The sequence below is a fragment of the Melozone crissalis genome, unplaced genomic scaffold (assembly GCF_028551555.1).
Source record: "Melozone crissalis strain CALT ecotype California unplaced genomic scaffold, PUWL_Pcris_2 ptg000026l_1, whole genome shotgun sequence".
Classification (NCBI taxonomy): Eukaryota; Metazoa; Chordata; class Aves; order Passeriformes; family Passerellidae; genus Melozone; species Melozone crissalis.
Genome location: NW_026535804.1, coordinates 12010441 through 12082529, shown reverse-complemented (window position 1 = coordinate 12082529; position 72089 = coordinate 12010441).

Genomic DNA, 72089 nt, shown 5'->3' with positions numbered 1-72089 from the left:
CAGGAAATAAAGGGGGGGGAAAAAAAAAAGGGGGAACTTAATGAAGGTTTAATCTTCAAGGGAATATGGGCTTGGAGACTGTAAATCTCATGGAATGGCCCCATATTCCAATGTCAAAAGCTGCCATCTTATGCCAGCAAATTTAACATTTTCAGAGGAGAAATGGGGTTTTAAACCCGGCTCTTTCTGCTGTGGGAAGATGGGATGTGGTAGCTGGAGACAGCCACAAACGCAGCTCCTTCCAAGGGTCTTTGCTAGTGACAGATTTATTGGGGAATTTACCACCCCTTTTCCATCCTCCGCTGTCTCTACATGTTCCCCCTGTGCTTCCAGGCTGGAAAATTTCCATGAAAAATCCTGGAAATTTGATTGTGAGCTACTCTGGACCCAGCCAGAAAAGGAGAGTGGTTTTCACTGCAGGAGAAACAAATTTGGGGTTTGCAATCTGTACAAAATTCCTACATTTCCTCAGTTTCCCTTTTCTTTTTGGAAAGGAGAGCAAAACCCCACCTTAAATTCACACTTCGGGGCATTCCATGCTCTTTTAAAGGAATTCTAGCAAGATTCCTGGAGGAATGTTGCATTAATATCAGAAATTAATATCTGGGATTATTTTTTACTTCACTTTGAAGGGAATTGGGGATTTTTACAGATTTCTGTGTACAGATGTTAATTAATGTTAATGTTAATGTTAATGTTAATGTTAATGTTAATGTAAATGTTAATTAATGTTGCATTAATATCAGAAATCAATATCTGGGATTATTTTTTACTTCACTTTGAAGGGAATTGGGGATTTTTACAGATTTCTGTGTACAGATGTTAATTAATATTAATGTTAATGTTAATGTTAATGTTAATGTTAATGTTAATTAATGTTGCATTAATATCAGAAATTAATATCTGGGATTATTTTTTACTTCACTTTGAAGGGAATTGGGCATTTTTGACGGATATCTGTGTGCAGATGTTAATTAATGTTGCATTAATATCAGAAATTACTATCTGGGATTATTTTTTTACCTCACCTTGAAGGGAACTGGGGATTTTTGCAGATTTCTGTGTACAGCACAGCATCACTGAGCACTCCCAACCTTCCCTGCTGCTCCATCTGTGCCCTGAGCATTCCCAGATTTTCTTGATTCACCACAAAAGATGAAAATGTTTGCTCATGGCTCCACAGATAACACTGTGAGAAATGCAGAAAATCAAATGTAATCCCAGTTTTATTCATCCCCACACAAACTCCCATGGATTCCTCTTGTCAGCACAACTGAGAGCTCGTCTTAACATCAATTTTTTTTTCCAGAGGGTCTGATCCAATTCAACAGAAATTTGGGAAAAAAAAAATCTCATTATTTGGAACAAATGAAAAGAGGATAAAACCTTTGAACTGCCCTGAGAACGCTGCCAAGCTCAGAAATATGCAAAGCTTATTAATTATGAATTATTAGCTCAGATGCTGCAGCTTTTCTCTCTTTTCTCAGCCTTAAATCAGATGGGCCCGAGTTTGTTATCTGATTTCAGATTAGCAAACACTGAAGGAGGAACATAAATAACAGAAATAAAACCAGCTCAGGCAATGAAATCCTCCCCGTGGCTGCTGTGAAAGGAAGGAGAATCCTCACCAATAAACAAGAGGGAATTTGAGAAGAGAATTTCTCTGTTTCCACGTCTGTAAAACGACACCAGGCTTGGCTGGGTGCAGCTCGGAATTAAAGGAAAATAATCTGAGCGCGCTTTAAAGCTGCAATAAACCCTCCAAATTTGTACCTAAAACACAGATCTGCGATGGAATCCTCCTTGAATTCCTGCGGAGTGATGGAATGGACAGCAGGCTGGGATTTTGGCTTTTCATGGAGCGCTCTGTGCCCCTCACACACAGAATAATCCTGGCCCTGCCAGAACCTTTGGCTCCCCAAGAGTCGCTCAGCTGCTCTGGGAATTGTGTCCAGCAGTTTGTTCTCCAGCAATTAAAGCATTTCCAATGAAATGCTGGGGCCAGCAATAATCATGCCTGGCTAAAAATGGATGAAAATTAACACCTTTGCTCCAAAATCCCAAAATGCCACGGCCTTTCCCCACTGCTACAGCCAGGGCTGGGAGCTGCCCTTGCTTTGGTTCTGAAAGCAAAAATTCACCTTAAATTCACATTTGGGGCAATTTCCATGCTCTTTTAAAGGAATTCTAGCAAGATTCAAGCCAGGAGCAAAGCTAAAACATGTACCAGGATAAGCCCGGAGTTAGGAGCAAACCTAAAACCTGCACCTGGAATTAGGAGCAAACCTAAAACCTGGAATAAGCCTGGATCATTCTGGAGCCTTAAATTCACATTTTTGGGCCAGTTCCATATTCTTTTAAAGGAATTCTAGCAAGATTCAAGGATTCAAGCACGGAGCAAACCTAAAATCTGTACCCGGAATAAGCCTGGAATTAGGAGTAAACCTAAAACCTCTACCATGAATAAGCTTGGAGCCTTAAATTCACATTTTGGGGCCATTTCCATGCCCTTTTAAAGGAATTCTAGCAAGATTCAAGCAAGGAGCAAACCTAAAACCTCTACCAGGATAAGCCTGGAGTAAGGAGCAAACCTAAAACCTCTACCAGGATAAGCCTGGAGTAAGGAGCAAACCTAAAATCTGTACCTGGATAAGCCTGGATCAGCCTGTAAATATTTCAAATGTATATTTCAATATATCAGCTCAGTATTTCAGGTACCACTGGCAATGAGTAAACAGCCTTGCTCCACACGGTCACATCCAGCCCAGAAACCCTTCAGCTGGTTCTTTTAAAGCCCAGATTGTTCAATATACAGAAAATGAAAGTGCAGCTTGTGGAGACACGCAGGGAAGAAATATGGCTTTGTCAGAAGCCCCAAACCCCTTCCATCAATGCAGCTTCTTCTCAGCAAAACCTCAAGATATCACAGGGACATTTATAACCCCAGCAGCCTTTGATCAGCCAGAAACCCCTCCAGAAGGGTTATGTTCAGCAAGAGATCCACAAGCATTAACAAAACAGATGATCCATAAATCTGGGACAAGTGCTGGGCGACAGCTGGGGCTCTCCTGACGCGAATTAAAGACCAAAGGGTCCTCTCAGCTCTCTCTGCCTCCTGTCCCCACCCCAAGCTATATTTTTTCCCTTCTTTGCTCTGAGGCCACAAGTCTGGAGGGTTCTCTGTCAAAATCACTTCACACCCGCAGGAAAATTTTCTAATATGAATTGGGCTTTAAAAAACTTTACCTTGATTTAGTGAGAATATAACGTGGGGCCACAGTCAATGTGTTATTTGTAGGAACCCTGGAACACGAAGGGTCTCTGCTACCAAGGCAACGTTAAGCACTAACTCCCATATAAAAAAACCCCAAAGAAGCTCTTTATTCAAGGCAGGGTTTTTAAGCAACGTTATCTGCAAGCAGACATTCAAAAAATATATATAAATCCAGGAGGTTTTTGGGCCAGCACACTTGCAGGGATTGCTGTGAGTGATGTTGTTTTAGTGCTGTTAAAGCAGGAGGCACAAGCTGAGAGTGGGAGTTTAGGCTGGGCTCAGCCTGAGCTGGACAGTGGGGACATCACTGCACTCACCCAGCCCAACAGAAAACTGCAATTTTTATTCCAGAAACAGAAAATTGCAATTTTTATTCCAGAAACAGAAAATTGCAACTTTTATTCCAGAAACAGAAAATTGCAATTTTTATTCCCATTTGCTACAGAAATCTAGAGCTGCCCCTGTTGCTGTTGAGGCAGTCACAACACAAAGCAGAGACTACAAATAGTCTCAGATAGCAACTTTTTATAATTGAACATGGCTAACTTTTTATACCCTTTTCAATTGTTTATACTTCTTCTACTCTAACTATTAGCGACAATAAGTCAACATAACACTATTAGTGAAAAGTTACAGAAACTTCAACTAACTTTTTAAAAATACTTCGTCTAGCTACAAAATTCTCTTATCTTTCTTCAATTCTTCACTTCTCTCAGTCTCTGTAGTTACAGCCTTAAAGAAAGCTCCTTATCAGCTTCTTCTTGCTTCTCAGGTTATTCTTGCTCTTTTAGCTAACAAGCCTGCTGTTGGCCTCTTCTACATGCCCTTGTAATTCCCAATCTTTCAGCTTCCCTCACACCATCGCTTTAAGAACCAGAGGGAAAATAATAAAAAAAAAAAAAAATAAAAGGAAAAGAAAAGAAAAGAAAGGTACCGGAGATTTTATGGGCTGCCAACTGATTGCTGAGCTCATGCTCTATTGGCTTTGAGTGCAGGATCCATTACAGATCCCTCAGCTGCATTTTATCCCCCAAGAACATTTCAGCAGCATCGCACCCCCGGCTCTGCAGGGACCGGGGGGAGCTGGGAAAGGCTCCTGGAAAAGCCACGGAGGGTTTGATCTTCCTGCACAACCCACCCTGAGCTCAGGGAGCTTCACCTCACCATGAAATTGGGAAATCGGGGCAGAATTAGGGGATTAAGGTGCAGGTCCGGGCTCTGCTCTGCCGGCAGTTCTGGCTGGAGCAGCCTGGCTGGATGGCTCCGTGTCACATAATACACTCAGCAACGGCCTTGAACAAATAAGTGGCTTTTGTGTACAATGGGATGTGTGTACAGACCTGCAAAACCACATCCAGGCAAGAGCAGCCAGCTATTCTTCACCCCCAAGTGAGTGCTTTCCTCACAAAATCTCCTCAAAGCCCTTCCTAAGCGTTGTTGCACTTTATTAAACCTGGCAGCAAAAGCCTTGGTGATGTCTCTGCCCGGCAGCTGGATGGCCCAGGGCAGGGGGGATTTAGGTTCCACATAAAGGGGGTAAATTGGGGAAAGGTTTGGCTTGACCTCGAGCTCTGGCCAAGATCTCCAAGTAAATTTAGGTCTTACTTAAAGTCCAGTTTGCTGCCTTGACCCACAAGCTCTGGCCAAGATCTCCAGGTAAATTTAGGTCCCACCTAAAGTCTGGTTTGCTGCCTTGACCCTTGAGCACTGGCTGAGATCTCCAGGTAAAATTAGGTCCCACCTAAAGGGGGTAAATTAGGAAAAGGTTTGGCTTGACCTCAAGCGCTGGCCAAGATGTCCAAGTAAATTTAGGTCTTACTTAAAGTCCAGCTTGCTGCCTTGACCCACAAGCTCTGGCCAAGATCTCTGGGTAAATTTAGGCCCCACCTAAAGGGGTAATTTGGGAAAAGGTTCAGCTTGCTGCCTTGACCTCGAGCTCTGACCAAGATCTCCGGGTAAATTTAGGTCCCACTTAAAGGGGACAAATTGGGAAAAGTTTGGCTTGACCTTGAGCTCTGGCCAAGATCTCCAAGCAAATTTAGGTCCCACTTAAAGTCCAGCTTGCTGCCTTGACCCTTGAGTGCTGGCTGAGATCTCCAGGTAAATTTAGGTCCTACCTAAAGGGGGTAAATTGGGAGAAGGTTTGGCTTGACCCATGAGCTCTGGCCAAGATCTCTGGGTAAATTTAGGTCCCATCTACAGGGGATAATTTGAGAAAAGTTTGGGCTTGCTGCCTTGACCCTTGAGCTCTGGCTGAGATCTCCAGGCAAATTTTAGTCTCACCTAAAGGGATAAATTGGGAAAAGTTTGGGCTTGCTGCCTTGACCTCGAGCTCTGGCCAAGATCTCCGGCTGATCCTCCTCCCGCGCATTCCCAAAGTCTGGAAACTCAGAAATCAGGAATCACAAAACGCTTCCAGCTTTCCAGGAATGGTGAGAGCTGCGATTCCCCCCCTTGTGCCCGGTGGGAGACACACGGGAATATTTTAATTCATCTCAGCGGGTTTAAAATTTGCCCGATTTCCCTCCAAAGAGATAAAAAACCTCGAGATTTTTATTCCCGTATCTCCTTTAACCCTCATCTCCCCTCAGAGGCTACCAGGCCCATGGGCAGCGAGGCATTTTTGGGTGTTATCTCCCTTTGTGGCCCGCTTTGATCTGGTGCCTTGTCATGCCGGGGCGGCTCTTTGGAGCATCCCCATCTCTCAGCAGCACCCCTGATGTGCGGCTCCGCTGAGGGCAGCGCCAACAGCTCCTGTTAGCGCCGCTGCCGCCGTGCCACCGGGCGGGGATGCCTCAAATTCCGCCCTTTGATGCCCCCCGGGCCCGGCTGAAAGATGCGGGAGCGCCGGGGAAGGGACGGGATGCGGCAGCCCTGGAGAAGCGAACAAATTAAAGGAGCGGGGTGAAGGGCTGGAAGTGGGAAATGTTCTTTTTCATTTGTTCCCTTCTGGATTATTTTGCTTTTTTTAAGATCATTTTTAGGTCAGATGTCGTTGGGGCTGAGCGGACACCGCGTATTCCCCCTCTATCCTCTATCCCAAATCCTTTATCCACACTCGTGTCCCCCCTTCATTAATAAACTATGAAAACCAATTAATAAAACCTGCCCAGGTGGCCTCCAGCCCTTCTTCCAGCAACAATTTCTATTATTTCTATATAATTAGCAATAATTTTCTATTATTTCTATATAATTACCAATATTTTCTATTATTCCTATATAATTTGCAATATTTTCTGTTATTTCTATACAATTTGCAATATTTTCTATTACTTCTATATAATTTGCAATATTTTCTATTATTTCCATATAATTAGCAATAATTTCCATTATTTCTATATAATTCACAATATTTTCTATTATTTCTATATAATTTGCAATAACTTCTGTTATTTCTATATAATTAACAATTAGCAATATTTTCTATTATTTCTATATAATTTGCAATAATTTCCATTATTTCTATATAACTAGCAATATTTTCTATTATTTCTATATAATTTGCAATAATTTCCATTATTTCTATATAATATAATTTCTATTATTTCTGTATAATATCACTTCTTTTATTTCTATATAATATGATTTCTTTTATTTCTATATAAGTTCTATTATTTCTATAAAATTAGCAATAATTTCTATTATTTCTATATAGTTAGCAATATTTTTCATTATTTCTATATAATTTGCAATAATTTCCATTATTTCTATATAATATCATTTATATTATATATATTGCCACTTGCAAACTCCGCTTTAAACCTCGCAGGTAGGGGACACTCAGCGATTCGGGATGGTTCCCTGAATTCCTGAATTCCCTGAATCTCGTGAATCAAAACTCGCTTATCCTAACGAAAGGAACGCCTTGAGACATCCCCTGTCTCTTATTCAAACAAAAAACCCAGAATAATTAGCTGCTAATTAAGCTCATAATGACTTATTTTCTCCTCCTTCCCTCCCTTATTTTAAATAAAACCTGATGATGCAAAGTATTTGCAAAGTATTCCTTGGCTTCTCGCTCCGTAACCAACCGGCTCTCGGTGGAAAGAGCTTCTTTTTTTTTTTTTTTTTTTTATGGTATTAAAAGTAAACCAGCCCCTGCCAGGTTTGGATAAAAGGCTATTTATTTTCAACCAATTTGATAGCTGCAGTTTTCGGTAATTGAATTTTCTGTGGTCGGAGAAGCAGTAATCTTAGAACCAAATAAATATTTTTAATAAAATGGAACACTGAGAAACCCTATAATAATGTCAAATATGTAGCCACTTATGGATGGATAAATATTTTAAGAAATTTACATCTCACCCAATGCTTTAGGCCTTCAGCTTCCCTGGAAATTCGAACAACGCTATTTTATTTTGGGGGTGTATTTAGATAAAGAGCTAAATACGAATCCTTCACTTTGCAGGTTTGATTTCCAATATTTATGCAAGGAAAGAGAAACCCAAAATGCTTTCTCAGACCCTTTCCCTGGCACGTGCAGCCCCGAGGATCAGGTTGTCCTGCAGCCACCCAGGCTCCAAAAAATTTACTGATTCTGACAGAATCACCCCAAAAAACCCATCTGCAGAGTCACAGCTTGTGGAAATAATGGAATCTGAGAGAAAAACCATCTTTTGTTGAAGCATCTGTGACAATCCTTTGGATGGACACTTGTTGCTGGTGGTTAGGGCAAAATAACAGAGCTCAGGGAATTGTAAAAGAGGAAACGCTGCTGGTGCTGCAGCCACTCAGAATCCAAAACATTTACTGATTCTGCCAGAATCACCCCCAAAAAAACCCCTGTGCAGAGTCACAGCTTGTGGAAATAATGGAATCTGAGAGAAAAATCATCTTTTGTTGAAGCATCTGGTGACACTCCTTTGGGTGGACACTTGTTAGTGCGCAGGGGGAGAGGTGTGACTGAAACCCTGTGCCAGCAAAGGGAGAGCAGCAGAACAAGGGGATCCTCAGCTCTGCAGTGACCCCTGAATTCTGCAGATCCCTGCAATAAATCCCAGTGAGAGCTCACACACACCTGGGAGGGTTCCCTGAGCTTGGGTGCAAATGTTTGGGTCTGAGGAGCAAACCCGGCTCAGGGAATTGTAAAGGAGGAAAAGCTGCCGGTGCTGCAGCCCCAGGGATTGATGGACACAGACCCAGAGGCCTCTGCCATCCCAAATCCTCACCCACTCCACAAAATCCCTGATAATTTTGCTGAGCTCCTTTCCAAACTCAGTGTGGTTCCCTTTGCAGCAAAAAATCTCTTTTTTTTTTTTTTTCTAATTTTCCAAGCCAGCACTAAGTCACTGTGGAATAAAAGGGATTCCATGGGTTGTGCAGCAGGGACAGAATTCCCATTTCCTGCACAACAGCCAAGCTGGAACTGGAATTATTGTTCTCTTATGGTGACACCTGCTGGCAAAGGCAGCCTCCTGTAACAGCTCCTGGAAAAGGATCAATCCCCAAAATCACCTGGATTGGTGAGACCAGGTCAGGGGTTTGGAAAGGAGGCACAGGAGAGCGGGAGGAACTGGAGTGAAGCAGCCAAAGCAAGGAAAAACAGGAAGGACACACATTGGGGCTTGAAATTCAGGAGGGGATCAATTGTTCTCCATCCCACAGATGGGACATGATAAAGGATCAATGCACATCCCATTGAGGAAAACAAAGATTTGGGCAAGGTCCTGTTGAGAGGAAGGTTCCTACCTGAGGAGAAAATGCTGGAAAATCCTTCACAACCCCTGGATATCTGAATTTCCAGTCGTGTTTTTTCCAGCTCATTCAATCAAGACTTTGAGATCCCAGCTCAAACACAAGCACCACGCTCAGCCCCTCTCTTCTTCCTTTATTCATTTTCAGTCTTGCTGAAAAGTGAAACCCAGGTGGTTTTCAGCAGGACACCGTGGAAATCAGGGATGAAATTCCCAGTTCATTAATGATGCGCCAGAAAAATGACACAGGAACAGCAGCTCCAGCACGGATGGAGCAATCACAACCACGTGTTCCACACCACAGGTATCCCAAAGGACCAGAGCTTGGCATCCCTGGGGATTCAGCTGAAATTCCTGTGTTTTATCCCAAAATTTCAATCCCAGAAAGCAACAATTCCAAAATGGAAATTAAACCTGTGCTTGGTCACTCTCACACCGCAGGTATCCTAAAGGACCAGAGCGCTTGGCATCTGTGAGGATTCAGCTGAAATCCCCGTGTTTTATCCCAAAATTTCAATTCCAGAAAGATTGAAAAATGATTCCAAAGTGGAAGTGAAACCTGTGCTTGGTCACTGTTCTGGTGTGGCAGAGCAGGGGTGGTGGGATGGGGTTTGCCCGGATAAATCCCTTTGCTTGGCATCCCAACATCCCCCCCAGCACTCCTGGGCTTAAGGTAATTAATTAATAATTAAAAGCTCTGAGATGCTCCCACACCTCTGGAGAACAGGGAACAGAGCAGGAATAACTCCCAGGAGATGGCAAATCTTGTTCAACAGCATTGAAAACTCTTCAGCACAATTCCCAGCCAGTTTATCTCCCTCTCAACAAAGCCCACATTTCCTTCTTTCCCTTTGTTATGGAAAATTCTTGGGATAACAGACAGCGTGGAACCAGCAGGACTAAGTTTGACGAAACCTTTTTAATGATGCATCATGGAAAAAGCAACTGTGGATTGTTCTGGCCGTGCCAAAAAAAGAGAGTTTCTGGTTCGTGTGGGGAGTTTCTCCTCCAAGTTTCAGTCTCCACAAGCACCTTGGAGCACACAGTCACTAACAGCTTTTCCAGTCTTCCTCCTGGAGCCTCCATCCCACAATATTTGCCTTGTTCAAGGGGGGAAAGGTGCATCTTGGAGCCATTTGCTGGGGCAGCTCTGGGGCATCATGCAATATTTATATTCTGTTAATCTGAGAGTTTGAAATGAAAGATGGAAGAGGCCAAATCCAACCTTTCCATAAACGCCATTGATTTGGGAACAGCGTTGGATTTGGGCCAGCGCTTTCCCTCTCCTCCCTCTCTGCCTTCCAGGATATTTGTGGAAATGAGGAGCAGGGTCATTTGGTATTCAGCCCTGGCTATGAATTATAATCTGGGTATGAACTGTGCAGAAATTTAAAAGGCAAATTTTTTCACCTCAGAAACAAACTTTTCTTCCAGCAGCCAAAAGAACCCAGGGCCAGAGGCAGGCAAGGGCAGCACACAAAACACACACAGGGGGTTCACCCTCTGCAAAACCAGAACAAAATTAAAAAGAATTCCCCCCTGAGCAAGGGGGACAGCTTGGAAACTGTTCAGAAACCTGAGGGGGTTCACGAGATTGGCATCATCAGCGACATAAATTTCCATAATATCTGCATCAAAAATAAAGCCAGGCCACCTTTGTGTTCTGTGCCTCGTTTAATAAGGGCTATAATGCAATTAAATCACTCCAACAATTAATGTTTTGTCTCTGGGCCATTCCTTGGAGGGGCTGATTCCTCCCCCTTGGAGCACGGAGAACAATGAGGCACCAGAGGGGCTGGGCAGGACCCGTTTCATGTGGGGGTCACCGTCCCCTGGAGGATTTATATCTACAGGGGAGGTTGGGTAAGATCTCAGATCTTAAGGATGGACTGAAATCCTGGATTTGCTGAACTTGTAATGAGATAAAACCTCCAGGAGCACCTCAATCCTGCTGGATTTCACTGCCTTTTAGATCCCTGGGTTTATCAAACCTTTCAGATTCTGGATGTACAGATCCCTGTAGGATCTGCATCTGCTGGGGAGGTTGGATAAGAGCTCAGATCCTAAGAATCTTCTGAATTCTTGGATTTGCTGAACTTGTCATGAAACAAAACTGGATTTTCTTGCCTTTCCAATTCCTGGTTGTCCCAAACCTTTCAGATTCGGAATGCACAGATCCCCGATGGATCTGCATCTTCTGGGGAGGCTGGGGAAGATCTCAGATCTTAAGGATGTTCTGAGTTCTTGGATTTTCTATGAGACAGAACCTCCAGATGCTCCTCAATCCTGCTGGATTTCACTGCCTTTTAGATCCCTGGGTGTATCAAACCTTTCAGATTCTGGATGTACAGATCCCTGATGGATCTGCATCTTCTGGGGAGGTTGGGGAAGATCTCAGATCTTCTGAATTCTTGGATTTGCTGAACTTGTCATGAAACAAAACTGGATTTTCATGCCTTTCCAATTCCTGGTTGTCCCAAACCTTTCAGATTCTGGATGTACAGATCCCTGATGGATCTGCATCTTCTGGGGAGGCTGGGGAAGATCTCAGATCTTAAGGATGTTCTGAGTTCTTGGATTTTCTATGAGACAAAACCCCCAGGAACACCCCAACCCTGCTGGATTTTATTGCCTTTCAGATTCTTGGATATATCAAACCTTTCAGATTCTGGATGTACAGATCCCTGAAGGATCTGCATCTACTGGGGCAGTTGGATAAGATCTCAGATCTTAAGCTCTGAATTCTTGGATTTGCTGAACTTGTCACGAGATAAAACCTCCAGGAACACCTCAACCCTGCTGGATTTCACTGCCTTTCAGATCCCGCATGTTTTAAACCTCAGTGTGAGTCAGTGCTGGGCCCTGACCCCACCTGCTCCACTGAGATTGATAAAAGCCTGAACTGGGGTGACTCAAGCTGGGATTCAGGCCCTGGGATCAATGCTCAGAATGAGACCGAGGTTCAGGCTCTGTGGAATTGTCCAAACCATCCAAAACAGACTCTGTATTTCTGACACCTTCTTTGCGCATTGGCTGTTCCTGTTTGGAATTAATTCCTGCTCCATTTATGTCCAGAGTGTCTCCACACATCCAAGTTTTTTAGATGCACTTTTATCTTAACTTCAGATTAATTCATCCTTCAAAATAAAAAATATCTAGAAAAGCCACACATTTCCTTTCTATATTTAATAATCCCAGAATTATTGAGGTTGGAAAAGTCCCTCAAGTCTGAATGAACGAATGAATTTATTTGTATGAATTAATCAATTTTTATTATCTAATGAATTTTCATTATTTAATTTATTTGTATTATTTAGGTTTTTTACTTGTTGTCTGGACTCTATGAATTAATTTATTTGTCTGAATTAATCAATTTTTATTATCTAATGAATTTTTATTGTTTAATTTATTTGTATTATTTAGTTTTTTTTAGTTGTTGTGTGGACTCTGTTGCATCTGAACATGGAAAGTGCTTGGCCATGATCAAACTGACCTGCAGTAAATTGTTTAATTTGCTGATTTTTCTGACCTCTTCTAAAATACCAGCAGCATCTTTTCCTAGGGGAAACAGCGGTGGACAAAAAGGGAAAATCCAGCACCCCAGTAAAACAAAAGGAGCCTCCATCCATCCATCCAGAGGCACATATGGCATTTTCAGCTCACCTCAACCCTTCCCCTTGGCATTTCAAGGCCTATTAATAAACAAAACAAACCGGCCTCAGCAAACACATGAGCAAACATCTCGGGTGGCTGCAGCCCATTATGAGCCCCTTCCTTCCTCCACAGCACCCCAGGCCTCCCAGATTTTCCCTGCGAGATTTTTACCATCAAGGAGCAGCCCTGGGATGTGTTGCGGTAAATGTCCCCCCAAAAAACAAAAAATAAAATAAAATAAAATAAAATAAAATAAAATAAAATAAAATCCCCCCAAGGTGGGCAGGTCAGGCAGAATTTCTGAGCTCCACGGGACCTCCCCGGTCACCCCAACAAACCCCCTGTGTCCCAGGCAGGAGCGAGGCAGAGCCAGCCCGGCACCAGCAGCGCAATTTAGTGTGCAGGTATTTGATTTGATAAAAAACGCCGACTTTAATTGGAAAGAACTCCATCCCTGGGCGCAGCCATGGATCTGTGGAGGTGGATAATGGGCTCCTGGAATTCAGGGAGAGGAGCCAGGGCCCAGCTTGGGGCTGACATGTCGCTCCAGCCTCCAGCAGCCCAGGTTTTCCACCAGCCCTCCGAGGGTAGCATGTTGCAGCTGGCAAAAAAATAAACAAACCTGAGCTCTGTGCTAACAGGGTTTTTTTTTTCGCCCTCCTATGATTTATGCCACGAGAGAAGGAAAAACAGCCACACGTTTGTGAGGGAGGTTCCATGCAGCCCCTCCAGCATGTCCTGGGCGTGGACACTGGGAAATGCAATTTTTTGCATCTTAAATGCACGCGCAGGAGTTGATATTTTAGTTTTTCTTTCTAATTTCCAGGGAAATCTGTGCCTCTGGTGAGGAGGAACTCGTGTGCAGCACTTTTGGTATCACTCATTAAAATAAGGCTTTATTTTAAAACTCCTCCTTTATTCTGGAGACAGAAAAGCAAACACAACCCTCTCCCAAACAGGATTTTCTGCTCTTGGCTACCTCGGTGGGTTTTTCCAAACACTGCCTTCAGAAATAAACTCATTTTGAGTTTTCCCCATCTTCCCCCTCTGTGGATTCAGAGCACAACCCTGGGTAGGAGCAGAGTCCTGGAAACCTGGAAGCTCCAAAATGAGCTCAGGGAAGGTTGGGAATCCCTGAATCCCTGTCAGGCACTGGAATGAGGGAGCACAGAGGGCTCAGGAATGGTGACAGCACCCCAGCCCCCCTGTGCTCCCCCATCCCCAGCCCTGGGGTTCCCTTTTCCAGCTGGAGCCTGGGAAATCACTGAGTTCCCTCCCAGGGCTGCCTCTGGCCTTTCTCCCATTGTTCCCAGTTTGTTTTTCTTTCCAGCAGGAGCACGGGGCTGCAGTGTAGGATTTGCAAAGCGGGGATGACAAACACAGAGCATCAGGCCCTGCTGTTCGCCTTGGCCACGTGGAACGTCTCACCCGGGAGCCAAAAGAACTCTGTGGATTTCTTCTCCCATTCCTTTCTATCCCAAAAGTGAAAATTGCAAGGGAATAAAGATTTTGAAAGAGGTTTCAGGCCTTGCTTTTCCCCTTGGCCCAAAAGTTTTTAACCCCTGATAATTTCAAGGGAATGATGATTTTAAAGAGAGGTTTCAGGCCTTTTAACCTTAGCCATGTTTCACCTGGAAGCCAAAAGAACTCTGTGGATTTCTTCTCTTGTTCCTTTCTATCCCAAAAGTGAAAATTTCAAGGGAATAAAGATTCTAAAGAGAAGATTCAGGCCTTGCTTTTCACCTTGACCATGTTTTACCTGGAAGTCAAAATAACTCTATGGATTTCTTCTCCTATTCCTTTCTATCCCTTTTCAATCCCTGATAATTTCAAGGGAATAAAGATTTTAAAGAGTTTTCAGGCCTTGCTTTTCACCTTGGCCATGTGGAACGTTTCACCTGGAAGCCAAAACAACTCTATGGATTTCTTCTCTTGTTCCTTTCTATCTCAAAAGTGAAAATTTCAAGGGAATAAAGATTCTGAAGAGGGGATTCAGGCCTTGCTTTTCACCTTGTTCATGTTTTACCTGGAAGCCAAAAGAACTGTGGGGATTTCTTCCGTTCTTTCTATCCCAAAAGTTTTTAATCACTGATAATTTCAAGGGAATTTTCAAAGATTTTAAAGAGGTTTCAGGCCTTGCTTTTCACCTTGGGCATGTGACGATTTTCCCTGTAAAACAGAAGAACTGAGTGGATTTCTTCTCCTGTTCTTTCTATCCCAAAAGTGATAATTTCAAGGCAATAATGGCTTTAAAAGAGTTTTCAGGCCTTGCTTTTCAGCCTGACCACGTTTTCCCTGGAAGCCAAAAGAACTCTGTGGATTTCTTCTCCTGTTATTTCTATCTCAAAAGTTTTTAATCCCTGATAATTTCAAGAGAACAAAAATTTAAAAGAGGTTTCAGGCCGTGCTTTTCACCTTGGCCATGTGGAGCATTTCACCTGGAAGCCAGAAGAACTGAGTGAATTTCTTCTCCCATTCCTTTCCATCCCAAAAGTTTTTAATCCCTGATAATTTCAAGGAAGCCAAAAGAACTCTGTGGATTTCTTCTCCCAGTTTTTCTATCCCAAAAGTGATAATTTCAGGGAATAAAGATTTTCAAGAGAGGTTTCCAGCAGATTTTACAAAAGAGGGAATTGGATAGGGAGGCAAAGAGGAGCTTCCCTGGCCTCCAAAGAGCAGAAAAAAGGGAGGAAAAGCAAGGGAGGGATGGTGCAAAGTGGTTTTTATGAAACTCTCTGCACAGCAAACACTTGGTTATTGCTCTGGGGAATTTTCCATCCCTCTCCCTGCTCCCAAAATCAGGAGCTGGGGCTGAGGAGGGCACGGAGCTTTCCAGGCTCTGGGATTTGGGATCGCCTTTCAGAAACAGAACCCGAGGAACCTCCGGGTCTGGGCAGTTTCCACAACAACACAAAAACACAAACAGCAGAGGGAAAGGGCGGCAGAGGCACCGGGCTTGAAATGAGCCAAGATAGCCCAGAACAGCAGGATTTGCTTCTTACAAAAAAAAAAAAAAAAAAAAAGCACAGAAAAAATACAGAAAAAAAATCACAGACATATCTGTGCTATCTTTTTTTAAAAAATACAGAAATACCTTTCTTTTATGAAAAACATCACAGAAACATTGGTTCCCAGCAGAGGCGCTGGGCTTGTGCTGACCAATATCCTCTACCCTAGAACGGCAGGATTTGCTTTTTACAAAAAAACCCCAACAAAACAAACAAAACAAAACAAAACAAAACAACAACAACAAAACCACAAACAAACAAAAAAACCCCCCAAAAATCATAGAAATATCTGTGCTATCTTTTTTTTTCAAAAATACAGAAATATCTTTTTTTTACAAATAATATCACAGAGAAAAAAATCAAAGAAATATCTGGGATATATATATTTTTTTACAGGAAATATCACAGAAATATCTGTGCTATCTTTTTTTACAAAAATACAGAAACGCCTTTTTATTACAAAAGCTGTAACAAAAAATTCACAGAAATATCTGTGCTATCTCTTTTTTTACAGGAAATATCACAGAAATTTCTGTGCTATCTTTTTTTACAAAAAATACAGAAATAAATATATACATATATATATATTTTACAAAACATATCATAGAAATATCTGGGCTATCTTTTTTTTACAAATATACAGAAATATCTCTTCTTTTACAAATAATATTTCTGTGATTTTTTTTTACATTAAAAAAATATTTTTTTTACAGAAAATATCACAGCATTATCTGTGCCAGCAGAGGGAATGGGCGTCAGTGGCACTGGGTTTGTGCTGAAAGACAGAAATGAACCAAGATCCTCCATCCCAGAACAGCAGGATTTGCTTTTTACAAAAAAAAAAAAATCACAGAAAAAAATAGTAGAAATATCCGTGATATCATTTTTTACAGAAAACATCACAGAAATATCTGTGCTTTCTTTACAAAAATGTAGAAATATCTTTTTTTTTTTTCCCAAAAAATATCACAGGAAAAATATCATAGAAATATCTGGGATATCTTTCTTAACAGAAAATATCACAGAAATATCTGTGGGGTTTTTGACAAAAATATAGAAATATCTTTCTTTTTTTACAGGAAATATCACAGAAATATCTTTATTTTACAGAAAATATCACTGAAATATCTGTGATATCTTTTCTTACAAAAATACAGAAATAATTTATTTCTTTACAAAAAATATCACAGAAAAAAATCACAGAAATGCCTGTGATATCTTTTTTTTTTTTTTTTTTTTTTTTCAGAAAATATCACGGAAAATACTGCAGAAATATCTGTGCTATCTTTTTTTTACAGGAAATATCACAGAAATATGGGCTATCTTTTTGTACAAAAATACATTTTTTTACAAAAAAAATACCATAGAAATATCCGTGCTATCATTTTTTACAAAAACACAGACAGAAATGAGCCAATATCCTCCATCCTAGAAGAGCAGAATTTGCTTTTTCCATCTTGCTGCCATCCCAGCTTGGTGCCACCCTCCTCCTCTTCACCAACAGCGAATCCCAGCACAAAAAATCTGAATTTTCCCATCATTTTTGTCCTTCCTGCAGGAGCCAGCCCAGCCCAGCCTGGCCTGACGTGCCTGAGCTTTGTATCCTCCAAGTTTCACAGAACCGCGTGGCAAATGTTTGCTTTGGCCATCCCGGTGCCTCAAATCCCCTTTTTGTACCAATATTTCAAATGGGAAAAGGCTTTAAAAAGAATGGGCACAAATTGCTGCTTCAAAGGTTTTATTGGGCTTCCAGCTGAGCGTTGCTCCTGCTAAGAATGGGGATTTGAAAAATAAAATAAAATAAAAGAAAAAAGCAGCGTTTAGGCTGCTTTACTGGGGTTTATTTCCTCTGCTCTGCAGCCCTGAAGGAGGGTGAGGAGCAGCACAAAGAACAAGGAGTAAAAATGATTTTTTTTCCCCCTATAAATCCAAATAACTCTGATTTTTTACAGTTCATAAAGAGTGAACTCAAAGTTATCTCAATTAGAGACTGGGATAACTTACAGAGAGAACTCAGGAAAATTCAGCTCAGCAGAAGTGAGATGGGTTTCCCACCAGTGACAGCCACGCTAAAAAACTCCTTTTAAAAAATATTATTTTATGAGACATTAAGGAAATTGTGGGCAAACATTTTGTTGAAAATCCAGTTGATAAAATATCTGTTGTTTAACCTCAGGGAGAGGCTTGGATATTACAGGAATCCCCTATAAATCCCAATAACTCTGATTTTTTACAGTTCATAAGGACTGAACTCCAAGTTATCTCAATTTTGAGAACTTGGGAAAAGTTAGTTCAGCAGAAGTGAGATGGGCTTCCCATCAGTGACACATTAAAAATATTGAAATATTTTAAATATTTTAAAATATTATTTTATGAGATATTAAGGAAATTGTGGGCAAACATTTTGTTGAAAATCCAGTTGATAAAATCTCCGTTGTTTAAGCTCAGGGAGAGGCTTGGACATTACAGGGATCCCCTATAAATCCCAATAACTCTGATTTTTTACAGTTCATAAGGACTGAACTCTAAGTTATCTCAATTTTGAGAAGTCAGGAAAAGTCAGGTCAGCAGAAGTGAGATGGGTTTCCCATCAATGACAGCCACATTAAAAATATTTAAATATTTTAAATATTTTTAAATATTATTTTATGAGATATTAAGGAAATTGTGGGCAAACGTTTTGTTGAGAATTCAGTTGATAAAATCTCTGTTGTTTAAGCTCAGGGAGAGACAGCAGAGCAGACAGAGGCAGAATCACCCGACTGGAACTGAAGGGATTTACACAAAGGTTTGGGATTCAGCAGAAGTGAGATGGGTTTCCCATCAGTGACAGCCACACTAAAAAACTCCTTTTTTAAAATATTATTTTATGAGATATTAAGGAAATTGTGGGCAAACATTTTGTTGAAAATCCAGTTGATAAAATCTCTGTTGTTTAAGAGGCAGCAGAGCAGACAGAGGGGCAGAATCAGCCAGGCTGGAACTGAAGGGATTTACACAAAGATTTGGGGATTTTGGGATGATTTCCCTGATTTTAGAGCTTTGACACTCCCCAGGGTTTATCAGCTCAGCTTTTAGAGTCTGCGGGGCCCTGGGATGGCCAGGACAGCCCAGCCCATCCCTGTCCTGCTGCGAATCCCACCCTGAGCTGGGCAGGGTGGGGATCAGCTCTGGGTGACACTGCCAAGGGCTCCCAGGGAAATGGAAATATCAAAGCTGGAACCCAACCTGCAGCGAAGGTGGGATATTGCAAAGAAACCCTCTGCGAGGGTGGGAAGGGCTGGGATGGAATTCCCAGAGAAGCTGGGGCTGCTCCTGGAGCCCTGGAATGTCCAAGGCCAGGTTGCAGCAGCCTGGGATAGTGCAAAGCGTCCCTGCCATGGCACTGGAGGGGTTTGAGGTCCCTCCAACCCAAACCATCCTGGCATTCTGTGACAACTCACTCGTGGCATTTTCCTCCGTGGCATTTATTGCTCCAAACACAGGGTTTGAGTGTGGACAGAGATCTGCCTCATGCTGCTCAGCTCCGCACTTTCCCCTGGCTGCCAGGTCAGAGCAGATGCAGATGAGCCACTGGTTGTGGGGTGGGGAATAAAAAACTTTTATTTTTCCAAAAGCTTTTCAGCTCAGTCTGAAAGCAGCAAAAGGAACTCCACTGGAATCAGCCATCCTTCCCTGCCAAGGAAGCATCTTTTGGTGGAGAATAACCAGGAGAGATGGATTTGAGAACTGTGAGCAAGAGAGAACAGGAGTTACCCCAGCCCTGCTTCACTGCAGTGTCAAAGCACAGCAAGCTGCCCCTGATCCCTGGGCTCCTTTAGCAGGAATTTCCATGCTGGCAGTGCCACCACAGGTCCTTTTCCTCACCTGGCACCTCCAGAACCTGATCCTGCAGGGCCTGAAGCAGATCTGACCCTCTCAGCAAGAAAGGGAAATTTCCATTTATTCAGCCATGGAGAACCAGGTCTCCACACCAGGGATTAACAACACTAAAGAGCAAAAAAAAAAAAAAAAAGAAATAATAATAAAAGAAATAACAGCATATTAAAAACCAGATTTATTTATAACCCCTGCCTCACAATGGCACCTTTGGATGCTGATTCCCTGCACTTACAGCGAGTTCATGAATCCATTGTGCAGACAGTGATGCCAAAGCCACATGAAAGAGGGACAAGATCAGAGGCAGGGATGCACAGAAGGAAGAAGACAACTTGAAGAGTAAATCAGGGTTTAAAATTCAACCAGCGCTTCTCAATTATTCAAGGCACTGTTTTTTTAACAAGGATTAGAAAATGATATTTCAAATGCATCACTTGAGCAGGATGACACCTTTTCAAATGAAGGGTTTCTGTTGCTGCTCCTGTTATTCTGTCTGGACTAAAAGATGACTTTCAAGTATTTTGCCTATCATTTTTAAAGAGGGGGGAAAAAAAAAATAGCAAGCCTGAAAGAACAAAGGCAACACTTCAAAGCCTTCAGCAGAGAAGGAAGCGCTTTCTAGCAAAAATCATCCACTTGTGTCAATGAAACCTTTGTCAGGCAGCTCCTCTCCTGCCTTGGCTGCTGCAGCTGAAGACAGAAGGGAAAGAGAATCCCTGAGAGAATGGGGAAAGTCATGTCCCAGCAAAGTCCCCTGCGTGCCCTCTGTGTGACACGCTGTCATGGAGAGGAGCTGAGGAGCACACACAGCTTCCACTGCCCTGCAGAGGCTTCAAACCCCTGGAAATGCGGGATTTTCTGTCCCCTATCCATGGAGCTCCTGGAGAGGATTTTGCAGGAATAAGGAGCAGTGACAGTTAAAAGTGAGACCATTTAAACCCTTGGAAATTTGGGAGTTTTTTGTCCCCTACCTAAGAAGCTTCTGTAGAGGATTTTGCAGGAATAAAGAGCAGCGATAGTTAAAAATGAGACCATTTAGACCCCTGGAAATTTGGGAGGCTGAATTTTGTCCTCTACCCAAGGAGCTCCAGGAGAAAATTTTGCAGGAATAAGGAACAGTGGTAGTTAACAGCAGAGAGCATTTAAACCCCTGGAAATTTGGGATTTTTTGTCCCCTACCCAAGGAGCTTCTGGAGAAGATTTTGCAGCAATAAGGAGCAGCGGCAGTTAACAGCAGAGACCATTTCAACCCCTGGAAATTTGGGATTTCTTGTCCCCTACCAAAGGAGCTCCAGGAGAGGATTTTGCAACAATAAGGAGCAGTGGTGGTTAAAAGTGAGGCCATTTCCAAAAAAACCTGCAATTCCTCCATATTTTTTCATGTTCCTCAGCACAGGGAACTTTGCAGTTCCAGAGGGAACTGATCCACCTGCACTGGGCTCTGGATCAGCCCAAGGCATCAGGGGAGGCTCATTCCCTCCTGCCCCTCAGGTTCAGTCTCACCCCATGCAGATTTCTCTTCTGACCCATCTGCGGTGCCATGGGGCTTTTCAACTTTTTTAGTTCAGCTCCTAAATTCATCTGGGGACTCTGTTCTCTTTTCTAACAGGATTTTTGTGCTCACATCCTCCTGTACCACTCCATCACAACCCCAGAGCTCACAGCTCCCTTCAGGGCCCCTTTCCAGGTTTCCCCCCGCCCCTGGCAGCGCTCCCTCTCCCCTGGAATATTTGGGATATCGCAGCACACGTTGTTAAACACGGCTTTAACACGAGTCAGCGCAGTTGCTCTGATAGCTATTACCCCTAACGAGCTCCCCCTCCAACCCCAGCCCCTTTTGACCTCCACACACCTGGAGACGTCACCCTCTGACCTATCCCCCGTCACTGACACGGGGCAATTATCAGCAATTTGTTGGCTTTGTTTTCCTTAGCACCCAATTATGCAAATAACGGAGCAGGAATGGAGCTGCTGGGAGCTTGGAGCAAAGCGTTCCGTGCCTGAGCGGCCCTGCCAGCCCAGCCCGGTGTGCGGGAGCAGGAAATGAGAATGCAGGCAACGCTTATCCCAGGCAATCTCTGCCGGGGTGGCAGGAGGATATTTAATACTTTTTATTTTTATTAACTCTTATGAGAACGCGCAGCCTGGATGCTGCCTGCTCCCACGCACTGCTGGATATTTCATTTTCTTGTGCTCCTGAGTTTCCCAACCTGGCTGTGCACGCTCAGTTTTCCTCCAGGGACAAGGCAGGGCTGGTTTTGGTAAATACCAACAAAAAACCACATTTTCCACACCCAAAGGGGAGGATTTGATCCAAACCATGAGGAAGGAGAATCCCCCCATTTATTGCTGCACACAGGGAGTGGAGCAGAGCGGTGCCCACACTGGATTTTGAGCTTGAATTCAGTGTTTTGTTTTTTCTTTCCATGCTCTGTCCATGCCCATTGTGGCTTTTGTGCTTGAATGCATTGTTCTGCCTTATTCTGTCCACGTCCACCTTGGTTTTTGTGCTTGAATCCATTTTCTGCCTTTTTCTGTCCACATCCACCTTGGCTTTTATGCTTGAATCCATTTTCTGCCTTTTTCTGTCCATGTCCACCTCGGGTTTGTGCTCGAATCCATTTTCTGCATTTTTCTGTCTATGTCCACCCTGGCTTTTGTGCTGGAATCCATTGGTTTCTCTTTTCCTCTCCATGCTCTGGGCAGTTCACAGAAAGCAGAATTTCCAAGTCCCATTCGGGTTTTTAAAATTAGTTTTTGTTTGTTTGCTTGAAAGCAGAAGAGCTGATCCCATCCCACCCTGCCCTCTGTGCATCAAAAGGGTTTTTAACCCCAGAGTTTCATCTGCACCAAAAGCAGGCACAAAACCCAGTGGAAAAAGGACAAAAACCAGTGGAAAAAGGACAAGAAACAGTGGAAAAAGGACATTTTGGGCCCTTTTTCCCCACCTCTCTTCACCCCACTTGGGTCTGTGGGATGTGTCAAGATCAGCATCGTCTCCACCAGCCCCTTGCCAGCCTTGTGACCTCATCCCTGGTAAGAGATTAGGACACATTTTCAGATGTTCAGGACTATTTTTAGGCAGACCCAGAGACACGTGGGGAGGGAAGGGGCAGGAGGCTTTTCCTCATCATGGAACAATCTCTGTGTCTGGAGAAAGCACTCGGATTCATGTCAGAGCACAGAAGTGCCCTGGGTAAAGCTGGATCAGCTCCATCCATCTGAGGTGGCTCTGCTGGAAAGGATTCCCCTGGGGAAGGGGCTGAAAATGCACAGGGGGGTTCTTGCCTGCCAGAAAAATACATTAAACCCAACACCCCAAATTCCAGAATAGCACATTAATCCAAACCCCTCAATCCCAGAATAACACATTAATCCAAACCTCCCAATCTCATAATAATACATTAAACCAACCCCCGAAATTCCAGAATAACACATTAATCCCAACCTCCCAAATTCCAGAATAACACATTAAACCAACCCCCCCAAATTCCAGAATAACACATTAAACCAACCTCCCCAAATTCCAGAATAACACATTAAACCAACCTTCCCAAATTCCAGAATAACACATTAAACCAACCCCCCAAATTCCAGAATAACACATTAAACCAACCCCCCCCAAATTCCAGAATAACACATTAAACCAAACCCCCCAAATGCCATAATAACACATTAATCCTCCCCTCTAAATTCCAGAAAAACAATAATCCAAATCCCCCAAATTCCAGAAAAACATTAATCCAAACCCCCCCACTCCCAGAATAACACATTAAACCAACCCCCCAAATCCCAGAAGAACACATTAATTCAACCCCCAAAATCCCAGAAAAACACATTAATCCCAATCCCCCAAATCCCAGAATAACACATTAAACTAAGCCCCCCAAATTCCACAATAACACATTAATCCAAATCCCAGAACACATGAAACCAACCCCCCCAAATCCCAGAATAACACATTAATCCCAAACCCCCCAAATCCCAGAATAACACATTAAACCAACCCCCCCCAAATTCCTAGAATAACACATTAAACCAAACCCCCCAAATGCCATAATAACACATTAATCCTCCCCCCTAAATTCCAGAAAAACAATAATCCAAACCCCCCAAATTCCAGAAAAACATTAATCGCAAACCCCCCCCAAATCCCAGAGTAACACATTAAAGACATCACTGCAGAACAAAGAATCTATATTTTATAAAGAATATATATATATATTCTTATAAAGAATATATATATATATATATATATATCCTATATAAAACATTTTTTTTTAAATTTTTTTTTTTTTTGTAATATCCAACAGGCAGCTCCAGCAGGCCCCTCCCAGCCCTGTGCCTGGTGATCTGCCCACCCTGCCAAACGCAGAGTTTGCTTCCAGCCACGCCTGGCACTTTTCCACGCAGGAACAGCGCTCTGGATTCGGGAATGGCTCTTGCATGTCACGCTCGTGGGCATTTGGCCCACGCCAAGAGAGCTTTGTTACCCAGCCCACAAATCCATGAAACCCAAGCCTGAGTCAAACTGAGACACTGTGCAAACCCAGGAGGGCTTGAACGAGCTCCTGGAATTAAAGTGCAGCCCCTCCCCAGGCAGAGCTGTATTTTTAGGAAGTGGATTGAGAAATGTTTTCCTTGCTCCATTTCCATGTTTACTGGGATACAACATTGTTACACTGGATTGCATCAGAAAACACAGAAACAGCTCCACGGATCGATGCGGCCACAAGATCTCCGAGGGATTTACTCCTTGTCTCCAAGGAGTTTACTCAGCACAAACAATGGCAAACACAGACAAGTGCTTCTCCAATAAATAAATACTGGGATTTGGATGTGTCAGGGAGTTTGGGGTGGATTTTAGGATCCTAAAACCTTGGATATGGCCATTTATAAAATTAGAGGATATAATCACATCCAAGTGAAATTTGTTGTATTTTAGGGAAAGTTTGTATAACTGAAATAATGGTGGGACCATCCCCTCCTTGGGCCTTTCAGGGTTTAAGCCAGTCCAGGGAAGGAACTGGACTCTACTTTAGGATTTCCAAAGCCCAGAAATCCTTTTGAGGTCTGAGCTCACATCTCCAGCCAGCCAGAATTCCAGGGAATTGATTTCCAACATAATGGGAAACATGGCAGCTCAAAAATGGTTGGTTTGAACTTGGGATCTCTTCAATAACAGAGAGAGTAAAAATGTCCAAGCATTGCCTTTCAGACATCTGAGTGGCCTCTGCGTGTAATCAATTAGAAACCAGCTCCATTCCACAGGAAAATGGCTCTGGCTTGGCCAAAAGATAATTTTTGTGAAATAGGTGAACTAATTTTTCCCAGGTCAAGCATATCCTGTGACTCCTTCCCTGGTCTCTCTGCTCCTTGCCATGTCTTCCCAGTTGGTTTCAATTCATTAGTCCAAAACCTGTCTGAAAATATAATTTTCTCTTCAGAAATAACTAAAAAATATTATAAAATATTGATGGAAATTATTCTGACTGGGACAAAAATCCCAATAAAATGGCAGCAACAACCCTGATATGAATTCATTTGCATGCAGGAATTTCCAAGTCCTTTTGGGGTTTTTTAAATTAGTTTTTGTTTGTTTGCTTAAAAAATTAAAGAAATATTTTATTTTAATTTTTTTCCTTCAATAGACAGCAAAAAAATTTACATTGTGAGGTTTCCAGGTGGGCAGGCAGGATGCTGTCAGCTCCATTCCCCCACTGAGCTGAATTTTTCTGGCAAAACTCTGGCAGGCTGCAGGAGCAAGTTTGATTTTGCAAAGAGATTATTTTGTATCAGAAAATTCTCTGGATGGAAAATGGGCCAGCATTCCCAGTCAGGCAGAGTGGGAACATTGAATTTCCTTGCAAAGGGGGATTTGTTGCAAGGCTGCTTTTGCCATTAGTGACCAAGCACTGTGTGCAGGAAAATCTGGGAATTAAGGGGTTTAATAACAGAAATTAATTACCTGAAGTAAGAGGAAGTGTGGATTTATGAAGAATACAAGAAGTTGTGGCTGCCCCATCCCTGGAAGTGTTCGAGGACAGGGCTGGAGCAGCCTGCGATGGTGGAAGGTGTCTCTGCCATGGCAGGGGTGGGATGGGATGAGATTTGTGGCCCCTTCCCAACCCAAACCATTCCAGGATTCTTTGATTCTGTGAAATTTGGCTCTCGCTGTGAAGCCCTTTAGAATTCCAACCCCACAAAGAGAAGTGGTTCATTCAAAAGCAGATTGAAAAATGGGCTCAGAGCTTCTGTCTGCCATGGCTTTGTGGCAGGAACCACTCAGCTCCTGAGCTCCTCGTGCTCTCATCAGGACTGTGACGCATTTTCAGAGAGTCAGGGATCAAACCCAGCCAGAGCTGCAGCGGTTCAGCCCCAACACCACAAACAGCACCCAGAAACTGTTGGAATTCAGGACATCCCTCTGTCTGTCCTGGATTGCCCAAACCCTGCCAGGGGGCTCAGAGACCCCGGCACAGAGCCCAGGACACACCTGTGGGTTTGATTATGACCCATGGAAAAAATTATCAACCTTTGTATGAAGAATTACATGTCAAGAGAGTTTAAGTAGAATAATAACTAGTTTGTCACGGGGTGAAAAATAGATTTTTGGGGTTTTTAGAATGGGGGTTCAGGGGGCAAGATGGAGGAATTTGGGCATGTCCAGCCTTTCTCCTCCTTCTTCTTGGCCTCCATCTCCTGCTGTGATGGTGGCACTTTTGGATTGGTTTAGAGTGGAAGCTCACTGTCTAACATGGGTGATGGGGATTGGGAAGTTGTGGTAAATATTGTACAGGTAGTTTTTAGTATAAAAAGATAACAGAGTGCCTCTCTCTGTCCTGCTGAACTGACCTTGGCTGGACAGGAGAAAGAATTTTAAAGATAAGAAACAATAAACAACCTTGAGATCGAGAATTGAAGAGTTCTGACTCCTTCTTTGACCACTGGGTTGGGAAAAAGAGACTTTCCAACCCATCTTGAGGTGACTCTGAGCAGCAGAAGTCCTGAGAGTGGAAAGCTGAGCAGCTGCTGCCCACACTCAGCCCCTCGTGTGCACAAACAACCCCCGAGTTCTGCCGCGATGTTTAACGCGGAATTTCTGGGAAGTTATAGTAAATATTGTACACGGAGTTTTTATTATAAAAAGGTAACACTGTCCTGGGGGCAGGCAGAGTGCATCTGTATGTCCTGCTGAACGGATCTCAAGCCAAGAAAAAATAATTTTATAGATAAGAAACAATAAACAACCTTGAGATCGAGAATTGAAGAGTTCTGACTCCTTTGTCAACCAGGCTGGGAAAAGAGAATTTCCAACACATCTCAGAGTCACTGTGAGCAGTTAAAGCCCCAAGAAAAAACCAGCCCTGAGTCCAAGCTGCTCCCAGAGCCTCCCCTGGCAGAGCAGGCAGAGCCTGGGCTGTTCCCGAGCCTGGCACACCGGGATAATTCCGGAGTACAGCACAAGCCCAACAGGAATCTGTTCCTCCTCCACCCTGTACGTGGCAGACGCTCTGTGGGGACACCCGGATGAACTTTTTCACCTGAATTAGAACAAAGTGTTTTGCTCTTCTCTCTCGGGTTTCCTTCTCCTCCCTCCCCACCCCTTTCCCTGTCCTAATTTTAATCCACAAACCAGGAATGGCTCCGAGGGCGCCCTGCCAGGGCACAGCTCGCATTCACCTGGCAAAGGCTGGGCTCCTTCTCCTGGCTCCAATTAAAAACCAAGACAAAAAGGAGGAGCCAGGAGGTCCTTTCTGAGCCAAGGCATCCGCCCAGGGTGTCCAGACTTTATAGGAATTAAATTTATGGGAACTAAAGGCTCCCGTCACTCTCTCGCTCTTCCTTTTGCTCAGGAAGATGTTTTTATCACCCTTGGTACTGGGATAAAAATGTTCTAAAAGGCTGAAATTATGAATATTAGAGTATTATTTTCTTTTTGCTTAATAAATAAAATAGAAATAGTTTAGAGATGTGCATTTTAATGCAAAAACAATTTTTATTTCTGGTCTGACAGCTAAGTGAGAAATGCTGGGAGGGACTTCAGAACACAGGGCCTGTGGGGCTCTCAAATCCATCAGCTCATTCCTAATTGTCTCATCCCCAATAAATCCATCATTAATTGAGCACTTTGCAGGCCTCACTGAGGAACTGGGAGCTGCTACTCACATCCCAAAGGCTTCTTCAGGTGGGACAGAGAGACACCAGCAGAGCCTGGCAGCAGTGTTGGGGGGATCCTTCCCCTCAGCCAGATGTGCAGCTGTGATCTGGATCCTTCACCTGAGCCAGATGTGCACATCTGCTTTGGATCCTTCCCCTCAGCCAGATGTGCAGCTGTGATCTGGATCCTTCCCCTCAGCCAGATGTGCACATCTGCTTTGGATCCTTTACCTGAGCCAGATGTGCTGCTGTGATTTGGATCTTTCCCCTCAGCCAGACGTGCAGCTCTGGTTTGGATCCTTCACCTGAGCCAGATGTGCACATCAGCTTTGGATCCTTTACCCAAGCCAGATGTGCAGCTCTGATTTGAATCCTTTACCTCAGCCAGGTGTTTTGATCTAATTTTGATCCTTCCCCTCAGCCAGATGTGCAGCTCTAATCTGGATGCTTTCCCTGACCCAGATGTGCAGCTCTTGTTTGGATCCTTTACCTGATCCAGATGTGCAGCTCTGGTTTGGATCCTTCACCTGATCCGTGCAGCTCTGGTTTGGATCCTTTACCTGATCCAGATGCACACATCTGCTTTGGATCCTGTCTCTGAACCACGCTCTCGTGACCCTGTCCCCCACCCCTGTCCCTCACACCCATTTCTTGCCCCCCTTTCCCCACTCTGGCATCGTGCCTCAACATTTGAGTTCTGGCATTTTTCAGCTCCCCCAAACCCCCTTTTCCTCCCCATTTCAGTCCCCAAACCATAATTCCAGCACATTCCAAGGGTGGAAAAGCTGGAAGAACAGAGCCCTGAACCCTTCCCTGGCACTCCCTGCGGTGGAACTTCCCTCCCGCAGGTGAGGCGAAGCCCTGAGCCCTCATTTCCATTTCAATAAAGGCCAGAACGGGAATTCATCCCGCAGACCGACGTGGGAACGGCGGGAAAGACGGGATGAAAACAGCAGCGCTTCTTCAAATTCCGAACTCCTTTGGGCAGGGAAAAACGCCAGGTCCTGCCACTGCTGAGCGCCTCGGATCCCTCCAAGGGCAGGGATGGAGCGGGGACAGCCCAGAGCTCCCAGCCCTGCCGAGGCACCTGCTCGCTCCCAGCAATCGCGTTAATTAATGATTAATGATGATGGGGCTCTTGGAAACAGTTTGTTTTAGCCAAGCATCACACTCGCAAATGACTCAGAGCAGTCGGTAATGGCTGGGCACCCGCCAGCAGCGGCAGCGCAGAGGAGGCAGCCTGGCTCCGGGGGATTGCTCTGCGCTCCGGGGGAATCCGGGATACCCGATGGGATGCCATGACAAATGCCATGGGATCAAGAATCCGGGATACCCGATGGAATGCCATGACAAATGCCATGGGATCAGGAATTCGGGATACCCGATGGAATGCCATGACAAATGCCATGGGATCAAGAATTCGGGATACCCGATGGGATGCCATGACAAATGCCATGGGATCAAGAATTCGGGATACCCGATGGAATGCCATGACAAATGCCATGGGATCAAGAATTCGGGATACCCGATGGAATGCCATGACAAATGCCATGGGATCAGGAATTCGGGATACCCGATGGAATGCCATGACAAATGCCATGGGATCAAGAATTCGGGATACCCGATGGAATGCCATGACAAATGCCATGGGATCAGGAATTCGGGATACCCAATGGAATGCCGTGACAAACCCTGGGCTCCGATGGGATCAGGAATTAGGGATACCCTGGAATGTCATGAAAAATGCCATGGGATCAGGAATTAGGGATGCCCCGTGGAATGCCATGAAAAACCCCGGACTGTGATGGGATCAGGAATTAGGGATACCCAATGGAATGCCATGAAAAACCCAGGCTGCCATGGGATCAGGAATTCAGGATACCTGCTGGAATGTCAAACCCCGGGTTGTGATAGGATCAGGAATTAGGGATACCCACTGGAATGTCATTACAAATGCCATGGGATCAGGAATTAGGGATACCCAATGGAATAGCACTACAAACCTCAGGCTGCCACGGGATCAGCCTGTGGCAGATCAAAGCTACTCTTGAGCAATAGTTGGAATTAATAATCAGCATTAATAATCAGCATTAATAATTGTCATTGATAATCTGCAGTAATCAGGCCCAGCTTGGATCACTAGGGATGCTTGGATCTGGGATGCTGGAGAGCACAAAGTGAGAGTTAGTTGAGTGTCCAGGGCCTTGAGGCTGAGCAAAGATCACCAGGAATCACATCAGAGCAGATAAACTTCTGTGAAATCAGAGCATTTGTGCCCTCTTGCTGTCACAGCTCTTTGTTCAACATTTGGGGACATTTACTTGTTCTGCAGGCAGTGAGGAGCACTCAGAGCGGAGGTTTTGCTGCACAACAATTTGAAAACTTCCCACATCCTCCCACTTCATTCCCTCCTGAAGAATGACCACAACACCTTTTTTTTTCTGTAAGATTTCCATCTGAATCCTCCTCCAGATGTGGCTGTACCCATCAAAGGACCGGGATAACCTGCTGCAAACACTTTCCCCTCAGAGCAGGGGTGAGGGGAGGTCGGAAAATGCTGGGGGACAGGGAGTGACTCACTGCATGTCCAGACAATCAGGCTGGACCCAAAGGTGTCAGACATCACCTAATAGTGGAAATGAGGAAACCCTGATAAGATAAAGTGCAAAGGGACTCGGTCACTCTGCAACTTTGCAGCAGCCCAGAAGCCCAAAAATAAAGATGAAACAAGGACCCAGAATGAAACAACACAAACCTGACAATGTCAAACAAAGCAGCAAAACAAGGCAGAGCTCCCGGAAGGTTCTGGAATTCTGCCTCCCTCCCTCCCTTAATCTGCTCATGGAACCCTTCCCAGCTCCTTTCCCTGCTGGCTGTCCCTTATCTGGGCAGCAGCTCATTTTACAGGAATGACAGAGAGGGTGAAATAAATGTTGGCAATCTGAAATGTCCCCAGGTCCCAGCCGCCAGCCTGCAGGGGAAGGTGGCACCACAGGGGACACCGGTGTTGAGGTCAGGATGAAAATGTGGCACTGGGGGATGCCAAACCCCAACCCCTGCACAGTTGTGGGAGATCCCGGGGCACAATTCGCAAGGCTGGGAGTGTACATTGTCCAAACCTGGGTTATTTACGGCCACCCTCCCTAAAATATTGCTTGGAAAAGTGAATTTTGTGTTCTGCCTGCAGGCCCAGGAGCAGCACCATGGGAGCAGTGGCCCCAGGGCTGCAGGATCCTGGGAGGAGAAATGTCCTTTGTCACCTTGAGCAGCACCTGAACACCCTCACAATGAAAAGAGACTGATAAAAAATAATTAAAAAGGGATTTATTTCAATCCTAAACTTTTCATGTGTTTAACAGCCCCAATTTCAGTGCTGCTTTTCCCCCATAATGCTCAAAATTCTAAATCTCCTCCAGACCCCTGGAGCTGTGGATTCCAGCTCTGCAGGATCCTGGGAGGAGAAATGTCCTTTGTCACCTTGAGCAGCACCTGAACATCCTCACAATGAAAAGAAACCCATAAAGAACAAATTAAACAGGGATTTATTTCAATCCTAAACTTTTCATGTGTTTAACATCCCAAATTTTAGCCCTGTTTTCCCCCATAAGGCTCAAAATTCCACATCTCCTCCAGACCCCGGGAGCTGTGGATTCCAGCTCTGCATTCCCATCACAGACATGCAGGTTTGTAGGATCACGAACCAGGAATGAGCAATATTTAATTAATTTCCTCTCTTATTATTTGTAATTAATTCTGAACAGTTGGTGGGTGCAACCTTGAAGAGTATTTTGCTGGGGAATATGAGGATTTTTCAAAATTAAACATTAATTCTAGTATCCACCAATGTTTCTACATAAAATAAATTCTAAACAATTCTAATAAATTATTTTCATTTCTAAGATAAATCAGAGCTTGGGGATGGAAGGGCAGGGAGATCCTGGGAAGCAGAGCTTGCCAGCTTCTTGAATTTTCCACTCATTTTAGCAATAGAAGCCCAAATCCTCAGCATTGTGCTTTCTGCCATTATTAAATCAAAGTTTTCCACTGGTACAGAATTTAATACTGCATCTCTGGAAGGGGAATCATGGGGAAAATTGTGTTTTCTTTACCTTTCAGATACAATAAATAGATAAAAGAGTGAAAAAGGAAAGTTACTCAAAGAACCAAAGGCTCCAGCTCAATGCAGCCAAGACAATGTACTGTGAGACAGATCTGGAAAAGAGATATCAGAGAAATGTCCTCCAGCCAAAGTTAATATTTGCACAAAAAGGGTGACTCATTTCAACTGGGATTTCCTCTCCTGGCCACTTATGGAATATCAACTGTGTCTCCATCGAGTTTGATGCACCAATTTTCATCTGAGAGTGAAAAATGTGCAGCTCAGGTAAGGAAGGTTTTATTTTTGGGCCTGGATTCTTCCCCCATCTGCAGCTTCTCAAGAGCTCAGGGAATGCTCCTGTCACCCGAAATTCCATCACAGGGAATTGCTCAACTCTTTTTATGGTGCAGCCACTTCCTGATCCCAGTTATCCCCCAGGAATGCAGCATGGAACCAACACACCAAATTCTCAATTTGGACTTCCCAAATAAAAGCAGAAAACACCTCAGGAGAAACAACACTCCAGATTTCTTCCATTTCCCTAAAGCACAAATTTCGTTCTAAGCTGTTTAAGGCAAAGGGAGGCACTTCAGGGCAATTTCAGTTTGCTCCAGGCTCGGTTTTGGAGTGTTGGAGTTTGCTCAGTGTCACAGAGGTGGAACATTGAGAAGTTCCACCTCACAATGGCACAGGGGACACCTGGAGGTGCTCAAAAAATTCAGGAACATGTCAGGAAATCATTCAAACTCAAGTGTAGCACAAGAAAATGAAACCACCTATTTAATGTCCTTCTGGCTCTGAATTTTTTAATTTCAATATCACTGAATGTGTTTTATTCAGTGTATGAGGAGTTTTCCCTGTTCCTTCTGCAGCTTGCAAAATGCTCCTGAACAAAAAAGGATTTTTATCCAATTGCATCCATGGAAGGGAATGATAAATAAACATGTCAGGAGAACATCCAAACCCAGGTGTAGCACAACTACGCCATCTATTTAATGTCCTTCTGGCTCTGAATTTTATAATTTCAATATCACTGAATGTGTTTTATTCAGTGTGTGAGGAGTTCTCCCTTCTCCTGCAGCTTGCAGGATGCTCCTGAGCAAAAAGGATCCAACTGCATCCATGGAAGGGAATGATAAATAAACAACGCTGAAAGAAAATCGCTCCTGATTTTCTTTATACTTTTTTTTCCCCTTTCTTTCTGAAAATCACCATCAGGAGTGTGTTTCATGTAAAACACAACAGCTCTGGGGACGTTCGCTGAGAAAAACAAAAATCAGCAGAAAATCTGGCCTTGATAATTCAGAATTAACTTCTGAAATTCAGAATCTGCACAGAAATGAAAGACAAAACCCTGCTGTGAGGTGCTGTGGGAGAAGTTGTGTTTCTGTCTCTGACTGCACTCTTACCTGCTCGTTAATATTTTGGATTCTCCAGAGCAGGCACTATTTTCCAGAAGTACAGAGTATTTTAGTGCTCAGCTTGCTGCTCTTGGCACTGGATAAACACTGGGTCACAGTTAAAAAAAGCACATTATGCATTTAATCATGTCGATATGGAAAGAGTAGGATTTATTAAAAGCACCTAGATAAGTTCCAGGCCTTACTCCCATTAGCTTCCAGTGGTGACTCACGAGCTGGTTTTATGAACTGTCTGGAAAAATCCCTCTGGGATGCCACTGCATCTTTAAGCACATTTTGTAAATGTGACCTGCTGCTCCTTCCAGCCCTCAGAACAACCGGGTGATTCCTGTGGGGATTTTAGGAATGACAGGAATAAACCAAATAAACCAAATAAACCTGGGACATCCCGCCTGAGGCATGCTCAGCACCCATCCCATTCTTCAATCCATTTATTTCTCATTCTCTTTTTGTTGACATTCTTCTGAAAACCCACTGGGCTCTTGCTATTTCATTAGCTGTCTAGACTGTGCTGCAGGTAAATACGAGGGACTTTAAAATGGGATTTTTAAAAAAAAGGTAAATAGCGGAAAATAGCGAAGCTGTTGCTCCTGCTGCCCTGAGCCTCTGCAGCGCTTGGTCAATTTAGGAGTGTGTTTCTGTGAATGCTCAGCCTGAAAGTCCCTGAGGATTATTTGTTGCGTGAGAAAGGTGTTTGGGAGGACTGGTTAAGGACGGACTAGCTCAGGGATGGAGTAATTTACACGGATTTTATTCCTTAAAACCAGCCCCGCTCTCGGCCCCGCTCCTCCGCCCGCTGGCGCCTCGCTGCCGCCATCTTGCCGGCGGCGAAACGCCGGGCTCTGATTGGCTGCTGCGCCGCGCACTGACCAATGGGAGGCGAGCTCGCTCTTGCCATGGCAACGGCGTGCGAGAGCGGCTGCGAGGCCTGCGCGGGGTTCTGAAGAATTAAATGTGAATTATAACGCTTAAAACGAGTTCTGCCCGAATTATAACCGAGTTATACCTGAATTATAACAGCTACGACTGACTTATAACTGACTTGTTGCTCCATCCAGTCCACACCGTTTAAATTTTTCTCTCACTAACGAATTCAGTAGTTCATCCCCCCAAAAAATCTATAGGGACCTTGTGGCTGTATGGAAACACAGTCATTAATAACCATACGTTCATATATATACATATGTATGTGAATAGCGCATAATTTTATTCCAGTGGGCCAATTTTGCTTTAATAAATAAAATGTTATGAAGGGAGGGTGGTCAGCTTGTTTGGAAGAACAACACTGGCCGGCGGCGACTCAGCTTTCCCTGGCTTTTTCACAGCTATGAACTGCTTGATATTTTTGGCTCGGCTCTATTATTATAATTTTTTTTTCCCTTTTAAAAAATATGAGGCAGTAGGCTTCCTCCCAAGACACACTCAGGTGGGGCTGCTTCGAGCTGCTGACTTTCCCCTGGGGCACCTCATTTTGGTAAAAAAAAAGGGGAAAAAAAAATGGACAACTCCCCTGTGACACACTCAGCAAAGCTGAAATGGCCCCGCTGTCCCCTGCCCGTCCCTCCAAGGCTGTGCAGCCTCATTACATCCCTCCAAAATGCTTTTAAAAGGCTGCAGATGGAAGAGCAGTGACATTTATCACTTGCAAATGAGGGCCCTGCCGTCACCTCCAAAGGAGAGTTACATTCTGTAATGCTCATTGCTGGGTATTTTTCTGCTGACTTTATACCCAGAGTCTCGGGGAAAATGAGCTCCCTGTGCTCAGTTTTATTGCTGCAGGGTTGGAGTGGCTCCCCAGGGGTGGATTTGGAGCCCCCCAAATCTCTGTGGGATTGTTTTAATTTGCACACATCACCTGAACGAGCAGAATTCCATCACTGCTCTTCCATCTCCCCACCAGGAATCGTTTTCCCTCATGTTTGGCCTTTCTCAGACCAGACTTTTATTGTATTTGTTCCACCCACAACTGTGCTGGGCCAGCCTGTCAGGTTGAGGTTTGATTTTAATCGGACAAAGTTTTGACTCCAGAGTTTTAGTAAAAATGATAAAACTGTTTGAAACCAGTCCATTGATGGGGAGCGGGGCCAGCTTCAGCTTTGTGCTGAGAACCAGTGTCAGCTGCACAGTAAAACAGAATTTATCAAGAATGTTTGATCTCTGTAGTAAAGAACACTATTATCCCTGTTCAGGCATTAATTTCTGTTTTATTTGCTCTTTTTTTTTTCATGGCACAACGTTTCCAAATACATGGGAGTGAGGAAAGAGGGAACAAGTAGTGTTGGAGATAACATAAAACACCAACCACGATGGGAGTGTTGGTGTGATACAACCAGAATTAGGAAATTCAGGAAGAGCCACCAGATATAAAAAAAGGATGGAAGGCAAAATGTGGGATTTGCTTTATCCTTACAGCTGGGGTGTAAGGTTTTGTAGTGGTTCAGGTGATTCTTCTGCATCATTTTCATTAAAAAATTCTCAATCTCATTTACAAAGGAAGTTGTTGTTTTGGCCCACTAGCTAGATCTGGAAAACGAGGAGAAAGATTCATATGGAACAAAATTTTTAGGCAATTTAGGAAATTCTGGGTCCACTTTTTACCTTTTGACTGTAAAGCAACTGCATAGCCTGGAAACTTCTTTCCCAAAATACCTCCTGAACTGAGGTGCTTAAATATAGGCAGTGTGAAGAGTTGCCCAAAGCTTGGTTCCAGTGCTTCCAAATCCCTAAAAAATGAAAATCCCTCGTGCTGCCATTGGGCTGTGGGGAAAGAATTGGAGAGAGGAGGAGAGAAAGCCCCAGCAGCTCCATTCATGGGGGGACGCAGCCCCTGCCAAGTGTCATTATGAAAATTCTTCCTTTTCGTACGATATTAAACTCTCCTCTTGGCAGGTCCCCTGATGCAGGCAGTGTTTTCAGTGAAAATACACGAGGCACTGAATTCTTTAACCTCAGTTCATTTCTCATTATATTACTCTGTTAATAGCCCTGGGAAATGCACAAAAACCCCAGAGCTGTGTCCGAGCTCAGCGGGGATCTCTGCCTGTTTAGGGTGGCCCTTGGCAGCCAGTGAGCAGAGAAAAGGAAAAACCATTTCTGCAATGGGCAGAAGGCTCAGGAAAGGTTGATTTTTGCGAACTTAATTGGGCATTGAAGCAAGGCCATTTGGACCTCATCTTTCTCTAAATGTCAGGGGTTTGAGGTTGGGATCGTTATAGAATAAGTGCTGGGTTTGATTCCTCCCCAGATTTAAGACTTTATTTAGTTCTTGCAGGCAGCAAAGACAAGGTTGACATGGATTAAATGTGGAGTTTGCCCCCAAGAAGTTCCACAATAAATGACAAACTCAGTGTTTCTGCTCTGTCACAAACATAAATCAGGGATGTGAAAGGACACATGGAAGTGTGACAGATCCCAATCCCTTGCAAATGAGGGTCACCAAAACTAACATGAGGGTGTTTCAAATACACCTGCTTTTGCTTGTTGCTCTCAGGAGCAGCCTCACAGTCAGCTTTTGTGGCTGGAGTCACCGAGTGAAGCTGGGCAACTGCAATAAATTTATTGCTTATGACCACGAGTGTAGCTGCAGGAGACTGGATGGTGATTTATGGTGGTGTGCCTATAAATTTTGGTCCTATCTCCTGGTCTGGGTGTATTTCATCCAGAAATATTTGATTAATAATATTTTTTTTTCTCAAAACGTCAGTTGATCTTTAGTTTTACTGCATCAGCCAAAGAAGTTGAAAAATGTCTAAAACTCCTGTTGAATATTGTATTGATTGCAGGTGAGGAGTGGGCAAGGCCTCTTGACCAGGAGCTTTTGCACATCCATGTGAAAATGAGAAAAGGAGATAGAAAGGTTTGCTCAGTGTTGTGCAAAAATCTGTGGCACAGGTGGAAAACCATCCCTGGTGATGTTTGCCCAGTCCCTGTCACCATTCCTGCCCTGCCTTCTCAAGGCAATACTGAATTCGTAGGTTGCTGTGAGATTCTGTCCCCCAGCTGTGTGTTCTCAGCACTGCCAGCCTGGGAATGGGGATGGGGAGCAGGGAGCTGCACTCACACCGAGCTGCTGAGGGCTTCTCTGTGTCCTGTGTCCAACACACCCAGTGCTCCTCCAGCATCCCCTCCAATTTCTGCTCTGCAACAGACCCAGTGCTCCTCCAGCATCCCTTCCAAATTCTGCTCTGTCTCCACCAGACCCGGTGCTCCTCCAGCATCCCCTCCAATTTCTGCTCTGCATCATCCTCCTGTCCCAAACAAATCCAGTGCTCCTCCAGCATCCCTTCCAAATTCTGCTCTGTCTCCACCAAACCTGGTGCTCCTCCAGCATCCCCTCCAATTTCTGCTCTGCATCCTCCTGTCCCAAACAAATCCAGTGCTCCTCCAGCATCCCTTCCAATTTCTGCTCTGTCTCCACCAGACCCGGTGCTCCTCCAGCATCCCTTCCAATTTCTGCTGTCTCCAACACACCCAGTGCTCCTCCAGCATCCCCTCCAATTTCTGCTCTGCAACAAACCCAGTGCTCCTCCAGCATCCCTTCCAATTTCTACTTTGCATCCTCTCTCCAACAAACCCGGTGCTCCTCCAGCATCCCTTCTGATTTCTGCTCTGCAACAAAGCCAGTGCTCCTCCAGCATCTTTTCCAATTTCTGCTCTGCAACAAACCCAGTGCTCCTCCAGCATCCCTTCCAATTTCTGCTCCCACTGACTCTTGCAAATGGTTGTTCTGAGCCAGCACAAACTAAACAGATGTTTAAATGTTCATTCACTCATTTTTTTTTGTTTTATTTTTGTCCCCTCATTTTGATTTTAGTTCAGACCACGACAGCTTTAGGTTGGGAGTTTTTGAGACCATTCACGGCTCCACTCGCAGCACCTCGAGCAGCACCACAACCTCTATTTGTGCATATCTCCAGAAGCAGCAGGAAAAAAGTTCCATTTTCCAAAAATTCCTCCCACTTCCTCTTCCCTGCGTGTGCCTCTAACCACTGCTGTATGTGCAGTTAATTGAAATGGTGTTTGTTTTATCTTGAATAACCTTGTAATTGATTGAGGTGGTGGACAGCGAGACTCCAGAGTCATTTACATACCTGTGCACGGAGCACTCGTTTCTGGGAGCCTTTCCACTGCTTTTTTTTAAAATTTATTTTAATTTTTTTTTTCCCCCTGAAGAACTATAGCTCCCTGTCTGTGCATGTTTGCATATATCTATAGATACTCGCCTTCATATAGATCTCCCCACAGTCCATTCACTCTGGCTGCCACTGTCCATTTGCTGCTCCTTGGGATCTTATGTTACCTGGGCTGGGGAGACGCCTGGCACTCTTCCCTCTGAAAGAAAAACAGCCTGATTTGGGGAGTGCTCCTTCTGCACAAGGCCCCGATTGTGCGCCACGGCCCAGAAAGTAACAAATGCACTTTAATTATGTTGGATGCTTGGTGGCTGGCTTTGCAAATCTTTTATTTGTTTTGAGAAGTGCCCCAGCAGCAGCAGCAGCAGCAGCAGCACTAAATTTTGTGTGCATTTGGGGAGCCTCACGGGCTTGGGCTGGGGGAGGGAGGACGGGCTAATTAACTGGGCTGCTGTCAAGCTAATAAACTAATGGAGAGCTTAAACAAATACAAAAATAAAGGAAGTAGACATGATGGGGAAAAATAAAGTGACTAGACATGAAGTCTTGTGCTTTCCAGCTGCCATGGAAAGGTGGCCGTGGGCACCCAGAACCCTGCGGAGGGAGTTTTATGTCTCCTCACTCAAGTGCCCCTTTTAGGAGGCAAAGGTTTAGCAGATCTCTCCAGGAATGAGTAACGAGAGAGGAGCTTTTCCCATCCTGCCCAGAAACCAATTCCAGCTCATCAGAGCTGTTCATTTTGGAAAAGAGTCAGATTCACATTCATGGGACAGAGGGGAGTGGAAAGCAATCAATGTTCAAATCTTCTCTTTGCCAGGCCGAGATGTTACATAAGGTTGAGGAAAATGTTTTATTATCCCAACTAAGCCTGAAGTGTCAGATACTGACGGCGTTTCGGAGACAGGATGCTGGGCTTGATGGTCCAATAGTCTGACTCAGGCTGACAGATTTTCTCTCCCGCCCTCTCAGATTATTACTTGTTCTTTTTTGGTCCATTAGGTAGGAGGTGGTTTGAAATTCAGAAAGGTTAAAGCAGCACACCACGTTACTTTGGGACTGGGCCGAAAGGGCCCTCCCAGCTCTGCTCATCCTGGGGCACCACACAAATATAAAAATATAGATGTTTGCTCATCTGATTTCTGCAGCTCCCATGATCTCATCCCGAGGTGGCGCACACTGGGATGGGGCAGTACCTGTGCCCAGCTCCTCGGGTTTGTCTCATCCTTCTTTGGCTCAGTGTTATTCCATGAGACTTGGAGGTATCACATCACACTTTCAGTGAAATTTTCAACCCTTTTTACCCTTTAAGCTACTACCACCCTGGTGGTGGCTTTGAAAGTCCCAAGACTGCTTTGAAAGTCCCAAGCTCTGATCATCCTGGGGCACCAAACAAATATAGATCTTTGCTCATCAGATTTCTCAAGGCCTGCAGTCCCCATGATCTCACCCTGAGGTGGTACCTGTGCCCAGCTCCTTGGGTTTGTCTCATCCTTCTTTGGCTCAGTGTTATTCCATGAGACTTTGGGGTATCACATCCCAACTTCAGTGAAATTTTCAACCCTTTCACCCCAAACTCAGGCTGCTTTGAAAGTCCCAAGCTCTGCTCATCCTGGGGCACCAAACAAATATAAAAACAGAGATCTTTGCTCATCAGATTTCTCAAGGCCTGCAGCTCCCGTGATCTCATCCTGAGGTGCTACCTGTGCCCAGCTCCTTGGGTTTGTCTCATCCTTCTTTGGCTCAGTGTTATTCCATGAGACTTTGGGGCATCACATCCCACTTTCAGTGAAATTTCCAACCCTTTTATCACGTCACTGAGTACTGCTTGTTCTACCTGCATTTTCCAAGGCTTATCTCAGCTCTTGAGTTTACTTAAAAACTCACAGGGCTTTCAGATGTTGTTGAACACTCAATTATCTGACCCAGTGGTTAACAAAACACTCGGTGCTCCGTGTTCCTCTTTGGGAAAATATTTACCAGCCAATATCTGTGTTACTTGGCCACCTTTGCTTATCAAACACAGAGGAGCTTGTGCTGAATAAATCAAGGCAGCCATTGCTGGATAATAAGTTGAAAACCATCTTTTCAAATGCTATGGAAAGGGAAGTTTTGCATTTGGAGAGCTGCAGGAGATGCTGGGTGGTCCCCAGCCAGCGTGGGACACGTATGGCTGGGATGACACAGCCCTGGAGCTGGGCCAGGCTGGGCTTGGAGCAGGCAGCCAATATTCCAGATCTCCTGGAAAAGCTTTTGAACTGCCCCCTGATTCGCCTTTCATTTCCAGCGTGAAATATCGGCCCAGAGGTTCCTTGCCCGGCTTTGATGGCGCCTCCTGAGTGTGACAGCGAGTCAGAGGAACAGAATCATTTCGTGGTCTCACAACACAACCATCAAACCACATTTTCAGCAGTGATTTTCTTCCTGGAGATCTCTGCGTGGCCTGGTGGTTTCTTTTCCACTTGGAAAGGTTTGAAAGGCACTGAGGTTGTTGGTTGCATTCTTGCAGCCCTCCTCACACAGCCTCTGGGGTGTTGCAGACAGATTGTGGAGCCTGAGCCCCAAACCCCATCCCCTGGAACCTTCCTGAATCCAAGGATTTCCTTCAGGAGCGTGGTGGTGAAGGCTCAGGCAGAGGCAGCAGTCCCACAGAGAGCTGCTCCAAAGGTTTGGAGGGAGAAAAGAGAAATCAACACCAGCATCTTCCAGGAAGAAGGTTGATTTTGTGCTTCATTGCCATTTCTAAGGCACTTCAGCCTGGCTTTTGACAAATAAATCTGGATCTGGGAGCAGCTACCGGTTGCCTTTGGTTAATGCTGTGCTGGAAGATGCTGAGACACCACACAGAAGCTGTGACAAAAAATTTGCCATGAATAAAAAGAATCTTCAGGATGGGGGATTGCTGGTACTGTGAGCAGCCCCTAAAGATAAATATTCTCAGATCTGTGTCGATGTTGAGTGAAAATTAATTCAGAGGGTCTTGTCTTTATCCCAGTAACGTCACTGGAACAGAGGAGAAGCAAAACTTTCCATTTCACTCACAACAAAAGCTTTCATCTCCCTCAACCGAAACCTCAGAATACTTTCTCGCCTCAAAAGCTGAGCTGTTCCCAAGCTCATGAAAGACAGGGAAGAGCTGGATGGTGCCCATTACTCATGGCTGTGTCATTTACCATCATCACTCTGCTCCTCGTGCCTGAGGAGCTCCTTCACTTGTAGCCCTGGCTCTGTCTCATCCTCTGCTGCTGCCCCTGATGCCTCAGGTTTAACTTTTCCATGTTCCAGGTTCTGTGCTGCTTCAGTGTGTGGGGCTGGGCTCACATCAGGGGATGCTGAGCTCTGTGCACAGAGCAGGGAGACAAAACAATTCCTGCTCCAGCTGGGCACCAAGGACAAATGATCCAAATCTCAGCCCAGGAGCACAAACACCGTGGGCTGGAGAGAGAAAAACAAGCAGGGTGGGACTGGATGGGCTAAAGCTGGAATGGGACAATGAACTGCAAGGTGCAAATGGAGCAGAACTGATCCAAGGGAGAGACCCCGTGCCCGGCCGTGCATTTTGGGGCCATTTTGGTTCATCTTGGGTGCAGCCCTGGCTGGGCTCTTGTGCTGCCCAAGGTGGATCCATGGAGGAGATGCTTTGAATAAATTCCTGCTTTATTCTGTAACTCTGTCCAGCCTCTGCTCCAGCTCAGCCTTCTCAAGGCATCACATCCATGGGAAATGTGACATTTTCCCATCCATGGAACACATGGGCTTTGCTCAGTATTTTTGAAGCCCCTAAGGAAGCTTTATCCATGAAGTTGAACCAAGGATTTAATCCCACTGCAAGGCTTGGTGATGAATATTCCAACTGAGCTTGGAGCTCTTTACCGAAATCCCCCAAAAATAAAAAAACCCAAAGCAAAAAAAAAATCAAACTCATCTTCAGCAGAGAAAATTTACATTTCTAAAATTCAAAAATTTCAAAGGAATTCAAAGCCTCATTTTAATCAGGAGATTTGAGATTGGCACTAGGAATTATTGCTGATGGAAAGGTTGTGTTGTTGGGAATGGCAGCAGGAAGAATTGTTTGTTAAGAATATTGTATTTAATTAACAAATCCTCCTGCAGCCAGGCTCCCTCTCCAGTCCTGACCCCAACATTCATCCCTGGTGGTTGATGGGGTGGACCTGGGAGCAGAGAAGATCTGGTTAAGCAGTAAAAGAATGGACAAGGAATTAAAAATACACTTCCAGAACTGACTGATCTGACACAGCCACCCACTGAAGGTCCCTGCTCAGTAACTGGGTGCTTTCATCAGCAGCTTTAGAACATCCAAGATATTAAATTAACTCTGTTTTTCAGTCCAGCCTATCCCTGTGCCATGAATTCACTTCACTGGTGGCAAAAAGATGCTCACAGGGAGGTTTTGGTGTGTGTTTCCCACCTTTTCCCTTCATGAAATACACGTCCAATTTATTCCTTGTGCCTTACACATCACATTCCTGTTTTCCTGGGCTTTTTCCTGGATAAGGGATAAGAGGAGGAATGGAGAGACTGGGACAGGCTGTTTTCAGGGCAGCTTTAGGCTGAAGTGAGCAGCACTTCAGGGTTTGGTGTGTTTGCTTGTGTGACCAACTACAAGAGGTTTTAGCCTGTTAGGATAAAAAACTCCCAATAAAACTGGAAAACATCAATTCCAGGTTTGTTTTTGTTCAGTGTTTTTGCTTTTTCTGAAGACAGATGATATTTTGAAGCATCCATCTCAGCTCTCTTGAAATCAGTAGATAGACCCTGCTCTGAAGGACACTCAGCCATGACATTATCTCCACGACAGATCCGTGCAGTCAATAAAAAGTCGTTAAAAAACACATTCAGAGTTTTTTGTCCTTGCTTATTTTTTTTAATTTTTATTTTTCATTTATTTTAACATTTAAAAAACAACTTGCTCACAGATCCAGCCTGGAGTTTCCAGCTTGAAAACACAGATCAGCATTTGGTTTTGGAGTCAGGCACAGATAAAATTCCAACATGTAACACTTCATTTAGCAGGGTATGAACCCCTGGGGAGAGCAGGGGAGCCCTTCAGTGAACAAAACTCCTCAGTGTGGAGCAGGTAAAAATATCTCTGCAGGATTTTTCCCCCTGTGTGTGACAATGGTGAGAAGGTGACCAGCCCAGCTCCAATCCGTTTGTTTAACTTGCTGGGAATTAATCAGAGCACCCTGGGATTAATAATTACTTAATCAAATAATCGCTTCGTGACTCCAACACTTATCTTTTTTTTTTCCCCCTCCGAGCAGGCTGGAAATAAGAGTCGTGAATATGTAAATTGGAACTGATTAGAGGATTAGGTTTCACTCTTTTTTTTATTATTTGGAATAAAAACAGCCTGCAGATCCCTCCAAGCCAAGCCGTGTCTCTGAATTACAGCACCAGCGCCTGTCGGCTGTGATAATTTCACTTCATTAAGTTCCAGATATAAATAGGGAACGGTTCTTATTTTTTTTCCATGCACCACCTTTAATAAGCAGGGCCTGGAAACACAGGGGTTATTGATCCCCTCAGCCATAGGGCCTTCCCCAGCCTGAGAAGCACCAAACCCCTTCTACCTGCTGCCTTCTGCAGCCAGGCACAATCCAGCTCTGTTGAACCCCTTGGAAACACCAAAAAAATGGTTGGAAAAGTGGAAGTGGTGCTGCAAAACAAACTGAAATGATTCTATAGGCCCTGACAGCAAGAAATGTCAGTGGGGATTGCAAAGGGAGGACTCCAGTGTTGAGGTGACCCCAGTAATTCCCTGGCACTGCTGAGGTGTCCTTGGTGCCCTCTAATCCACAGGGAAGGCTTGTGCCGAGTGTCCCTTTAAATCTTCCTGTCCTGACAAGGTCATGATTTGGAAAAGTCCTGTCCAAAGCCCAGAATGTGCTCCCCAGCAGGAGTTTTAGCCAGTTTAACCTAATTTTGCATTTGAGATTATGATCCTTCGTGTGGAAATCTGTGGGATCCCTGCTCTGGAGTGGGAAGCTCACATCCTCATCAGGAAAGTGGGCCTTTCCTTCACCTAGACTTTTATTCCAGGACACATAAGGCCTAAAGTTCTTTATTGATGCTCAGGAAAGAATTTAGAGGCAGAACAGAACCATAATTTTCTCAGAATTTAATGATTGTGTTATTTAATTTCATAAATTTAGGTATGGCTCATAGCTAAGGACACAGAATAAAAGGAAGCTCCTAATCTTGCACTAAAAACTTTGCCATGAATAAAGAGATGTTTGAGGGTGGGGGATTGCTGGTGGTACAAACAACTCAAATGTTCTCAGATCTGTGTAGATGTTGAGTGAAAATCAATTCAGAGGGTCGGCTCTTCTTCCCAATTAAATGCCACAAAAAATCTCCATGGAATGTGGCCACGGCCACACGTGGATCACAGCACTGGCAGCAATTTCCCTGTGTGCCAGTGGATTTGCAGCTACCAATTCACCTCTGTGAGGAAATTATAAAGTGCTGCCTCCCCTCAAAGGTTCTGGGGCTCAGATTTTCTTTTCCTCTGGTGAATGAGCCCTGAGAAGGCTGACAGCTCTGGGAGAGAGGCGCTAACTGAGCAGTGGGGAATGTGGAGGAGCCGTGCAAAGGGGGAGACTGAAAACATCAAAATGAAATCTCTCAGTTTAGCTACAGGAACCGAACACTTCAGTAAAGCAGCCCTGTGTGTCCTAAAAGCCCTGAGAACTATAATTAATGCAGAATGCTGTAATGAGAATCGATCCTGGTTCTGAGATGACACTGTGGAATAACCAACCTCTACCAAAGACAGGCTGAGATTTGATGATTTTCCTTTCCATGACCTGCTGGAAGTCAGGAATAATCTCAACCTCCTTTGATGCCAAGCAGGAGTTTATCCAACAGCACACAGCAGGAAATCCAGGGAGAGAAATGGAACCACAAAATCATGGAATGGTTGGGTTGGGAGACACCTTAAATCCATCCCATTCCACCCACACCTTCTCCTATCCCAGGGTTCTCCAAACCCCATCCAGCCTGGCCTTGGACACTTCCAGGGATCCAGGGGCAGCCCCAAAGCCTTGACTGGATGCTCACATTGTGAAAATTCAAGTTTGAGAGCTTTAAGTATTTTTTTAATGTTGCCTCACACGTGGGGCTCGTTAGGGAGCACCGAGTGCTCCAGAGGTTCTTAAGGATTTAGGAGGAATTGCAATTTTGGAGTAAAACCTTAGGCACTCCAGCTAATTCTTATAAGCACCTTGTGGGTCGTGTGTGCCTTTCGCAGACCTTTTCTGAAGGACTTGGATGGTGATTTCCTGACAAAAAAAATGAAAATTTGGGAAAGAAAAAGCCTTGCTGTGAAAGTGCAGAGCTGCTCAGAGAAACCTTGATGCCTTTAGCAGCATTCCCAGGTACTTTGGGGCTAGGTGTGCTTGAAATTGAAGTGCAGGAATTAGAGAACACAAACTTCATTTATTCAGGAGCAACTGGAAAACGTGAATGCGTTGCCATGGAGATGGGGTGATTTCCTTTCCCACAATTCAAATCTTTTCCACAGGTCCTGTTTCATTCTGATCACCCTCATGTTTTGTCGAGGAGAAGTTTTTTGGGGGGGATTTTGATCTCAAGAGTTGGACAAGCTCCAGGCAGAACAATGAAAAAGTAGTAAATCACTTTAATAGATACAGCAAGGAGAAAAAAAAAAGAAGGCAGAGGAAGGGACTGAAACCCAGCAGTCCCAGCACATCTATCAAACACAGAAAGCTCTTCTTGAGGAACAGGAGAAATCTGCAGTGAAACAAAGTGCAGAGCTGGGATGGTGCTAGAGGTGCTCTGATGCTCAAGGTGCCAGTCAGATTGAGCTATAAAAACCACATTTTGAGATTTTCTCCAAATTGTGGCGCTGGGGATGATCACATTTGTAGAATCATGGAATGGGTTGGGTTGGGAGGGACATTAAAGTTCTAGCCTGGCCTTGGACACTTCCATGGATCCAGGGCAGCCACAGCTTCTCTGGGAACCTCACAGGGAAGGATTCCTTCCTCCTTCACCTGTGCTTACTGATGGTTGGGAGTTGTTTACACACAGTTTATTGTGTATTATTTACTCACAGTTTATTTAATGGAGTTATTTCCACATAGTTTATTGTGTATTACTCACACACAGTTTATTTATTATGAGTTATTCACACACAGTTTATTGCGTATTATTTACTCACAGTTTATTTAATGGAGTTATTTCCACACAGTTTATTGTGTATTACTTACACACAGTTTATTTATTGTGAGTTATTCACACACAGTTTATTGTGTATTATTTACACATAGTTTATTTAATGGAGTTATTTACACACAGTGTATTGTGTATTATTTACTCACAGTTTATTTAATGGAGTTATTTACACACTGTATTGCGTATTATTTACTCATGGTTTATTTATTGTTATTTACACACTGTTTATTGTGTATTATTTACTCATGGTTTATTTATTATGTATTATTTACACATAGTAATTTATTTTGTGTTATTTACACACAGTTAATTTATTGTGTGTTATTTACACACACTTTACAACACGTGGGTGGCTCTGGCTGCTGTGACCTCTTGCACTCCTGGTGATAGCAGAGGTCTGCAGCAGGTGCCTCAAAGACAACTTGGTTGTTACATTAAATTCAGACCATGCCCCTCTCAGCAAATCTGAAACGGGTTTGTAATAATTTTTAGCAATGTACAAGGGACCAGAAATCACAGAGTTTTAGTGGAGAATATTTTATTGAAGACTTTCCTTTTTTCCTTCACCTCTGCTCGAAAAGCCCAGTATATACACAACCTTTCTCCTCCAGAGCTGATAAATGGTTTAGCCATTATTTAAAATTTGGGAAAAGGCAGCTACAGAAATAACATTTTAATGTATTCCAGATTAGCCTTCATGCTATATTTGTACTAAAGCCTTGTTTCCAGCCCTGGTTGGCAGATCGCTCGCAGGGACAATTATCCAAACAGCCATTAGGCTTCGATTGCGCTCATTTCCAGGCAGCGCGGCCTCGCCAGGCCTGCCTTGGCTGGCAGCTGCCTTTGGGGTTGACTTTTGGAGAAAACCACAAGAATTTGTCAGTCTCCTTGGCCCTGAGGGAGGCTCCTTGTCTCGAGGCTATTCTTTTTCCTCCGCGAGGAGAGGAGGCAGAACATGCTCTGCTTTGGGCTGGGTTCATCTGGGTTTGTCTTTCCCCTCAGTGGCGGCAGGAGGAGAAGACTCAGGTGGGACTCAGGTGTGATTCAGAAAAAGAGGAGGGTCAGGAGGGAAAGAGCCAATTCATTCTGGAAAGGGAAAACTGAAAAAGAAATCAGAGGTGGTGTATTTTACTGGGGGAGGGAGCATTAATGCCAAGCTAAATCAGTGTTAGCTGGGCCTGGAGACTCCTCTCTCTCTCTCTCTGCATTTTGCTAATGTGTCGCTTGGCAGCTCTGAATCAGCCTGGCTGCTGCAGGCAGCAGCTCGAGGCGAAGAACAGCAACTCCCTGAGAAGGGAAAAGAGCTCCTGGTGCCAGGGAACATGTTCTGTGCTGAGCTGATGTCATTGTTTGAGTCACACAGGCAGCGCTCGGGGAGCTTTTTCATATTGAGAGATAAGGAGGTTCTCAACGGTTCCTGAATCTTCACATAACTTGAGTTGTTGTCTTTTCTAGAACAGGAGCAGGTTCCTTATTTATGGCCAGCCCAGGTGGGTCCTGCTCAGACAGCAGGGAGCTGCTGTGCCCTTCTCCTCAGTCTTGTAAAGCTCATTTCAGGCTTTAGATCACCTCAGTGATGATGCTCAGCGTTGTAAAACGCAGATAATAAAGCTGGAACCACACCAGTGGGATTAGATGAGATGTTAGAAAGAATTTCTTCCCTGTGAGGGTGGGCAGGCCCTGGCAGAGATGCCCAGAGCAGCTGTGGCTGCCCCTGGATCCCTGGCAGCGCCCAAGGCCAGGCTGGAGAGGGCTGGGAGCACCTGGGACAGTGGGAGGTGTCCCTGCCATGGCAGGGGTGGGGTGGGATGGGATTTAAGGTCTCTCCCAACTCCATGCTGTGATTCTGTGATAAGTTTCACACTGTTGCAATGAGTTTATGGAAGGTGATGTGCTTCTTTGGACAACAGAGGACCTGGTAAAGGCTCCAGAGCTCCTTTGCTCGTCTGTATTCCTACAATCAGATAAAGGTTTGGGATAAACACAGCCCAGCAGCTGCTAGGAGGGGAAAAATAACTTTCCAAACTCTGTGTTTTTTCAAGAGGAGAAGAGTTGGAGTTCAGGCCTGAAGCATCTTTATTTTTCCTGTTTGCATGTCATGAATAACAGCTGCATTATATATATATATATTATACACACACACACAAATATATATATATATATACACACACACACATATATATAAGAAGTGGTTCTTGTGCAGCTACATTAAAGCATATTTATATATAATATATATAAATAAATATAATTATATATAAAAATATATAATAAATATATATAAATGCATTTTTATATTTTAAATTTTTATATATATACTGTATATATGTGTAATATTTATACATATAAAATGTATTTTATGTATATATATTACATATTATATATGGAATGTATTTTCTATATTTATATCTATTATGTATTTTTATAAGATACATAATAGATAATATATAAAATATAATGCATAATATATAAAATATAAAAAAATATATAATATATAATATATATAGAAATACATTTCTATATTTTAAATTTTAACATATTATGTATTTTATGTATATATATTACGTGTTTATATATAATGTATATTTTATAAGATACATAACATATAAAATATAAAATATATAATATGTATAATGTGTGTAATATATATAATATATAAAAATATATATTCTATTTCTATAAAGGCTGTAATGTAGCTGTACAATAACCACTCCTTCCAACCCACAAGCTGATAAACACCCCAGCACTAATTCTGCTGAAAACAAAACCACTTAAAGCACAAACCCATCCCAGCTCCTTCATTAAGGAACAACCCCCAGCTCCTCCGTGCCCTCCACCTGTGTGCCCCCTTCCAGACTTTTCCATGGGGGAAAATCCAGCGATCCCTCCGTGCTGGCCCTGCTCCAGAGCCCTGACTGCACCAGAGGGGCTCCTGCCTCTCGTACCAACGGAGCAGAAAATTGCTCCAAGGCTCCGGCAGCAACACCTCGGCAGGGCAGGGGCTGCAATTAGCACAGAGCAGCACCCATGGCCAATGGGGCCGTTGTCCCCACGTCCCCCCGTGCTCCTGGTGCCGAGGGGAAACGTGTGTGTGAGCGGCAATGAGAGCCCCGAGGTGCTCCCCAGCCGGAGCGGGATGATGGACGTGCTGCACTTGGCACAAAGTGGAACCCGTGCCAACGTGGGGCCCTCCTGCTCCTTCCAGTCCCCCCCCGCTACGGCTCTCCCAAACACCACATTATATTTTTAGCATTTTTATTTTCTTGGAAAAATATATAAACTGCAGTTGTAAAATGTGTTTAAACAAATGAAATGGAGCTAGCAGGTGTACAAAAAATGGTCTAAAATGCTTCCCAGAGCTGCAGTTAAACAAAAAAAAAGTAAACTTAAACAGTTCCATAGTGGAAAAAATAATCTCTAGGTAGAGTATATAAATGTCTTTTTAAAATTTTTTTTGCACTACACTCTGTTTCAGTTTTGATTCCTAAATGCCAGTTAGACTTGTTCTTGGGATGGATCATCGTGTCTCACCCAGATTAAAGGGGTTCATTCTCCAGAGGTGCCCCTGTGGTAAATTCTGAGATCACAGAATCCCAGGATGGTTTGGGACATTAAATCCCATTTAATTCCACCCCTGCCATGGCAGGGACACCTCCCAGTGTCCCAGGCTGCTCCCAGCCCTGTCCAGCCTGGCCTTGGACACTTCCAGGGACCTTCCACTCCTCTGGGCAGCAGCACATCCCAGGGCAAGCTCATTTGCAAATCTGTGGCTCTTTTTGGTTATTTCCTGGTTTTGCCATCTCCCTGATGAATGTGGAGAAGGCTTGGGTTCAGTTTGAAAATGATTTCTGTTAATTTTTTGGTAGAATAAGGTTGCATTTCCCAGCTTAATCCAAACTGAAGGCCTGCTGGCAGTGCACTGAGAAATAGAAGTGTAGAGAGAGAGATTTGTATTTGGATGTGTGGATATAGAGAGGATGTCAATCCAAAATAATTTATAATCAAAACACACCCCTAGCCAAGAGACAGGAGGCTGCATAAAGAAAGAAAATAATTCATTCTAAGTAGAGCTGGAAGGAGAGTTTTATATTGTGCTTGTGCTGCCTGGTTAGATGGAAATCCGAGAGGAAAGGGAGCTTAAAATTCAGAACATTTTGAGTTCTCTTTGCCCCCCAAAGGCTCAGAGGAGTCAATACCCTGAATTTTGGTGTCACCCATCACTATCTCCTCGTAAGAATTGCAGAGCACTTTGGGCACAGTGAGAGAGGAGTTGGGCTTTTATTTGACATTTTTATGGGTCTGGCTCTGAACATTTTTCTCTACCTCCCCAAATTTTGGTGAACTTTTGGTTCTGCACCAGTCCTGCAGGCGACTTTCCTTTCAACAGTCAGGGCTAGCAAAATACATTATTTCTAAATGAACAAACCCTCATTTATTTCCAGGGGAAAGCAGTAAAATGTGCCACGTTCCTATTTCCCATCTTTCTGAAGCACTTTGGTTCTCTAAGTAAAAATTTTAATACATAAAATTCATGTAAGATCAAAAGTTTTTAAACCTCACTTTGCCATCTTTGTTCATTTGTTTTAGCCTAAAATATTATCTGTAACTCTGATAGAAATGTTGCAGCATTTATTTTTCAGGAATAAGTTTTTCAGCCATTCTAAGAATTATCAAATAAATATCGTTATCATTGCTGCTTTTTTGACTAATTAAAACTTTTTAAACAAATACCAAAATTGAGCTGTGTATCTGAAAGGATATTCTGGATTATTCCAGCCCCAAATGTTTGATTCAGATCCTCAGTCCTGACTTTATGGAGCCCCCACCCTCCCTCTGGTTTGTTAATTTAAGTGTGATTCTCCATCTCCACTCAGTATTCCAATGAATTCATCTGCAATGCTGACAAATCCACACGGATGGATTATTCCCACTTGTGTGTCCAATTTTCTTTTAATGGGTCATTTTCCTCTGAATGGGTAATTCATTCCACCCCTGCTCTGCAGAGCTGGACCTGCTTTAAATCCTCTCTTTGCTGCAGAGTGATATAAATTGTGTGAGTTGGTGGGGAGTCATTTAGAAACTGAAGAGGGAAAGAAATGGAAAAAAGGAGGGATCATTCCCTTGTCTGACATACAAAGGTTCTGGCTGCCGAGTCAGGCAAAGACAATTTAAATTAAAACATTTTTGAAGGCAGAGAGCTGTTGAAAAATATTTGGAGATGTCTTCTCTTTATCATCATCATCCCAGCTTCTTGTTATCCCCATCTCTGAGGAGAATTACAAACCTGAGCAGCAGGAACTGCTCCTGAAAGGCTGAAAGCAATCCAGGTTTATGTTCTGACAGCACTGGACATGTGGGAAATCTGCTTTAACTCCTCGTCCATGGGAAGTTCAACATGGGAAGTTTAACGTGAATTTTAATGTGTGAAGTTCAATGTGAAGTTTAACATCTGAAGTTTAATGTAGGAGCTTAACATATGAAGCTTAACATGCAAAGTTTAATATGTAAAGTCTAATGTGAAATTTTATATGTGAAGCTCAACACATGAAGTTTAATGTTAAGTTTAACATCTGAAGTTTGATGTGGGAAGTTTAACATGTGAAGTTTAACACATGAATTTTAACGTGTAAACTTTAAAATAAAATTTAACTCGTGAAGTTTAACACACAAAGTTTAACGTTAAGTTTAACATCTGAAGTTTGACGTGGGGAGTTGAACTTGTGGATTTTAACATATAAAGTGTAACATGAAGTTTCACATGTGAACTTTAATGGGTGAAGTTTAACTTGAGAAGTTTAACATGTAAAGTTTAATAAATGACATTTAATGTGTGAAGCTAACTGTGAAGTTTAACACATGAAGTTTAAAATATAAAGTTTAAAACATGAAGTTTAACTTGTGAAGTTTAACACATGAAGTTTAAAATATGAAGCTTAACACACAAAGTTTGATGTTAAGTTTAACATCTGAAGTTTGACGTGGGAAGTTCAACTTGTGAAATTGAACACATGAAATTTAATACATGAAGTTTAACTTTAACATCTGAAGTTTGACATGGAAAGTTTAACTTGTGGAGTTTAACATATAAAGTGTAACATGTGAAGTTTCACATGTGAACTTTAAGGTGTGAAGTTTAAAATATGAAATTTAACATGCAAAGTTTAATAAATTACATTTAATGTGTGAAGTTTAACACATGAAGTTTAAAACATGAAGTTTAACATGCAAAGTTTAGCATGTGAAGTTTAAAACATGAGGTTTAACACGTGAAATTTAAAACATGAAGTTTAACATGTGAAGCTTAAAACATGAAGTTGAAAACATGAAGTTTAACACGCAGTTTAACAAGTGAAGTTTAAAATATGAAGTTTAACTTGTGAGGTTTAACACGTGAAATTTAAAACATAAAGTTTAACATGTGAAGTTTAAAACATGAAGTTTAGACCATGAAGTTTAACACATGAAATTTCAAACATGAAGTTTAACATGTGAAGTTTAAAACATGAAGTTTAACTTGTGAGTTTAACACATGAAATTTAAAATACGAAGTTTAACATGTGAAATTTCAAACATGAAGTTTAAAACATGAAGTTGAACACACCAAGTCTAACGTGGTTTGCAGGGAGGCTGCTCGGAGCTCGAGCCCGTCCGTGTGCACAGACAAGTGAAATCTTTTCAAACAAACAGGCTGGAAATTCTTGGCTTCTCCAGGAGCCGGCCTTATTTCCAGCAGATCGTGGTTTGGATTCCCATCCTGCCCTTGGCATTCCAGTTTTCCCCCTGCTTGCCACAGCTAGATTCTGTTTGCTGTTTCTGGACCGAGGTGCTGAACAGGATCCCGGTGCCTCAGGTAGGCGATGTTTGACCGTGCAGGACGAAATCCCTGTCTGAAGGCAGGGAATGGAACCTCCTGGTTAACAACTGGCAGGCCTGCAGGAAAGGGATTGAGCTGCCGTCAGTAGGTAACTTATTAATGGCTGGTGTTTAATTTCTCAGGCTAAAGCAGAAGAATCTGGTGGTCCTCACACGAGCGGTGCGAGCACAGAAGGGGCTGTGTAGAGAGGTAGCGCCGTTTCCTTCCAGCCACCATTAAGGGCCTCGCAGATCTGCCAGAAAAGGGAAAATCAACCTTCTGTGGAAATGCAGCAAAGGGCTTTTTCCCCCTTAAATCATTGCAGCAGAACTTAATGGTGCATCAGCGTGTTCAGGCCAGAGGCACACGGGGCTCTTGGATGGCTGCTCTGCAGACACTGGAGCTCCCCATTTCCTCCACAGCCTTCCCAGACTCGTTGGGGATGGAATAACTGCATTTCCCTGGAGTTCAGAGGCTGTTGGGATCAGGGATAATATCTGCTGCTGAGCTTAGCTCTGCTCTACCCAACCTGTGCCAGCTCCTCTGAGCATGGCTGGGAGAAAAACCAGCACCAAGGAGAGGAGGAAGAGTCAGAGACCACTGAAGTGTGGCTGACAAAACCTCGGTGAGGAATAAAAGGGTTGTGATTATGCTCAAAATGAGGGGGAGCAAAAAAAAAAGAGAGAGAAATCTTTTCTTTCTTAAGACCATTTTAAATGCAAAGACTCATCCAGAGCCAATAGATGCATGGAAGGAGAATTTTCATTGGCTGGAGACCAAATTAGGGACAATGCTGTACATGAAACTTGCTCGTTTGACCAATGTTATGCTTCATTTTCATCAGCGCTGTCCATGGAATATTAGATATTCTGGCAGTTATTTAATAAGGCCAAGGCACACAAGGAGCTCTTTAAGGTAAAAAGTAAAATAATCTCTATTTTCTCTTCAGGAGGTTTTGGCAAATGGGAGAAGATGGAGGAAAGGGAATAAAAAGTGAATGTGAAACAAAAGTTTTAACAGTCTGTCTAACCAATTGGGATAATTAAGTTTTACTTCAGCCCTCAGGAAACCCCAGGGAAGTTTGTGGCATCCCAGTTCATGTGCATATTAAGTAGGGGATCATGTAACCTTCATGCAAAGCTGGAAAGGGCTGGATTGGAAGGAGCTGTGGCCCTCATTTGGAGCTGTATCCGTGTGAGGCAGCCGTGTTCATCCAGAACTGCACTGGGCTGCACAAAGTTGGGTTTGGATTCATCAGAGCTCTGCAGATGAGAAGGGGAGGCTGTGGAAATGTAGGGAAGAGCATGAGCTGAGCCAAAGGGGCGGGAACCCTGCCCAGACATCCCTCAGAAGCGCTCAGCAGTGGGACAGCACCAGGGATCCCTCAGGGCTGTGGAAAGCGGGGAGAGGGTGAGCAATGTTCTCCCATTGTCCCACACAGACCCAGTTCCCATTCCCCTCCCTCCTGACTGGTGCGGGGCACAGAAAGATTTCATCACTGTTGGTGAAAATCCTTGAGTTGGTGCCAGAGGTGCTGGAATTAGGTCCCACTTTATCCCTCCCCATGATGCCTCAGGTTTGAGCTTTTCTATGTTCCAGGTTCTGTGCTGCTTTAGTGTGTGGGGCTGGGTTCACATCAGGGGATGCTGAGCTCTGTGCACAGAGCAGGGAGACAAAACAATTCCTGCTCCAGCTGGGCACCAAGGACAAATGATCCAAATCTCAGCCCAGGAGCACAAACACCGTGGGCTGGAGAGAGAAAAACAAGCAGGGTGGGACTGGATGGGCTAAAGCTGGAATGGGACAATGAACTGCAAGGTGCAAATGGAGCAGAACTGATCCAAGGGAGAGACCCCGTGCCCGGCCGTGCATTTTGGGGCCATTTTGGTTCATCTTGGGTGCAGCCCTGGCTGGGCTCTTGTGCTGCCCAAGGTGGATCCATGGGGGAGATCCTTTTTAATAAATCCCTGCTTTATTCTGTAACTCTGCCCAGCCTCTGCTCCAGCTCAGCCCACACAGGACATCACCCCAAGCCACTCTTGCCATTTACAGCTTTAAATTGAGGTGGATGCCCAAGGAGGGCACAGGACCGCCAGGATTTGCTCAGGGGGTGCTGAGTGGGGTTTGCCACAGCCCCAGGACTCTCTGCCTTGTGACTGAATGGGAGTTGAGCTGAAAGAAACCAGGATAATTCCCTCAGATTCTCATTAATGGTGTCTCCCCATGGAAAAGTTGGAATGGGAGAAACCTCTCCAACAAGGGCAGCTTTGTCCCCTCAGCAGCTTGGTTGGCAAAGCAGCAATTTTAGCTTTTTCCAAACATTCTTATCTGCCCAATGTACCCAAATCTGCTCACCCTCACCCTTAATCCTTAAGTTTCCTACAACATAGGAGCCATTCTCAGATCTTCACCCAGCCCTTCTTTAATACTTAAACCTCTCAGTTTACACTGACGTTATTTCTTCCATTCAATACCTGGCTATTGAATTTGGTTTACCTGGGTAAATCCTCAGCTGCTGCTATCAGCCCTGTTCCATGGGATAAAATTCACATTGGGGGTTTTTCCAGATTAAAAAAAAAAGTTTTAATTCTGAATGAAGAAGAAAACATGAGAAGGTTTTGTGTACAAAGTGATTAATGACAAGTTTTTTGGGGTCCCTGAGTAGATCCCAACCAGGTGTAGGAAGAGAAGGAAAGAGGACAGAGGGAAAAGATTCATTTTAGTGCATCAGCCACTAACGAGACCCAAAGTCACAGCTTCCAACCCTTCTCTCCTTTTCCCTTCTCCAGCCCTCAGTCCTCCAGCAGTCCCAAATATGATACAGCACTTCAGGAGACGAACATTCCTACGGCATTTCAGGAGTGCTGGGGTGGGAGAGATTGATTTACCAAGGCCTTACAGCCATGGGGGATTTTTGAGCCCCCCAAACAATGCTGGTATAGAACATGTCCTCACAAAATATTCAACCCTTGCACATTTCCATTTTGGGCTTGCAACCAGGTGTGTCTGAGCTGTGTGCAGCAGGGTTTTTACCCAGCGTGGTTCCTGGAATTAGAATGCAGCTTTATCCCCGTGTGTTTTCTCCAGCAGCCTCAGTTCCTGGACAAGCAGTTCTTGCCTTGCACGTAGGTCACCTCCATGCTGGAAAAAACCTGCAAATAGCTCACCTCATGTCCTCCAAAACACACAGGCATCTTCCCTGAGATGTTTCTCTTGGATTTCTTGGCCTGGCTGTCTCCAGGGCTGGGAATGTGCAGACTGTGTTACCTGTGCTCTGGTTATTTTGATGAAGCGGTGGGAACGGAAGGATTAAGGTTGTGGAACCCTCTGAGCCCACTTTGGGGTGATCCCAGCCAACAGCACTGGGAGCGGAGAGGGCATTTAGCTCAGACCCTGCACCCCAGAGCTCTGGCCTGGAGCAGGGAGTCCAGCCCAAGCCACAGTGGCTGTTCCCTGTCTCAGGTGGCAGCAGCACATGGCTGGGAATGTCACAGGTGATTTTCTGCCCTTTCCCAGCTGCTCAGTGGCAAAAATGGAGCATTTCATGAATTAGCTGCTCTGGAAGAAGCTGTTCAAGCTGCTCTGCAGGGCACAGGGGGAGGCACCTGCCAGGAGGGCTGGGCTGGGTGTGATATTGGCTCTTGAAAGTGTTTTAGACTGGCTGGTTCCTTGAGTCCTCTCTGAGCCCAATCTCACAGGATCCTGAACATTCCTATTTTCACCCTTTTTGCACACAAAACTCGTCTTTAATTCCTTCCCAAGCCCTCAGTGTGCCTATCCCTGCTAAGAACCAGAAAACTCCAGTGCAGGCCGAGCACCAACCCGGCGAGGCGGGCTGGGCTGGTGTGATTTTGGCTCTTGAAAGTGTTTTAGACTGGCTGGTTCCTTGAGCTCCCTCCAGAATGAATCTCACAGAATCATGACCATCCCTATTTTCACCCTTTTCTCACCCAAAACTTGTCTTTAATTCCATCCCAAGCCCTCAGTGTGCTTATCCCTGCTAAGGAGCAGAAAACCCCGGTGCAGGCCGAGCTCTAGCCCACCCCGCTAATGAGAGAAGGGTTAAAATCACGACTGGTGGGCACAGCCCCCCTGTTCTCTGCAAGGTTGGTTGGAATTGTGACTCGAGACTGACAGCTTGCCTGAGTGTTTGTGGTTCAGCTTGAAACCACAAGAGCCAGCAGCACATGGTTTACATTCAGGGTCTCTCTCTGCAGCTAACACGAACCAGTTGTTCCAGAAGCTTGGCTATCTCTTGGAGAAGAGTTTTGCACCAGGATCAGCCTTGATTCACCCCAGACGGCCCTTTGGAAACCCAAAGCAAAAAAAAAAAAAAATGCCCAAAAACTTCCTAAACAAAGCTTCACATTTATTTTTTCTTGTTTATTTTTGCAGCTTGTAAAGGAGCTACTAATATCCTGGTTGTAAAAAAGAAAAAAAAAAAGGGAAAAAAAGAGAGAAAAAAAGGAGAAAATTTGAAATGCCAATCAAAAGCAGTGCCAAATTAGGGAGTGTTTACTTCAAAAATATGTTTTTTGTTGCCTTTTTTAAGGCAAATTCCTGTAATGTAGTAATGTTGGGGAGGGCATGGAAAGATGAGACTTAATTGACTCAAAAAATATATTTAGACCAATCTTTTCAAATTTGGATGGGTAAAATGAGACACAGAGTAGGGCTAAGGTTTAGTCAATGAGCTTGCACATAAAAAGCATTAAATATACCCCTAACACTGGTCACTGAGCTGAATTGTACTGTCACAAAAACAATAAGTTTAATGGAAGGGAAGGAAGGAAAGGATGGAAATTAAAATGAACAAGGAGGAATGTTCAGGTGTGGGTAACTCCACAAAGCAGGTCAAGGCATCATCACGAGTGGGAATCAAGTGGGGGTCAGTGTTTAAACTCCAGGTTTCTTGTCCTGTCGCTGATTATGTGCCCTGCCCTGCTCATCACTGAGCTCAGATTTAGCACATCCCCTCTGTATTTCTCAGCCCTGCTCCCAGGAAGGTGGGACTTGTCACAGCCAGGTGAGACATGTGCACAAACCCTGGGCCAAAGAACAGTCCTGGCAGCTGGAGAGGCAGCGGTGAAATCACATCAGCAAGGCAGAATAACACCATGCTGATTTGCTTTAATAATGTTAATTATCCACTCGCACACACCGAAATGAGGCAACATCCTTCAGGCCCTCTGAGAAGGGCAAGAGCAGTAATTCAATAAATTATTGTGGTGAGGAAAGAAAGCCAGTGCTCAGTTACCCCAGATCCCAGGCATTAGGGCTGAGGTGAATTCTCCTGTAACAATTTCCCTTCACCCAATTCTTGGGATTATTTGTTTTTATCTTTGATATAAAACTGCTCCCAAGCCATTACATTACAACAACGTGGAGCCACCTTGGATGTGAGGAGCTTGAAAGAGAGAAAGAATCCTTCCCTGCTGTGTCTCTCTATCTCCTAGTTAGGAATAAGTGACCATAAAATCTGTGGATGTGTGAAACCACAATATATTCCCCTGTTCTGCCATTAAAAGCCACTCACGACACGAAGGTGAATCAGGGCTGGGAGGAGCGTGTGATTATACACCAGCAGTTTGCTTCCAAGAACAGATTACATTTCTGGGAATTCCAAATGCCATATATTTTATTTTAGTATTATGGGAATTTTCAAAAGGCTTCTAACATTACCACTCTTTAAGCCGCTCTATAATCGCGGGGTAATTTTTATTAACAAAAAGATTTTGTACCCTGAGAGCCGCACGGGGGCTGGGGCTGAGCAGGAGGCTCTGAGGGCTGAGATGCTCTGGAGGTGCATCAGGGCTGCCCTGGCAGGTTTAAACCTGACTGGAAATGCAGGTTTAAGGTGAATCTCTGTTGTTTGAGCCATTTGCTGGGGCTGCACTGACCTTTTCTCCACACACACACTCTTAGGGACCCTCCTGCTTTTCCACTTCCCTCCTGTTTCTTCAGACCTCCAAAGGTTTTCAGCTCTTCACTTTAATGATCACATTTTAGGCCTCTCTTTCACAAATGTGATCATTTGCAAACAAAACCCCCTAAATGGAAACAGAAGAATTAAGAATTAATCAATATCACTGCTTTTGCTTTAAAAAAACCCTTTCGTTCTGTCTGGAAGAAAAGCAAAAATCCTCCTCCAGAGGCTGAATTCCCCTTCTGTAGAGTCCCACAGGAGAGCTTGGGCTTCCATCCTTGATTATTTTGCTTTAGATTTACAGAACATCGAAACACACCAAGAACTTTCCACCATGAAAGGGTTTTTTAAAGGAAAAGCAGTGAAATTGGTTAATTCTTAATTCTTCTGTTTCCATTTAGGGTGTTTTGTTTGCAAATGTGGCTTCCAGTGTCTGGGATTATCAGATTCTTTTTGATGCCTGATATTATGACAAGTCACTTCTCTCATTTTTTCTATTGGGACAAATCATGTTTATGGAAACACAGAAGGGAGGGAACCATACCTTCAGGTTTAGGTTTTACTTTCCTATAAATAAAACCACCTGAACTGCATTTTGTTTGGGAATGGAATGATTTTCTGCAATAAAAATAATAATAATAAGAAACCAGAGTGATATTGTACCAAAATCAAATTGAAACAAAACAATATTAAATTAATAATATTAAATAATACCACTTTTACCAGAACGGGAAACTTTTACTCTTAAAAAGCTGAAATAGCTCAGGGTTAGGGCTCTCAAGAGAGCACAGAATTTTCCCTAAATTTAATGGAAGTGTGATAACCTCCTGTGGATAAGGATCAGGAGCCTGCTCTGTGATTCAGGACATTTTTCTCACATGAACACAAATAATTCACTGCTTTGTGCAATCTAGGGGTGGCTACCAGAAACAAACCCAATAATTATTTATGAACCCTCTGATCTTGGTTTGGCCTTACTGGTCCTAAATGTGGAGCAGCTTTTTCCACCTGGGATGGGGAATTGCAGCTGTGGTTGGGAAGGGGCTGGGAGGGACATGGCACGAGGGGGTCCTGCCCAGTGAGGAGCCAAAGCCGGGGAGAAATTTTTACCTGACTGCAACCCTCATTCTTAGAGAATTCTTAACATAATTAAGGTTGGAAAAGATCTCCAGGATCATCAAGTCCAACCTTTAGTTGAATCCTGATGTTCCCGCTGAACCCCATCAGATCTTCTCCAGTTTAAGGCTCCATGGGGCATGTGGGATTGGACTAGAGGACCTCTGGAAGTCCCCTCCAACCCAAACCACTCCATGGTTCCATGATTCCACTCCCCACATCCCTGCAGGCCTCTGTCTGTCCCTCATGTCACATCTCCTCCCTTTGTGACAAGACATGTTTTGACTCCAGCCTGGAATGTGATGGAAGCTTCATCCATGCCCATCATCAATGGAATGTTTAATTTCAGAATTACACAGGGCTTGAGGGAAAGGGCATCTCCATCAAATACAGATCAGCAGCAGCAGCAGCACCTTGAAGAGCCAAGGTGGAGCTTTGGGGTTGTGCAGGAGCTCCAGTGGGATGGACATTGTGGCCTTTGTGGGGTGCACAAACACCAGGGAGGGTTCCAGGAGTGCCAGTGACCTCAGCCAGCCCAGACTGGAGTCCAGCTTACAGCTGACTGGAATCCTGAGGTTTCACTGGCCCCCGGCCAGTTTGAAACCCACTCGAGACACCCCGGTATTTTATAACATTGTAAAGACTTTATTGTTTCAAACATTTCAAAAATTCTCCGCACGACCTGGCGGCCTCCCAAAACCATCTCAAATGAGCCAAAACTATCAGCAGCCACCCACCTCCCCGTCCATTATCCTCTGATTAATGACATTCCAGCACCAGGGGCTGACATTTGGGGTCTCCCTGCTGCAGGAGCTCTGCGTGGATGTGGTCCCTGAGGCTGCACAGTGTCTGTGGGGTTGGCAGCTCTGTTTCACTGGGGGTGGCTCTTTGGCATGGGGGGACCCTGCACTGCAGGAGGGGGCTCTGGGAGTGCAGAGACACCAGGGCTGGCAGTGTCTTGGAAAACCTTCATTGAACATGGCAAAGCAGGAGAAACCAAAACACATGGAAGTTTCTGTTTCTGCATGGTCTTTCTGGATTGGTTCTATTTCTAGATTGGTTCTGTTGCTGGATCATTTCAGTTTCTGGATCGGTTCTGTTTCTGGATCATTGCAGTTTCTAGATCCCTGTTTCTGGATAATTTCAGTATCTAGATTGTTTCTGTTTCTGGATAATTTCTGTTTCTGGATCCCTGTTTCTAGATGGTTTTTGTTTCTGGATTGGTTCTGTTTCTGGATCACTTCAGTTTCTGGATTGGTTCTGTTTCTGGATAATTTCAGTTTCTAGATCCCTGGTTATGAATAATTTCTGTTTCTGTATCCCTGTTTCTGGGATGGTTTTTGTGCTCTTTGCCCACTGATCTTTTACCTTCTGAGACAAAACAACCATAAGAACAACCTGAACAAATTACCAGCCAGCATCTTCAGCTGGAATTAATTATTGAATTAATTCCATCAAGAAAAAGAACAGCAATGTTTATTTCCTGTTTCAGATGCAACGAGCAGAAGATGATTAGTTAAAGGGTTAAAGTGGTTTAATGAGGGTGGGGAGGCCCTGGCACAGGTGCCCAGAGCAGCTGAGGCTGCCCCTGGATCCCTGGAAGTGCCCAAGGCCAGGCTGGAGGGGGCTTGGAGCAGCCTGGGATGGTGGAAGGTGAGGATGGAACTGGAAGAATTTTGAGGTCCCTTCCACCCAACCCAAACCATTCCAATCCCATGATTCCATGACTGATTCCTTGATTCCATTATTGTTTCCATGATTCCATGACTGATTCCATGATTCCTTGATTCCATGACGGATTCCATGATCCAGGCACCGTTGCTGAATGGCCATGCTGCTCCCTTGTGCTGTGGATCCAGGAGGTTTTCCAGGGAAGCTGCTTTCCTGAGTCAGACCATGAAGAAAAGACTCAGAAGTGCTCTGGAGTCAGAAGCTCCCACCTGGACAATGTCACCGAGTCCCTGCATTGCCCTGGGGGCAGAAGATGAGCAGAACATCTGCTCTATGATTCCACCCAGAGCTGGGCATCAAAACAGCTTTCAGACCTGGACCAGAGGATCATTTCTGCCTGAGAACTGACCTTCCCCAAGCATTAATTCTGGTGCAAAGTGGGCACAGGGGCACGTGCTGCTTGGCTGTGTGGGTCCTTCACCAGACTGAGGTTTTGTTCCTGGGCTCTGTGCTCACCTCCACCCAGAATTTGGTGCTGTTTTTGTTCTATGCACAAACATTTCTGGCTTCATTCCTGCTCGAATCTTTACATGTACGTGTTTATTCCCATGTCTACACCAACATACAGCCCAAATGGGGGTGGGAGGCCAGCAGATGATTTTTCAGGAGGTTTTATTTCCATGAGAAGCTTCAGAGCACATTTGCACTCAGCACTGACTCATCGTTCTCTCTCTCTTTTTTTTAATATTTTTTTTTATTGCTGCCTAATCCAAGAAACTCTGACTAAGTCAGCTCTGCCACGTCCCGAGTGTAGCAGGGATTCCTTGATGCAAACAGAACTGGTAATTCTCCTCAGAAATAGCAAGAAATTGCTATTTGTGGGCTCCTGCTTTACGCAATGCTGACCTTGGCTGAGGCAGCCCCAGTGGAAAGGGCCGTGGCGCATGAAGTCAGTGCCACTGTGGTAAATAAAGGCCCAATTTCAACATCCCCTGGCACAGCAGGCAGAGCTGGGCAGGGGCACGGAGCTGGATTTTCTGAGCAGCAGTCTGGGAACCTCGTGGCTCTGTGTCATGGGGCCGCAGCCCAGCTCGGTGTCTCAGTTTTTTGGTGAGTCCTTCCTGAACATGCAAAGCCTTTCCATGTTCTGCACGGCCATTAAGGAGAGCTGGCAGGGAAACCGATGGGCTGGGAGCACCACAAGAGGGTTTTGTCGGTGGCCCAGGCTGCTGGAACTTCAGAGGGTTTGCAGGTATTGACTGAAAAAAAAACAGAGAATAAAAATATGAGAGCCCATTTCAGCGCTTCAGCTTGGCAGAAAGAAATCACTGAGTGAGAGCAGGGCTAGGCCATGATTTAGCCTCACACAGACAAGTTTAGATGGAAAAAGTCAAATTAGGTGAATACCTGCAGCCCATAAACCCCAATGACATGTGTACATGTTTCTAAAACAAAACACAACCCAGACTCCTGGAAAAGGCCAACTGCCCTGGCTCGGCTTGCCCAGAGCTCTGCCTTGTAGGGCTGATCCATCTTTTTTTCCCTGTAAATCCTTACATAACACCATGAATAGTCAGTACCCATCAAGTTCCCTTTGCTGATCAAAATTAAATTGCAAAATCAGGCTTGGGGAACACCAGATCTGCCGTTTCCTGTAGCTGGACAATCCTTGTCCCAGGAGGGGATCAGGAACCCTGTGTCTATCCCAGATATCCTTGAACAGGGACATTTCCCTCTTCCTCATCCTCTCCAGCTGCATTTTAACCCCCAGGAAAGAGCAGGGACCATTTCCCTGCTGGATATGCCCCTCCTTTCAAGGCAGTGTTTTCACCCTAACCCCTTGTGTGATTAAGTTGATAAATCCACGGATCTGCCATAGCTTGATTAGCTCAATTTCAGTGTTTTCCAGTGGTGTTTTCCCTGTCTGACATTTCCCACACGTGTTTGCTGCACAGCTTCTTCCCTGCACAGGCTGTATCCTCGTTATCACATGAAATCATGTTTTACTGGGAGAAATATCACCTCAGAAACACACTGGAGGTACCTGAGCTGTTTTTTTTCTCCCCAAATTCTCAGTTTTCTTTCATCAGGATGGTTTTGTCGAGATGATATTGCCTCTCCTGGGCGTCATTCACGGGAGCTCCACAGTGGTGATGAATAAAACAACTGTGGCCAGACTGCAATAAATTAATTGCAGCATTTTATGTGAGTAAGAGAACGGGCAGGAGACTTGAGACTGAAACCCAAATCTGCCTCTGACTCGGGATCCGTGGTTGAAAGATTGGTCTGAAAAAGAGAAAAGATGTCAGAGAGGGAAGAGGGAGTTTGGGGGGAAAACAAACCCAGAGCAGCTCAGCACGCTGTGGTTTCTAACAAGCAATTTGCAGTCTCCATTTCCAGCCAGCCAAGTACACGGAGGATCTGAATTTCTAATTTAGCAACTGCATGTTATGTTTTATGAGATGCAGAAAGTTTTTTATGGATCTGTGTCTCTGCCTTTTATTGGCTGGAAAGTGACTGTGGAGCTGTGGATTTCGGGAGTCCTCCAAAACCCCAGGGCCAGGAGGGAGATGCAAATCTCCCTCCCCAGTTTTGTTTTGGCTCAAGGAGGATCTGAGTTCCAGATCTGCTGCTGCAGCTCACAGTCAGATTTCATCTTCCAGGTGTGCTACAGCTCCCAGTCTTGCTTTATTAAGCATTACTTTAATCTTAGTCTGCAGTGGGAAAAGGGGATTTTGTCCAGTTTATTGGAATATTTAATGAATTAATCGGTCACACAAATTGAAGCCTTGTGATGCTCAGGTTTGACAGTTTCAAGCAAGCACGTGAAATTTTTCTGCAGGATTTATCTGTGAATAAATCAGAGAATCAGGTACAGTTCAGTGTCTCACTGCCAGACAGGGAAGAATCTCATGGAAATAAATCAAAAAAATAAACCAGAAAAGTGGGATTTGAGAGGGGAGGAAGAGCCCTGATAGCTGGAACCTTTCTTTTTGGATTTTTAAAGCCTTCCTGAGCTGACTGGCCAATTCTTTTCCCAGCATTTTGGGCCAGTCTGGGAATCTGGGAGATGGGATTTGGTGCAGGGAGTTATGGAGTGTGGGAACAGTGATGATGGGCAGGCAACAGCTCCTGGTGGTAATTCCAGGGGTCGGATTGGGGATCAGAGCAGAGGGGCTGGACAGGAGCTGGGATGGCAGCAGCTCATCAGCAGCACCTCTGATTTAAATATTATTTAAATATTTAAATATTAATATCTAATATTAATTTAATTAATATTTAAATATTAATTCTTTAAATATTTAAATATTTAAAGAATTAATTATTTATATATGTAAGTATTTACACTTTGAAATATGTAGCTGTGTGTAAATAATCAAATATTTCAATATGTAGACAGTTAAATAATTAAATAATAAAAATTAGATATGTAAATAATTAAGCATTTAAAGATTTATATAAACAAATAATTAAATATTTGAATATTTAAATTATCTTGATCAGCTATGGGAACTTGATGGGTACTGACTACTCATGGAGTTATTTAAAGATTTACAGGGATATTTTAAATCAATCTGATGGAAGTTGATAGAAAGTTATTTTTCCTTGTCTTTATTCTGCTATAAATTTGTAAGAACATCTTGCTCTCCCAAAGAACAGATCCTTCCGTTCTGTTTATCCTCAGGGTTCAGCAGTGGGTCCAGCTGGGACAGGAGAGACGAGCCGGCACCGAGCCCCAAGCCCAAATTCCCAATGTGGAATTTTAGGGGGGATTTTGATGTCAAGTTTTCCTTTCTTTGGGTGGAAGGGTTCAGGAGCTTTGGGAATGTGTGGCCAGGGAGTTCCAAACCCTACAGGGCATCATCCCAACCTCCTGCTTTGCTCCAGCCTCCCTTTCGGCACAGTGCAGAATTTCCTTCTGGAGAATCCATAAAGAAAACTCATAGAAAGCAAAGTCCTCCTCTTTTTGGGAAGAAAAAATAAAAATCATAACTTTCTTTCTCTTTCACAGCAGGAGCCCCATCCTGTAAACACCAGGCAAACCCTGTCAAAACATCGGGAATAAGATTTTATCTATTTTCCTTGGATGTTTCCCCCTGTGCCCCCTCCTTTGTGGATCGTGGTTAAAGTGATAATGAGCAAACCCTGGGATTCCTCCAAAAAGTTCAGCCAGTGCTGGAATTGTGCACAGATACCCAAAAAAATCCATGTGCACAGGTTGTCAGCACCCCGATTTGAACAAAAAAATAATGGTGGGGACCCTCTGTAAACATGGAATTAAAAATGGGAATGTTAAATGGGAATGACCTTATGTTTATACAGAGAATTTAATGCAGGGGGAACCCAACTGCTCTGGAAGTTACTGCTCATGGATAACCATGTGCTCCAGATTGCAAGGAAAGGTGTATTCTGTTACCATCTGTGTGGCAGTTGTTTTTTGTCAGTTTTCCTTATCTCTGTCTGAGTGATCACAATCACTCTTCCCTCTGGGGACACATCTGTTGATAAGAGGCCATTGAATGTCACAGCATGGCTGATAAGAACTACAGCGTCCCACTGGGAAATGTGAGCCCAAGGGGAGGAGCCAGGCATTCCTACCTGGATAGAATCTGGAGATTCTGGAACACCAGCCAAGCATTCCTACCTGGATAGAATCTGGAGATTCTGGAACACCAGCCAAGCATTCCTGCCTGGATATAACCTGGAGATTCTGGAACACCAGCCAAGCATTCCTACCTGGATATAACCTGGAGATTCTGGGACACCAGCCAAGCATTCCTATCTGGATAGAATCTGGAGATTCTGGAACACCAGCCAAGCATTCCTACCTGGATAGAATCTGGAGATTCTGGAACACCAGCCAAGCATTCCTACCCGGATATAATCTGGAGATTCTGGAACACCAGCACGGCTTCTCCACTGGATTTCCCAGAGGAACAGCAGCTGCCTCTTCCCCTGGATCTTCAGAGGAAGATTCCACCCTTCTACAGGATCCCTGCTCCAGCAGAACCACCCCTGACACTCCAGGAGGGCTGAGCCACAATTCCAATGGGACTGCTGCCAACACCCTGACCCACAGGGTGTCAGGTTGGGTTCTGACTCTGGCAGTGTTGTTTTAGTTTACTGCATTGTTCATTTTATCCTCTTCTTCTCTATTAAAGAACTGTTATTTCCTGCTCCCATAATTTTGTTGCCTGAGAGCCCCTTAATTTCAAATTTATAGCAATTTGGAGGGGTGGAGAGGGTTTACATTCTCCGTTTCAGGGGAGGTTCCTGCCTTCCTTAGCACACACCTGTCTTTCCAAACCAAGACACCATGGGACAACTGAGGGCAAGCAGGGAAAAATCCAAAATTCAGTAGGAAAATTCAGGGATCCCCCAAAACTAACCTGGTTAAAAGAAACAAGGGCTGAGAAAGCGTGGAAGCTGCAGAACATGCAGGGGATCATTTAGAGAACAGATGATTTCTGGGACACAGAAACTCCAGGGAAGATCAAAACAACCCTCAAGGATCGAGGGCATGAGGGAGTTTTTTCCAGCCCCACTTGGATGTGCTGACTGTGCTGTCAGAGCTCCGAGGGCTCTGCGAGGACAGTTTCCATTTGTAATGTTAATTTAGCCATAAATCCTCCAGCTCCAATCCCAAGGCCAGCTCCGTGCCATTCCCTCATGGCAAATGTTCCCCAGGCTCCAGAAATCCCAGGGTTTGGTGGAGGTCATGGAAGGGGAAGGGAAAAGAATATTCTTGAATGTTAAAACTGAATTTTAACATGGAAAAGGTGAAAGGTTGGTGGTGATGAGTTTGGGGAGCTGCACTTTGGATGAATTAAAGCAAATTTTCCCACATTATCTTGGGGTATCCCTTCCTGGGAGCCCCAGTTTCCCATCCCAGTCACCCACAGACCAAAAAGGAGAAACTGAAACACTTTTCCAAAATCTGTGGAGATTTTCCCTCCAAACAGACTCTTTTTTAGGCATTTAATGAAATGTTTTAGCTTTCAGTAAAGACAAGAAACCTTTAATGTTTTCCAGGATGTACCTTTATTTAAGAAAAACCTGATTTTCTCCAGCAAACCAAGCATTTTGTTGGAATATTTTAATGTTCTCAAGCCCTAGTGTTTCTGTCAAAGACCAGCCCTGGTTGTTTAGTGGAAAAGAAGCCAAGGAGTGCTGGGGAAGCTTAATGGCATCAGATCTTAGCTCAGACTTTGCTCTCAGTGTTCCTTAAATCAGTTCTAAATAACACTTCAGGGCAGCCTAATCAGCTATTTGTTTACTCATTGATTCCTCTTTAAATAAATCTGATGGAAGTCGATAGAAAGTTATTTTTCCTCCTTTTATTCTGCTATAAATTTGTAGGTACATCTTGCTCTCCTGTGGCACCCCAAAGAACACATCCTTCACTTCTATTTATCATCAGGATTCATCACTTCTTTTTGGAAAAAACTCCATGTTCCCTCTGTGCTCATTCCCCTTTATTTTTTAGGAAACTCAGGCACTTAAAAGCAAAACAGAGCAGCAAAGCAAAGCACACTCAGCACTAATCTGGAAACGGGGGAGAGGCACCAAAACAGCTTTTATTGTTGAAAACCCAGCCTGGAGTTTTCCTCCTATAAAACAAACAAATCTTGGTGACATTTGTTGGAAATTCTGGGAGCGAGTGGCTCACGAATTCCATTGCAGGTCTGTAAAAGCAGCCCAGCCCGAGCTGCCATGGAACCAGGGCTCTGATTCCCACAATTCCAATTCCATTCAGTTCAATGTCAAATTCAGATTAAAATCACACCAGGCTGAGTGTGCCCCGAGAGGATTTGGAGCTCCTGGCCTGGAGGGTCCCTTTGGGTGAGGAGAGTTTGCTTGGTGGAGGAAAGCTTTAATCTGCTGGAGGTGTGAAAAATTCCTAATAGAGGTCCCCTGGTCATGGAAATCACCGGGTTTTAGCCCATTTTGGTGGAACAGGTTGGGGTTTTGGCCATGGAGTGTAAAAGACACTGGGTTTTGGCTGCCTGGCAAAGGAGAAGCTTTGTGGAGGTTACACAATGAAAAAAATTCACACAGTCCACACAATCCATAAATTCCATGTGATACTCACCATCTACACAATTCCACACGACCCACACCATCCACATCCTCCACAAAATCCAAACAATTCACACAATCCCACACAAACCCACACCATCAACATCATCCACATCATCCACAAAATCCATACAATCCACAAAACCCACACAATCCACAGAATCCACAGAATCCACAAAACTCCATAGAGCCTCACACAATCCTACACAATCCACATCATCCACATCATCCACAAAATCCATACTATTCACAAAATCCACAAAATTCCCACAATCCAAAGAATCCACACAACCCCACACAATCCCACACAATCCTAAGCAATCCATACCATCCACACAATCCCATACAACCCATACCATCAACATCATCCACAAAATCCATACAATCCATAGAATCCACATCATTCACACAATTGACACAATCCCACACAATCCACAAAGTGCAAAAATCCACACAACCCTCACCATCCACATTGTCTACAAAATCCATACAATACACACAATCCAAAAAATTCACATAATCCACAGAATCCACACACAATCCTACACAATCCACACCATCCACACAATCCCAAAAAATCCAGAAATACCCCTACAATCCCCCCAATCCCCACCATCCCCATCTCCACACCCAGCTTTAGCCCATCCAGTCCCACCCTGCTTGTTTTTCTCTCTCCAGCCCACGGTGTTTGTGCTCCTGGGCTGAGATTTGGATCATTTGTCCTTGGTGCCCAGCTGGAGCAGGAATTGTTTTGTCTCCCTGCTCTGTGCACAGAGCTCAGCATCCCCTGGTGTGAGCCCAGCCCCACACACTGAAGCAGCACAGAACCTGAAACATAGAAAAGTTAAACCTGAGGCATCAAATGCAACCTGAGAGAGAAAATCCCAAAAATCAGCCTGGCCAAGGAGCTCTCTGAGCTCTCAGAGCACTGAGATGGATCTGCTGGTGGAATGATAAATAAATCAAGCAATAAATCAAGGAATAAATACCCAAATAAATCAGGGAAGAAGGAAAGAAATGGAGAAATAGGCCTGGTAGCTTTCCAGCAGCTGGGTAACCCTGAGGCACTGGACGTCCACCATGGAAAGCCCAGTTTGGAGCTGGGATGTGGGAATGGATTTGCAGGGCTGGACTGGTCAGAAACCTTGTGGAATTCGTCACATTTTTTCAAGGATGAGGGGAAGAATAGAAACCACGAGTGAAAGCACCCCAAATAACCACAAATAACTACAAAGGGAGCCCAGCCTTGGGGTTTTAGGCTGTCTCTCCCCTGCCCTAAGTCCTTTTCCTGTTTGCCTCAGCTCAGCCCCAGAATACGTCAGAGACTCCCAGGAGAATTTTCTGCCCTGGAATGGCCTCTGGCTGCTCTGACGGTTTCTGCTCCCTGTAAATCCCCATTTCGCCAGGAATACATCGCAGGCAAGCATTTGCTCTCAGATATTCACTCTGCCCTCTTGCCGGGTGCATTTTTTGTATGAAATTATAGGAAATTTGTCACTTCATTCCCATTTTTCTGTCCTGAAGGAAAGCAATTTCGCCTCAGCATCAGGTAGAGAATTTGGTGTCCCCTCCTCACCCTAGAAGTTCCTCTCCAGACTTATTTATTTCTGTTCATTGTCCCAGATATTCCCTGCCCCTCACATGTTGAGAGTGACAGTGATACTTCCAGTTGGGAATCACTTTTGGAACAGCTTGGGAGTTTTTCCAGCCAAGGTGGACATTTTAGAGCACCAGTTTTCCTGAAGCCAGGAATCCCTGTGATTTTTGAGGGGAAAAAACCAAATAACCAAGTCTTTTATCACAAGAATTGTTGATTTCTGCGCTGTGGTCACTGGGACCCAACCTCCTGGGCCACTTGGGAAGGGGGAGATTTGCAGGAATTCTGTCAGCACTGCTGTGATTTCCCACCCATCCCAGGATCCCAGTGTCCTGCAGCTCTCCTGGAGTGTTCCATGGAATGTATATAATCCATATAAACCTCCCAGATCCGGGAAATCTCCCGTGCACTGGGGCTGCCATTGTTCCACTCAGACACACCACAAACCTCACAGAGCCTGTGGTTGATCCAGCCCAGCGCACCCAGACGTGTTCCTTTCCAATTCCTTTCCAAGCAAGCCCTTGGACATTGTGGGATGCACAAAATTCCTGAGCTGCCCTTCCCAGGGGACAGACCTGGCTCACCTGAGGAGCCCTGCAGCACCTCAGCTGCCCTGAAACCCAGCTGAGTTTCAGGGGAAGTTACTCTGAAATTGGAAATGTTAAAATGGACTCTTTATCCAGCCCTTTGCATTATTAAAATAAAATAAAAAAAATCTGCTTCTTTAAAAAATAAGATGGTTTGGAATAGAAGGATTTTTAAAAATTGGGGTTTTCATTTATCAAACAGAACAATGTTTAAATTCTGTGCCTGCAGATCAGTCTGGGACTGAGAGCAATTTTGCATCCCTCAAGTCACTTGGAAGCAGAAGTGGCTGCAAGTCTGAGTTTTTAATCTGAACATCCCCACTGGAAGCATTTTAATCAGGTTTTCTTTGTCCAAGAGCATTTCATAATCAGAGTGAAGGTGCAGATACCTGACCCTTAAAATAATTGGATTCTGTTTGCTTCCCTCATGAAGGAGCAAGTGGATTAATTTGGCAGCTAAATTCCAGCCTGAATTGGGAAATTGGGGATCTTCTCTTTTATTTCCTGCCTTCTGTGCAACACAAAAAGTCCCTCTCACCTGTAAAATCCAAATGTTTTCACGGCAGTTTTGTTAAAAACAGCAGGCCAAAAACTCCAGAGGTGCTTAGGTGGTGCAGGAATGGAGCTCCTGCAAACCTCAGGTGGCCAGACAGAAATGGGACAGAAATGGCCCTTGGGACAACAGAGCCTCAGGAAGCTCCTGGAGCTCAAACAAACACTCCAGA